Below are 72,089 nucleotides of genomic sequence, written 5' to 3' on the forward strand. Positions count from 1 at the left end.
TATATATATATATATATATATATATATTTTATTTTATTTTTTTTGTCCGAATTCAGAGGGTCTGTATGCATGTTCAAGCGCCACCAAAATATAGAACTTGTTTCCTACAAAGACAAATTTTATAAAATGATTAACGGCTGATAACCTTACCTTACATTATACTCTTATCGTTTTAACCATAACCATAATAAAGACACGACAACTTAAGTATGGGGAAAGTAACACTGGATTTATTGCCAGGTATGGTGGTGGAGAAAGGAGCAGTCCGAGTCGACATCCGCCAGGCCAACCAGGATGCCCCAAGCCTTCCAGGGGGCATCCGCAAACGGGGGACAACCACACACCCCAAAGTGCACATATCTACCTAAACGCGGCTACCACCCCGGGCACTACAGAACCCTCCCCTTTTCTAGGCTAACGGAAGCAACCACAAGTCAACCCGGTCGGGAAGTACTTGTACCGAGACTAATAGCCTATTCCATTTGAAAACAGGTGGGTTAAGCGTGCCCGATACCGTCATATGCCCTTACCACTGGCCGTCGACTGTACTGCGATTTCCGGCCACTGCTCCTCCAAGATAACCACCACCGCCAAACTGTACCGGTACAGGATCATTGCAGATGACCATCTTTATTGTTCCATAGGGAGGGAGGGTGGGCAACGTCCAGCAGCCTTGAGAGAAAGATTCTTCTCCGCCCATTCCAGATATAACTTCTATAACTCCTCCCCATGACTCATCCGGACGTCATGAGCAGACCACACAAATTAACCCCCAGAGTACCAATACAGTTCAATACAGCCTTAGCTTTTATTATCCTTCGAGCTTAGATACAGCCCTCTGTTCTTATTCTGTTTACTTTACAAATATTAATGTGCCCCTCTCTCACTTTTCTGATACTTACATCCTTCTACTTCATTTTAATAATAAAGCTTATAATTTTGCAATAACTGCTTTAACTAGACCACAACAATGACCTTTCCTGCTCTAATAATATTGATCTCATGTATTGTACTTTATTTACAGCTGCACATTACATATCGGTTACACACCACTACAAGTCACACCGGTGCCAGAATACAAATATATTTTAATTGTGACAGAAGAGAAAACAGATAGTTTATACCATGTGTAGGGCTCCAATGTGACCTGGATTGCCCAGGGCAGTCCCAGTTTTTCCCATTATGATGCTATAACATACACAGCTTCTTTCCACTCCTGCTACACAAAAGATAATAGGATAAGTGGGATAGGTTCCTATAAAAAAAGGTTTATTTTATTTGTTAATAATTTTAAAGAATGGGATGTATTTGATTGCCTATGCATTGGTGTCCCAGTTTATCATTTCAAAATGACAGGAGTCCTAATAATAGGAAAGATTTATGTGATTTCACGGATAAAATAAAAGTGCATAGATGACCGTCCCTCTCACTAGACGGTGAATATTTCACCAGGAATTGGCAATAGCAGAGGATCGTCTTCCTCTTCCACAGGCTTCTGTAAAACAAAGCAAAATGTATGTAACATTATGTTATCCTGACAAACCTAAAGCTATTTAAATATAATATATTTATATTATTATATTTATGTTAAAGGGAAAGAGAAGCCCCACCGAAAAAATAAGTATTGGCATGAACTAAGATCATACTTGCCAGAAGGGGGCGGGGCATGAAAAGTATCGTCATTTTGGCACAAAAATTGATATTTTACCGTAGGGGGCAGGGCCAAAATGGTGCAATTCACCATGTCATTGAGGCCCGTCAGGGACAGGATGCGGGAGAATTGCCTGCTCTCCCGGGAGACATACCCAGATTTGTGAGTCTCCAGGACATTCCGGGAGAGAAGGCAGGTATGACTAAGATATCCAACCTAAACGTATTCATTTAATAGGTGTATCAACACAGGAAATGTTTTCAGAATGGATCTCTGACGCTGCCAGGACACCACAGAAGATTAGCACACTAATGTCAATGTATAGAAGTAATTTACAATCACCTGAGCAGTGACAGTTGAGGCGCTCATGTGACACAGGGAGATCATACAGAATGTATTAATGATCAAGCTGCAGAGCTCTGTGTTTTCCTGGGTAGAAAATAATTGTCCATATATTACCAGCCTAATATACAGACCTGCCCAAGTGTCACATGTCTCATTTGTCAGTGAGCCACATCATAAATGCAACTTGGTAAATATTTGCTGAGAGACAGCTTTGTTACATCAGGGGTTATGATAAAAATGTCCTCAGGGCCTCATCCACTGTGCATGTTTTGTGTCAGTTGCAGCAGGAACGCTGGTTAAAGGAATAGGTTGAAATAGGACTTCCTAACATAACGGGCAGCACGGTGACTTAGTGGTTAGCACTTCTGCCTTACAGCACTGGAATCATGAGTTCAATTCCCGACCATGGCCTTATCTGTGAGGAGTTTGTATGTTCTCCCTGTGTTTGCGTGGGTTTCCTCCGGGTGCTCCGGTTTCCTCCCACACTTCAAAAACATACTGGTAGGTTAATTGGCTGCTAACAAATTGACCATAGTCTGTGTGTGTGTATATTATGGAATTTAGACTGTAGGTCCCAATGTGGCAGGGACTGATGTGAATGAGTTCTCTGTACAGTGCTGCGGAAGTAGTGGCGCTCTATAAATAAATGGATGATGATGATAACAACTAATTAATCCTAAAGTGTCTCTGTTTAAGAAGAGTCACAATACATGCAGAAATTGTAAAAATTGGGGTCACGGTCAAGAGATTGCCAATAACACAACTACCCACCCAAACGGATTTGGGCATGAGACAGTGTAAGGGCACTTTGCTTCCTCTCTATCACAGGTAAACTGTAGTAAGGGGTAGATATTTTCTTGGTTGAAAATGCATTTTTAATTTTAACAGTAAAATATCTTTTGATTTAAATCATATAGACATAATGGAAAGTCTTTTCTTTAGAGAGGGATACCTAGAAATTCACTGTTTAAACATTCATCCAATATTATACTACATATTAAATAGGTAGACATTCTCCAATTTAAACCTTATATTTAGACACATAAACATATTCAGATTTCTAAGGAAAGGTTTCAGTGAAGACAGCCCTTTATTGGATGGTATCAGTATATGTCCAATGAGGTGATACCTTCATGATGGGAAATTAGAATATATAAGTCATTTAATAATGTGTATTGTGCCTTTATGATTGCTTCAAATATAATATAGAAGTCATCTAATAACATGTATTGGGCCTTTAAGATTGCTTCAAATATACTGTATAAGGGGTATATTTACTAAACTACGGGTTTGAAAAAGTGGAGATGTTGCCTATAGCAACTAATCAGATTCTAGCTGTCATTTACTTAGTACCTTCTACAAAATGACAGCTAGAACCTGACTGGTTGCTGTAGGCAACATCTCCACTTTTTCAAACCCGCAGTTTAGTAAATCTAGCCCTAAGTCTTAATAAAAATAATGAGTACGTGGCAATATTCCACGAGATGTGTGAAACATGTTAAATAGTAGATAAGAGAAGCGCTGGTTAGAAATAGCTTATTTTAGATAGCATTGTAACTTGTAGTGTTTTGAAATTTACTTTGCAAGGCTAAAATCATTACAAATTTATAGCCCTAACTATTTTAGACATATGATGCCAGGTGTTATATATTTTGCATGCTAGAAAAACTTCCAGAGTCCTATAAGAATGTGTAATTTTGATTGTAATAAACTGAACAGTTTCTATACACAAAAGAAGTGGTGTTGTGTTCTCTCTGTTCTCTGATCGATCGATCAATGCATGCATGCAAAAATAATTCCTTTGATTGTGTTTAGCTCGGCTTCAATCCACGAATAGCATACATTGGATTTTGACAATCACAACACTATGCAGGAAGTCTAAGCAGAAATAGGGAATCACAGGCGCAGCAATGGCGCCGAAGAGGGATAAGGGGGTATGGATGCCAGGTGGCCCACGTGAGAAGTATGAAATCAAGGGGGGGGAGCGGACAGGGAAGTCCGTCCTGCAGGTAGCCACTCAGGGAAAGGTGGGGGCAGGTCAAGAGGTGGGACGGAGCGAGGGTATTAAGAGGAGAATGGGGAGGAAGTGGGTACAATCGTTTTTAGTCTCCCACCCACCCAACCCAGACAGTTGTATATGGTCAAAAATAAATAAATAAATAAAAAAAGAAAAGAAATACAAATAAAAATATGTAGTCTAGCTATGTGGTGGTTGATAAGCATAATCGTTTTTATAAAGGTTGACAGTTGCTGTTTTATTTTATGCACAGTTGAGCGAATTATCTTTCAAGCCATTTTGTCACAGTTGGAGGGGCAGAGAAGCGGTGAGCAAGGCTTAAAAAGGGGGGAGCCAGCAGGGCCGGGGAGTATCACCCTGGGTAGACGGCCGCACGCCTGGCTCCAGCTTCAACGGTTGGGCCAATATGGGTGGCGTGCCAAGTTTTCAGCTATTGGAGGGTGAACTTAGCTAAGGGCTGGTCTCCGGAGGACGTTGTTGCGGTGCCTACAGGGTAGGCAGAACACGCCCTATTTATTCTAGATGGAACTAGAATATTTGGTTAATTCTAATAGCCTTGCACGCCGCTTGTCTGCCGGTTACAGGAATGTTTAATAAAGCTGTGGCCGGAATATATTTTGCCAAACACTTGTCTCCGAGTTTTTCTTTGAGCGCTATGAGTGGGACGCCGGTTGGTCAGCCTATACACCTTAAATGTCTGTTTACTACCTTCCTGCTCCCAAGTGAGTCTGGGCTAGAGACCTAAACTCTTTTTTAAGAAGAGTCATCTAATGTTTTTTTATTATGCATCATAAAATATATGGTCTTTATTAAAATGTTCTGGAAATGACACATGAAATTACTATTTTGTTTTTTTTTACAAATGACCTAAACAAGGAGCCAACAAAAAGATAAAGTACATTATAGTAAAATATACAATAGTAATGATGTGATGTGTTGTCACTTACCTCACATGTGCAGCCACAACACAAAGCTTTCAGTCTGCAGCCCAGACTAATGATAGATATGCAGAGACCCCAGATCATCATGAGCAAGGTCATAATTACCAAGCCAAACAATAGTTTCTGTAGAAAACAAAGGACAGAAAAGTATGAGACAATCTATGGCGAGATTTAGGATCATGTGGAACATTTACTACACATGACTAAATACACAGGGACAACTTATATATCTCTTTAAGTGCACCTATAGAAACACCAGAATCAGGACAATGCTGTTTGTGTGATGAAGAAGTTTCAGTAATACCAATAAATACATAAAATCTATCAGCCTTAATCCTATGCTTATGGTGCTATATAACCTCAAAGCAAATCAAACTCCATAATCATGATATCAGGGCCGGCAGAACGCGGTAAGCAGGGTAAGCAAGGCAAGGGGTGCCATGCCAGAGAGTCGCCTCCCTGCTGTGCACCGACCCAGCCCAAAAAATAATAAATCACTGGTGGCGGAACCCCCTTCCCTGCCCAGAGCTCCCTGCTCACTGACAGTGTCGGACATGACGTCATCACGTCCCGACACTGTCCGTGAGGAGCTGCACAGGGAACAGCACAAAAGCATATAATAGGGTTAAGTTAAGAAAAGAAAGCAGAAGAGGAAGACAAGAAGAAAAGGTCATAGAAGGGTAAGAATGGAGGGCAAAATGCGATAGTGAAGGGGGTCACAGTGTGATACTGAAGGGGGTCACAGTGTGATAATGAAGGGGGTCACAGTGTGATAGTGAAAGGGGGTCACAGTGTGATAGTGAAGGAGGTCACAGTGTGATATTGAAAGGGGGCACAGTGTGATAGTGAAGGGGGTCACAGTGTGATAGTGAAGGGGTCACAGTGTGATAGTGAAAGGGGTCACAGTGTGATAGTGAAAGGGGTCACAGTGTGATAGTGAAGGGGTCACAGTGTGATAGTGAAGGGGTCACAGTGGGATAGTGAAAGGGGGTTACATTGTGATAGTGAAGGGGGTCACAGTGTGATAGTGAAAGGGGCACAGTGTGATAGTGAAGGGGGTCACAGTGTGATAGTGAAAGGGGGTACAGTGTGGTCATGAAGGGGAGCACAGATTGATAGTGAAAGGGGCACAGTGTGATAGTGAAGGAAGGCACAATGTGATAAAGGGGGCACAGTGTGAGGAACGAGGGGGCACAGTGTGATGAAAGGTGCATTTTTTTTCTCTTATACACTTCTCACCAAATTAATTTGCCAAAAATATAAATTTGTATTGCAAAGAATACATATTCTTCATTTATATTACTCATATAGCAATAAGCGTTTGCTGTTAGTGTGTACACATGAATCAGCATGCTCATCAGGACTTTCAGTCGTTAGTAAAATTGTTGACGATATCGCATCGGGATACATTTTCTGTAGTGTGTACCCAGCCTTTATTTAATTTACTTTCCTTAGTGTTCAGAACAGACTAGGTTATTTAGAAAGTATTTTCTTACTAGAGCAACTCTGGCTATTCAAATATCCCGGCCTGCTAAACACAATATATGGTGTGTATGTTGTACCTTTGCCTGTTTACAACTCTTATTGATAGAAAATATACACAAGGAGAAAAATGTCGTGCAGGGTCGGTGTAGGCATGTCTATCGACCCCCTGCAAAAAACTAAAATTTGCACTCCCCTCTTTTATAAATTATTTGTTCATTCAATAATGGTTTACTTCTTTTGTTACAAATCATATAGTAAACTTAGAGAGTAATACAAATAAATACATTTAACAGCAAACATTTATTGTTATATGAAGAATATAAATGAAGAATATATATTCTTTTGTAATAAAATTTTACAAATTTTACAAATTTCCAAACTAGATCATGAAAAGAGAGATGACTCAGTGATTAAGATCACCAACTGCAATACATACTTGAGATTGCAATATAAGACAAACATTGACCACACACATATACCGAGTTTCACACCTCATATTGCTGAAATCCCATCTTGCATCTGCTAAATTCCCAGTCTGAGCTGTAATAGTCTGAGGGAGGTCTTGTCATTCCATAACCATAGTAATATGGGTCTTTTCTTTGGCGAAGATCCTCACAGATATTATTGAACATGTTGTTCCATGAAAGAAGGTTAATATCATTAATTGCATGTACCATGCCCCCAATAGAAATACCAAGGCTGAGCAAGAGACTGATGAAGGCAAGTCCCTCCTGTGGGAACAAGAAGAGAGAGAAATATTTATAAGCATTACCAGTATAGCTTGGTGTCAGTATAGGAAAACACATGGCATTAAGACTCCTGGAAACCAACCTATTAAAAACATATTGGGCCTGATTCATTAAGGAAATTAAAATTAAAAAAATTAGTAACTTTGCACCTTGGCAAAACCATGTTGCATTGGAGGGGGAGGTAAATTTAAAATGTGATGGCAGATTCATGTTTGGGGTAGGGCATGCCCTAGATCAACTTTAAATTTCAGTGTACAAATAAAGCTATCAAGTAATTTGTGTGCTACATGAAAAAACAGACAGTATTTAACTTATTAGCAAAATAATAAACTAATATGCACCCCTTGCATTGCAACATGGTTTTGTCCAGGAGAAAATGTACTCATTTTTTTGCCTTACTTTCCTTAATGAATCAGGCTCATTATGTTTCTACAAAGTAGCACTAACAGCTTATCACATAGTGACCTGTCAACTTGACATTCAACAAATATTTGAACAGATATCATATAGACATGCTGGGCTTGATTCATTAAGGAAATCAAAACTAATGTATTGTGCGTTGTTTTGTTTTTTTCAAAATGCACGTAATTTGGGCATACGCATGTCCGTATTCAACTAGAAACAGTTCTGAAGAAACGTCTCTTGATAGTGAAAGGGGTGTCCGGCAGTGAAAGCGGCAATGTTGGGACCACGCAGGTTAACTGTTAAGAGAGGGGTCCCGACATTGCCGCTTTAAATAAAAATTAATTGAGGCCGCACTGACGTCAGGCACTACTGCCGGACACCTGTGCATTCGGAAGAAGCTGCTGTCAGTGTCCTGCTACGATCGGATATCTGGACTGTCGCTGATCAGCTAAGTCTGTGTATATTCTTGTCATTGGCTTGTCAAATCGGTTTTCTTTTGTAGGTGTCCTCACCGTCAGATTTACCAGCATTGGCGACGCGTACCCCACCCGTGAATTCGTAGGCTGCCGGAAATTACAGCTATATTTATTGTGTGTTGTTGCTAAGTATTTTGTATTCCAAGTCTGCATGAAATTAGCCATCTTCTGGGCAGATATGAATATTCATGAGGGCGAATATTCTATGTAATGGCTGGAACATGTTGACTGCCCTCATGAGAGACTATGTGACATCATCAAACTGTAGGAAGTCTGTCAGCTTTCTTATTGGCTCCTTATTGTCTCGGAATGCTCACAATAGCAGTGCCCCATCTGTCACAGAATCTTCAGCCCACACCAACTGATAATTTAAATAATGTATTATAGCTACATGATGAAGATTCTAACGTGTAAACTCCAAGTTCTTAGTCATAGTTAACGAATGTAATAATTGGACGTAAAAACTTCCAAACCAGCAATTGCTATCACAGCCAACTATCAGTGACAGAAGCATTAGACAAAGGGAACAGAACAGCAGGACTCACTTTTTAGCTTTAGCTAAACAGTTTAGCTTTAGAAAATAATTAAATTTGTTGACTGTGTAGTTTAGGGGGGAAAAATATATTTAAAAACAAAAAAGAACCTAACCCAGAAATTGACTTGCCAGCACTAGTGCTATAGAGAGGGGCTGGTAACCACTAAACAGGAGGGGGTGGGGGGGCAAAAAACGTGTGGTTCCCCTGCTAAAGCAGTAGTTAGCAGCTAGTTAGGACAAGCTGGACTGGTACCACTATAACAGGTCATCCCACAGTGTGGGATCTCCCTGTCATAGTGGGAACTAGATCCAGCCTATTTAGCATTTGGTTGAAACCTTTATGGTGGAGAACTGCAAAAGTTGCTCCCCCTTAGTCCAGTACTGAATAGCGCTGTGGCTCTTCCCAGCACCCTGGGGTGGTTGTTGTCAGGGTACTAGTACTAGTTGTGCATTCTAGTGGTTGTAGATCTACAAGCACCCACATGTCCATAGATGCCAGTGACTATTGTGGAATATGTAGTTCAACAGTAAAAATAAAGATGAACACATAGGGACTGATTCATGTTCGGACATAAGTCCGTTTGTGTGCTGTGTATTGTGAGAAATAGCCCTGTGCATGCTCCGAAATGGACCTTACACTAATGAACACAATTTAATGCAATTCATGTCTGAATGCAAATGACACTTAAGACTGCCTATTACATGAAGGACAGAACAGGGGAAGAAAGGTGCGGACTAACGTAGACAATGGACAGTAAGGGCGTGCTGAGTTTGTTCCGATGCAGATGTGGCTGATTTAAGTCCTGGATTTCTCGTAAGTACGTTTGTTTCAGCCGTATTATTTGCACCAGTAACAGGGCAGGTGTATGTGCCGACTGATAGCGGTGACTGTCATGGCATAGTTTTCGAATTAAAAAATTCACATGTATGGCACTAGCTTCCACAGAACATGTGTATGCAAGTAAGATAGTCTATAAAAATGCATTGTATTAAAGTACATATTAAGCACATCTTGATTTATGTATTTATTGTTAAAAAAATATATAGAAAACATTTTTTTTAACAATCCATGTTTTTTTCAATAAATATACTGTTTAGGGGTAAATGTGTGAATGTGCGAGTTCTTCAACACCCGCGTGTTCTGCGATTACATTTCAAGCTGCGCTGCATTGTAAAGGGAAACTTGCATGTGCACGTTTCTGCTTTCCAAATTATGAAAAATTACATTGTACAATTATTCAGTTTATTCCTTGAATATCATAGATATTTCTCTTGATACTGGGCACCTACAGGCTATTTTCCAGCATCAACCGGCAGGGAGTGTACACAGAGTTAACGGGCAAGGACATCCGAACCAACTCAGCTCTTACCGGGTAACCTTCACACTACGGTGAATATAGGAAAGTATTTCCACACCCAAGCAAATATCTAAATAAAGAAGTATAAGAGTTCATTCAACACAAATGCAAATATTCACCAGCAACGCTATAGCTCTTTTAAAGAACAACTATAAAATTACACTGCGTTACATTATAATTACTGGTCTCTCTAGACCAAGCCCAAAAAATATAATTAATTTACAGTATATTTTTTCCTCCGCCGTGAATAACTTGTGGTTTGCTGATGAACATTGATACTACTTTATTCTGGTACAAGCAATATTGATTTTTGGGAATACAATTTATCACACTGTGAAGAATCCCCTCCCTGTTTTCATTATTGCAGAGTTTTTAAAGCCTGTGGAGAATTTGGGTACTTAGGAGAAGAGCTGCAGATGAAAGATAGCCTTATTGTAACCTGGACATTCCCAGTGGGAACCTATACTGAGCTGCAGATAAGAGTAGTCATGCACCTGTCAAATCCTGTCGAGAACTCCAGGGCATGACCAGGAATGAACAGCTGGCAAAACAAGTGCCACCTAGACTAAAATGGATCAAAGATGTCAAAGGGTCCAGATGGATCTGAAACATTGGAATAGATCTTTTCTACAACCAATTACAAAGTCCCAGCAGTACTTTCTTCTCTTCTATTCTCTTCCTGATTGAGCTTCTGACCCCACTGTTCCAACATCCAGGGGCAATGCAATAATCATGTGAGTGCCCTTCTATGTTGAGGAGGGAGGTATTGTAATTTAAATGTTCAATGCATTCACACAGGCTGGATAATGGCTAAAATTCCCAACAACAGGGCTTGCACAGGTGCCTGCACTCTTAAAATCCGACAGCAATAATTGAAATAGACGCCGTGGTATTGGGACTTCACTGCACATGCGCATTCTCCGGCAGAGAGGTGCTGGAGATACCAGCACTGGCCTTGCCCAGAAACATACATATGTGCTAAAGCAAGGGAATCTGGAAATGCTGCAATGTTACAAACCAGTCTATTAAAGCAAAATTAGGTTCTTCAATAACAATTTCAGTTAAGTGATGAAGCCCATATATCACTTCATGGAGAACTCCTCACATGGGTTCTTATGCAAACATCTCAAGAAATCAGTTTCTGGGCCAGGTCATACTTTTTTACAGAATTACCTAGTTTAGCAATACTGCAGCATTTCAAGATGTATTATCTTAGTCTCTATGTATGTCCTTGGTTATTACATGTGTGCTCCTGCCGCTTTGGATTCCTTATATAGTCAGTCACTGCAATGTGAGTAAATCAGCAGTTAATTGAAACGATTAAAATAGAAAAATGCAAACTCCACAGCTAAATTCAGGATAATCATGATAAAACCAACTTTGGGGTATTCATATATCTCTAGTTATAAATAAATACTCACCTTCTTCTTGTGTTGAGATTGACTGAGACAACCAAGTTATTTAACACATACACTAGTTTGCAGCGGTGAAAGCTGTTACTGCACTGAGCATTATATAACTTTTCCAATCATATGCGTATGACAAAAGTAACGGCAAAACACTTACCCAGCATGCTTTTGGATACCTGCAGGCCACAATATTCAGAGCTCCAGATACAATCAACTATAAAAAATTAGACAATAGTTAATAATAAATATTGGTATTTTGTGTATACAAATACGTAACCGTGTTTTCCAACAGACATCATACCACCCAACTGTCACAATTTAAGTGGGACAGCCACAATGTGAGGGGACTGTCCCATCATCTCAGTGTGCGTAGGTTGGAAGGTATGTTCCCTCTAGACATGGTGATTGTAGACAACACTACAGTGTGCAGAACTTCATCATCATCATCATCATCATTTATTTATATAGCGCCACTAATTCCGCAGCGCTGTACAGAGAACTCATTCACATCAGTCCCTGCCCCATTGGAGCTTACAGTCTAAATTCCCTACTATAGACACACAATCACACAGACAGACCGAGAGGGAGACAGACAGACAAAGAGGGAGAGCCTAGGGTCAATTTTTGATTGCAGCCAATTAATGTACCAGTATGTTTTTGGAGTGTGGGAGGAAACCGGAGCACCCGGAGGAAACCCACGCAAACACAGGGAGAACATACAAACTCCACACAGATAAGGCCATGGTCGGGAATCGAACTCATGACCCCAGTGCTGTGAGGCAGACGTGCTAACCACTAGGCCACTGTGCTGCCCGACAGAACTTGCCATGGGATGTGGCCCATCCTCTCGGGATGTGATCCACCACTTGACAGACCAAAGTGTTTGTAATAGTGAAGACTGCGGTCTCTACTCCCAGGGCCCACGTTGCGCTTAACTGATCGATAATAGACACTATACCTTAAAGAAAGTGCCCCCTGATTCCCCCACGATTCTCAAAAAAACACCCATTATATTATCAGCAATCAAAACAGTTGCCCCAAAGGGCTGTTATGAAGTCTGATCATATTTATTAAGATTGAGATTAATTTATATGTGCTTAGCTCGGAGCATCATAAAAGCATGGCAAGACTGAACCTTTGGAACTGTGGCATATAAAGGCAAAGTAAAATATGTACTTTTTGTTCTTCTATATCTTCTGCACGTGAGTAGGATTAGCTTAATTTTTTAGACTTTTGGGAATGCTTTCTTTTTTAATCAAGAGTACTATATCATACACAGTACTAAGCATAGGTCCTACCTGTCCCAATTTTAGCGGGACAGTCCTGATTCACAGACCTTGGAAGGGTGTGGATTTTAGTGAAGTGACTGGACTTTAGCAGAAAGGGGGTGTGAGTTACATGTGTGTATTTGGGGCATGGTTTCTGTGCTTCAGGTGTGGCTTATATTGTCCTGATTTTGCCCATTACCCCAAAAAATGTTGGGTGGTATGGACTCATTTTGTTTTTTACTTTAGCCTACAGTGGTTGGTATTCCCAGGTGTTCTCCCATCCAAGTACTAAACAAGCTCAATCCTGCTTAGCTTCCAAGATCAGGCTTGATCAGGGTGGTGCAGCTGTAGGCATATATTAACACAAAGTCCTTTTAAAGTGATGTGTGCTTTCTTCTTAATAGAGGTGTGTCACTTCCTTTTTTTCTTACCCCATTAAGCACATAACAGGCATGTAAGGAGCTCAATCACTGCGAGATGATAGCAGCAGGTGCCGGCCACATTGGGAATACCGAGCGCTGTAGGCTAAAGTATAATCAATGAAATTCTATTTTTATTGCATAGTATAATGTGCCAATAGCGCACAGTACACTTTATTTGTTGTTTTTTTTATATTTTGTAATATTGGTTAAATTGGATGTTAACCTAAGCTGTATATTGCAGCAAATGGGGGTAGCGCAGCTGAGTCTAAAACATTTATTTATTGCTCATTTTGTTTTTTGCCTCTAACAAGCTTAATCTGTGCCAGGTTTATGAACTCTTTAAATATTAATGACATGCAAAGAACTGTATAGGAGTTGGAAAATTTGCTCTAAATTTCTCTGTTTAGCAGTTTTGGTTAGTGAACATGTCTGCGTACACTATGGAGAATTCCTACCTGCATTAGTATTTCTGTGGCAAATTATATCTATTCTAGCTGTAAGGAAACATTTTTCTCTAGATCTTATTGTTTCTGCATTCTGCTAGTTTTCACTTCCCATAGTTCTGCAGCTCAGCATATGATTGCTTCTACCTAAGCTCAGTTTCTGATGTTTTATTGATTATGACAGTGGTTCCCAAACTGTGTGCCGTGGCTGCTTGGGGTGCCTCGGCAATCTCACAGGGCTGCCTCGGCCAGGGGACTTCTTGGTAAATATTTTGGCTTAGGGGTGCCTTGAAAAAATGATGGAGACCCTAAGGGTGCCTCACACTGAGAAGGTTTGGGATCCACTGGATTATGACAAGCTGCATGCTGTGAGTCCTCAAGTCCAGGAAAGGCTGTGGCAGGCCTGGCCAAACAGTGACTCTCCAGGTGTCGTGAAACTATAAGCTCCAGCATGTTTTGCCAGCAGATAGGCAGCTGATAGCTGGCAGGCATGCTGGGATATGTAGTTTCTCAACACCTAGAGATCTACAGGTTGGCCAGGCCTGGGCTATCCGGTCTATTTACCTAAATAGCATAACAAGATTTTCTATCACTGCAATAAGAAAATCTTTTATCTGGCAATTTAACCAGAGAATAACGGTGGGTGGCTGTGCTCATGCGTGAGCTGACACATGTACCTCCAGTTCCACACTTAAATTAAGTCCGAAAATCTATACACAAAAGGGTTAGCAACCCATCTTTTTTTTATGACACATGGACACATACACAGACCTATTGTAGGTGTTTAACAATACAGTATTTTAGCAATGTAAGGAGGATGAACGTAACTTTACAGCCATTACTCACCGGAAATCCTACCCAAAAGTGGGTCCCAGTATTGACAATGAATATTTCTGGCCGTGCAACACATAGAATAACAGCCAGCATGACATTGATACAGCCCAAACTGATCAATGAGACCTGTAACAAGGGGGAAACATTGTGTTTTATTTGATATGTAATTTTTCAATCAAGTTGATCATATACAGTGATTTTTCCACATCCATGTTTAAAAGTGTATCAAGTCATGTCAGAAATGATCTTTGTAGATGCAGGGCTGAACACCAGTGCTATGTACCACATGTATAAAACAGCCTCTTGCTATACAGTTAACATCACCTAGGCATTTGCTAACACTAAACTACAATGAGGCTTCCAGTAATATCATATTAGGAGCACCATAGGTGCAATGCTGACATCTCCATAATCACAGCCTGCAGCACACTACTACCAGAAGAGTTCATGAAAAACATGTCACATTGGTTTATGACCCATTGCCCAGTAATAACTTTAAAACTTGACAAAACTGTTCCCAGGTTACTTTCCAGGATTGGTCAACAGTCATGGTGCTCCCAGTCAGACTTCGAAAAAAGCCTTCACCGCAACTTAAGAAATGGTTCTGGGCATCTAAAAGTCAGTGATAAATAACTAAATGCACTTGTGTACATAAAGCGGGCTATGAGTTGGACTTGCCGGATAAAGCACCTTACCTACATCTTGGCTCTCCTATAGATCTATAGTTAAAGACTCCTCACCCCAAGTCCTAGCCGTGCTCCAGCAGCAGTCCCACTGGTCGGCTTCGTATCTGTAGCAGATTTTTTCATGGTTCTGTGGGTCCGGATGATATCCAGCAGACCATCCAAGACAGAACGCTGATTAATGTTGATGTTTATCACGGTTCCATCTGGAGTCTCACAGAAGACATTCCCATTGTCAGACTTTATTGTGCTGACCGGTATCATTGTACAGTCCTAGAGATAAAAAAATTAAAAAAGCATCTATCAACATAATGAAGGAACATAATGACCACCCATACATTAATACTCCTTGACTGGTCACACACAACCTTCTTCTAGATCACTTCCACCATGATTGAGACCTGTTTGTGTGGTCAGAATATGACAGCGGTCATCTATTATTATTATTATTATTATTATCATTTATTTGTTAGGCGCCACAAGGTATCCGCAGCGCCGCACACAGTACTAACAGTAGACTATACAGGGTGAAACCATACAGAACAATGAACAAAAAGTACCAATACTTCAGAAACTCCGGCTAGTCATATGCAGTAAAGACGGAGTGGAAGAACAGGTATGGAGACAGGAGGGGAGGGGCCCTGCTCATACGAGCTTACATCCTAAGGGAGGGGAACATCTACTATGATCTTACTTCATTCACCATCATGCCCGATAGTGATCGGATTGAGCTTATTATTAAGTATTGCAGTAGTTTTTGGCCCACATGATTAACACATGAGACCAAGGGGTATCTTAATCAAGCAGTGATTCCGGCAATTTTATTAAAGACAAAACTTCATGGGCTTTGTCTTTAATAAAACTGCTGTTTTAAAAAATGACAGGAAATCGCAGAGAATCTGTGGTTTTTCTAAACTGTTAACCACCAAATTTTAATTTATGTGAAGTGTGTAAGCTGTAGTTTAATGCACTGCATTTGCTGTCAACTAACCTAGAAGGTGTCCTGAATATGGAATTTCAGAAGTGGATCACTACATTCAGTTAATTTAATCCAGTTTGGAAAGGCAGATTTGTACTAACATCTAAGAAAAAGCAAAACAGTACAATGGGCTCTTTAAACCATAATGCTACATGTATTTACCAGATTTAACTGCTTTTTCACATTCATCCTTTAAATTAATACTAAACTATAACTATAGACATGGAGAAAAAGAACACAATTAATGACATATATAATCATGTAAAAGTTGTTTTTTTTTAACCTTTTTGTCTAATTTAGTTTCTATAACCCTAAAAAATAATTAGTGGGGTTCGGGTTCAGTCCAGTCATTAATCACATATCTCTGTATCACATCAAATTCAATCTGTGTAGGATGATTGTCTAGTTTTCAGTGTGTGTTTGTTACAGTGTTATAAATGCGGGTTAGCCTTACAGTGTAGTTAAGTTACTCAGGAGTTAAACAGATGGTGAAGAGGAGGTTAACATTCTACTTGGATACATTACAACAGGAGGACAAAGTCCAACATTCTCCTGTGAGCACTTGTTACCTTTCACCTGTTGTATCTGCTTTGTTTTATGCCTGGATACTCCCTATTAAACTGTTTACATCATATTGTTGAAGTCGTATAATTGGATGAACGAAAGTATATTGGTTTAATATTGGTTTGCCGTGCGTATTGCGAAGCGTACGCCATGTGTTACGTGGCGTGATGCGTTCGCACGGTAAAATACGCACGCATACACTCGCATTACAACATTTAGTTATTTATATAATTTCATATTGGTTCTGTTACACTGTAATTCAGGAGCAGATATTATTCGGTTTATTATTAGTCTATATATATATACATATATATATATATATATATATATATATATAGTGATTATATGTACATCGTAGTGTTATTAAAGGTTTAGGTTATAGGAAGCCCTAATCATCATCAGCTGTCCGGTGCAGTCGGCGAAGAGATCGCACATTGCATACTTTAGTTATTGATATTAGAGAGTAAACCTTTGTATTATGCTGGCTATGAAAGGAGCAGACCCCCTGGAGAGAAGACCCCCACCTTTGGATTCCTTAGATTGAATCAACCTATTACCTGTCTGGCCTGGACCCACCCAACGTCTGGACCTATAGAAACAATCTACGTCATCTCTATTGTTCAAGTGTAACACTGTACTGTATATAATATAGCAGCACACCCTTTGGGTCTCAGTCAACTCTGACCACAGTTATCTAAACAGATACACTGTTCCATAGGGACCCATGGAAGCGCAGCGATTGCAGCAGTATGTATGTATGTAACTTTTGGTATTGGCTGTGCTGTACTGTACTTTATCATAATATAATAATGTATTGAATTGTTGACTATTTACATCTGTTAAAATAAATCACTTTGTGCTTTGGACACACATACAATTGATTGGGCAATGCTTATTTTAAAACAATAGAATTACTTTAATAATTTGGGGGCTCGTGAGTTTAGGAGTTACGTTATCGGCAGGTATGCAACGCTCACGGTATTCGGTTCCTCAACAAAGGGTGGATTGACGGACGCGTCGCATGGCAGGAAAGAACGTAATGTGTTCAAGACCTGTGGTTCACTTTGTGTTGAGAGACCGAATGTCCGTTGTTGCATAGACTGAAGGAACGCTAATTGGAATCTAGGGACAAGAAAGAAAAATGTTTCTTTTTATTGTCGTTTTACGTTTTAAACTGTATTGCATTGCATAGCGTATGTGTATTTCCGGCTGTGCGTACGCAAACTTCCGGTAGATTTTCCACGTGGTTAAATAATCGGTTTGATATTTATACATGCATAGTATAAATCACTTGTGAAAACCTCTGGGACATTATTACTATTGTTGGGAATTCTTTTATTTTCTGCGCAGAAAAGGTGTATGTCGTGTGATTTGTAGACTTCAAATACACTAAGGGTTTATCTATTGTAAAATAGAGTGTCAATTGCTGTTTGACGAGGCAGGTGCCCAACTGGTGTACGGTATACAAGGCAGGTATACCGGGGGGCGGAAACTGAATAAGTTTTCGCAACGTGCACCCAAGGGTAATTGCATCGTTTACTGATAATTAGTATCTGTAAGCGTTGCAATTGCACCGCACGGCACGGATATTTCTGGGACCCTATATTGTGGCAGGATATTTTTATATTCCTGGGACCCTATATGGTGGTAGAATATTGAAAGCCGTAATTGCGACTTGGGAGCAACGGGGAGGAATTACGTGGTAAGGCTGGTAATTGACTTTACCGGATGCTGCCGGGCGTAATAAACTCAACAGATTTTGTTGGAGAGTCAGGGGTAATCGAGGAGCTGATAACCCCTTAGTCCGCATTGATATTTCTGTATTAGGGGTCCTTGTCTAAGACAAGAGGAAGCGAGTGGACGCGGCTTGTAGCAAATACGTCCACAGGCCAGTAAAATATCTCTAGCGATAGATTGCGGGTGACAAAGTGTTGAGAGTAGTGGCAGGATATTGTATTATATTTCTGGAACCCTATTTTGTGGCAGGATATTGTATTATATTTCTGGAACCCTATTGTTCAACATGGGTGCTAAGCACACGCTAGAGATGGCCAATTTACTGCCTAAAGAAGGCCTTATTGATTCAGCGAGATTTCTCATGTGTAAGAAATATGGTGCATATGCAACTGTGTATTGTGACACGTGGGTCAAGATGACCAAAGATTCTGATAGGCCTTTCCCAACAATAGGGAGTTTTAATGCAGAGGTACTAAATAACGTAAAAGATAAAGTACGGTTGATTGAGTCAACAAAAGTGAGAAATGCACATAATGATTGTTTAAAGTCGTGGCAAATGGAAGGTAACACGTGGCAGAGCAGCGAACACACAGCGGAAGTGAGTGTAGCGAAAAACGCGTGTTCAGCGGAAGTAAGCGTACCGGAAACAAGCATTCCGGAAGTGTGCGTTGCTAAGCATGGCGAACTGAGCGCAATCACGCCCCCGATAAATTCGGTCGGGGCGGGAAGTACAGCCAATACCAAAAATGTGAAAACTGTAACTAGTAACGTGTATGTTGTTTTAAGTTATGTTAAAAGTAATGTTTCAGGACAAAGAAAAGGAACGGTCCCACCAGCAGGGGCAGCGTCTGAAAGTGGTGAGAATAATGTAAAGGGTAACACAGGGGAAAACATCCATTGTACTGCAGCAGCAATTTCAGCAACTAGTTTTAGTGATTTGGTAGACTTGCATCCTGTCTGCACAACAGCAGTTCCCAATGGGAAAGCAGACAGGAATAGTGATGTTCCCTTGAAACATGTAGCAAAGCATGATCCATGCACTAGGTCTGAAACATTTTCAATTTTGTCTGATTTCCCTGATCCTAGGAAAGATTTGACCAAATGTTAGCAGTTTATTAGATATTATGGTAATGTGTACGAGCCAACTAATAACGATTGGTGAGTATTATTGAAGACCTGTCTTCCTCTCAATACTGATATACAAAAGTTCATTAAGGATTGTATGTTGGAGGAGGATGAATCCTTAACCGAGGATAATAATCAGGACAATATTAAACAAATAATCACACGGATGGCCATATATTTCCCAGTGATAGTGGACTGGAGTAAAATTTTTACTATCCAGCAAAAAGATAGTGAAAATGCAACAGACTATTTTTGCAGAGCTTTGATAGCAATGGGCAAATATACTGGGGTACCAGACATAAAAGATAATGTATATTACAGAGAGGTTGCTGTTAAAGTTCTAATGGATGGACTCAGGGAAAACTTGAAAAGAAGGGTGCAAACTTCATTACCAAACTGGAGAGGAATCACTGTAAGTGCTCTCAGGGAGTCAGTTATAGGACATGATAAAAGTATGAATAAACAGAAAGAGACACTGAGTGATAGGGTAATGATAGTAAGTATCCCAGCATTAGAGGGTCTGCACACCCGACCACCAGCATACAACCCACATAATAAGAAACATAGAAAAAACAGGTGTTTTAAGTGTAACAAAGAAGGCCATTTCGCAAGAGATTGTAAAAAGGAAGAGAAACAACATGAGTCGAGGAAGTGTTTCAATGCAATAAAATAGGACACCTAGCAAAACAGTGTGCAGACATGACAGGGACGTGTTTCTACTGCCGTAAGTAGGGACACATGAGTAGGAACTGTGTAGAGAGACGAATGGATACCTGGGTTGGAAATCACATAGACATCCACAAAGGAGGCGTACACTTCTCTCAGAGGTTCCCCTACAATTGATTGCACACTCTGTAACAACTAATATTCTGGGGGAGAAATATAGCCAACTCTAGAGTTAATCTGTGGTGAGTATTAATTTGTAAAGTGTAGAAAGAAACTTATTTAAAAAAATAATCTTTGTTGATTTTGTTTGTTTGCTTTATGTTGTCACATGTTTGTTTTCCTAAATCGCTGGCCGATGGCAAAGAATGGAAATGTTTGTTTTGTTTGCTGTTTTAAGATAACTATCTTGTTTTTCTTCTCACAGGTAAAGGGGACACAAAAGGAGTATAGACTTAGTGATCAAAAGGGGGGAGATAGAGAAATAGAAGAATCAATCTTGAAAGACAAATTAACAATAGACAATTGGAACACTCTTTTGTTTTAGGCTGCAGTGTCTCATGATAATTTGTTTGGCTGAGAATCATTATCCAACAATGAAGTATGTACATACTTTGCTCCAAAATATCGTTTTATGTATTTCAGAGAAAATATGAGTCACTAAGAGTAAATTTTTACATTTCTCTATTATAAGTTAGGAAAGTCCATTGAAAAGGTATGTAGTCAATGAGATACCGAGTTCTTAATGAACAAATGACGGACGACGCTGGATGGCACTGTTAAGACCCCCTAGTCAAGTATGGGGAGGGGTCAAAGTTAGCAAATAGCTAAGGGGAGCAGTGGAATGAATACAGCCATTTCCCCATAGAGTCAGAGTCCAATCTAGCTGTCATTTTGTTGTAAAAAAATCTCCCTTTCTGCATGTATGTTTGTATTCAAATCTTTATATTCCCATCATTCATTGCTTTCCTATTTCTCATTTTTTTACACAAACGCTAGTCTCTCTCTCTCTCTCTCTCTCTCTCTCTCCCTCTCTCTCTCTCCCTCTCTTCCTCTCTCTCTCTCTCTCTCTCTCTCCCTTTCTCCCTCCCTCTCTCTCTCCCTCTCTCCCTCTCTCCCTCTCTCCCTCTCTCCCCCCTCTCTCTCTCTCTCTCTGCTCTGGCAGAGATAAAATCAGACACAGTCTCAACAATGGGGCTAAAACATATATATTTTTTTTTTTACATAAGACAAATTCAGAGATACACACACTAGATTGACATGAGTTACAAAAACAGTCAGGGGTTTTGTTTTCATGTGTATAGAAACTGCTGATTTTTTTAAGCAGAAAGGTTCTATTGTGGAAATACGATTCATGTTTTATAGATTGCATATCTGTTTTGTTTTTTTTGTTTTATGATTTGTGCCTCCTGTACAAAATTGTGCCTTTATATGGATGCACAAAGGGTGGATAGGAGATTGCTGGAGGTTAGGCATACAGATATGCATCTCTGTATAGAACATTGGAGTAGGATTTATACCACAAGATACGACATAATGTGAAACCCTAGAAAATGTAGAATTTTCATGTTTTATATTTTTTTTCACTGTTAGACAGGCATGTACTGGATACTGTTATATTTGAAGAAAGTGTTATAGAAATAGACCCCTTTGCCTTTCCCACTTAGTCAAGTAGCTGAATGTGAGGTACTGAGACTGACATGTGAGTTGGCAGAGGGAAAATCGATTGATATACATTGGTCTTCAGCATTTTTCTAGTCAAGGGGGCGATGTTGAGGTGACTCGTTTGCAGGCAGTATCCTGTGCCGATCGGACATCTCCAACGTCGATATGCAGGTAAGTCTGCTTCTCTTTACATCGTTTTTTTACAGAGTCGAATTTTTATTGAAGGAGTCCTTGGTGTCGTTATGGTGGTAATCATAAAAACGATTACCACCGTTCAGGACCCTATCTCTTCCTCCAGCTACGACCTCATTTCTCTCCTCTCCTTTGCTTCCACATTACTTGAAAGGATTGTGTACAACTGCCTGATCCACTAAGTCTCCACTCATTTCCTCCTTCTCCCTCATCAATCTGGCTTCTGCCCTGTACGCTTCACAGAGACTGATTTCACTAAAGTGACCAATGATCTCCTCACAGCTAAGTTGAATGGTAACTTCTCCCTACTCATCCTCCTTTACCTCTCTGCTGCTTTTTATACAGTCAACATCCATTTTCTCCTGGAAATGCTACACTTGGTCTTTGTGGGTTTGTACCCCTATCTGTTGGGGTCCAAAAGGCTCTGTTCTCTGTCTTCTGCTTATTCCTTTTAATACTTCTTCCTAACCCCATTCTAACCCCACCTGATACTACTAACTCTCAGTGTTCTACCAGCTACAATCCCAACTTCCAGTCTGTAACCCACTAGTTGGACATTACCCTCTACCTCTAGGATATACTCTGTCACAACCTTCTCTTCTCTCTGTCTCATATCTACGCCTCTGTCACCAACCTTATATGTAATGGTTCTGTCTTATGTATTATTTGTATTTGTATGATTTGTTTTTCCAACCCTACAGCACTGCAGAATTATTTTGGAGCCCTTCAAATAAATTATGATGATAATAATAATGAAAGTGACAGGAAAAATGTGGGAAAGTCCCCCAATCCATACACTACCAATCACCAAGCATAATAAAATTGTGCACCATTTCCATTACATTGGATGAAATCCAATGTATGTCAAATTTTTTAAAACTATATACATTTTTATTTAAAAGAAATTACATGTATATCGGTGAGCAAGCAGGGATGAAATCTTTCTTCCCTGCCATTCTATCCAATACGACCCCCTCCCTGGCTCAATGTCCCCTTTCCCCTGGTACCATTCCACCTGACATGGGCAGCACGGTGGTGTAGTGTAGTTAGCACTTCTACCTTGCAGCACTGGGGTCATGAGTTCAATTCCCAACCATGTGAGGAGTTTGTATGTTTTCCCCATGTTTGCGTGGGTTTCCTCCTGGTGCTCCGGTTTCCTCCCACACTCCAAAAACATACTGGTAGGTTAATTGGCTCTTAAAAAATTGACCCTAGTCTGTGTGTCTGTATGTGCATATGTTAGGGAATCTAGACTGTAAGCCCCAATGGGGCAGGGACTGATGTGAATGAGCGCTCTGTACAACGCTGCAGAATAAGTGGCGCTATATAAATAAATGGTGATGATGATGACATCCACTCCTCTACTTTAAAAAGATAAGTTAAACCAAATTACTTTTATTTGTTCAGCTTTTGTAGGTATAGGTAGTAATAAACAACAAAAAACATTGAGAATTTTGGGGGGAAAAAATAGACCCTGAAAAGCAGAAACCCTGTTGGAGCAGAAATGTAGCTGATCACAGAATGAAGTACAATATACTACTTACTCACTTTTAGTCTATCAAACACGCTGTCAGTATTTCAGTGCCTCTATCCCTGTCTCGGTAGAGCGAGTCTGACGTGAGCTACTGTAAACATAAAAGACAGGTAGAAGAGGGAGGCACTAACAAGCCGAGAAGGCTATAAAAATAAGTAAATAGTCTTGGGGGAGTATTTTTCTCAGCAAGAGTTTGTTATATTTCTATTGTTATTAAACAAAAACTAATACAGAAATACAGGTAGCCAACCATACCAATGTTATTTGTTCTTTAGAACCAAATTGGGAAACTAGTTGAATGTTTTATGTTGTAAAACATAAAAAAGTTTTTAGCTTTTAAAGTTAAGCTCTATTTTTTGCCTACTTTTTTTTATGCTATTCTTCAGTATTTTTGTATCTCCCCCTGCCTAGAGGAGGCTACCTAGGAGGCACTGTTTGAAAATTAGGCAAACATTTAGGCAAAACTGACAGGTTCTCTTTAAAATTTACAATAAAAATATGTTGATGTAGCTAGGATTTATTGTATTCTATGACATCCTCATGGTTGTTTATCCACCAGAACATTTACTATCAGTTAATAAATACTAATAAATCTGACTGTCAGTAAAAAGAAAACTAGGTATTAATAAACATTTAACATCCCATTTTGACCTTACTAAACTCCATATACCACTTACCATGTGAATGAATTTAAATATGAATAGGATTCTGTATTCTTTATTTCACCATGTGAATGATTTTGAGTTCCTGACTTTCAGTAGTATTTGATTATTTTTATAAACTGGTGCCATGTGGTCAACCCTACATGACTCCCCCCTTCTCTCAAAAGAGCAATTTCCTGTGATTTGGTCTCCCCTTTTCAACACTTAATGTGGGAGACTGTTTAAATATATCTCTAGTGGTATCTCCATATCACCTTGTGTATGTATATGTAGCCCAGGTCATGAGTTCAATACCCACCATGGCCTTATTTGTGCAGAGTTTGTATGTTCTCCCTGTGTTTGTGTGGGTTTCCTCCGGGGGCTCTAGTTTTCGCCCACATTCCCAAAACATAATTACATGATGAAAAAAACATCTGGGTTTCGTTCCCAAAACCTTTGTTTTTTGTTGTTGGCTTTCAGCAAAACCAGGGGATGTCTTGTTTTTTTTATTTCACTGAACAATGTAAATGTGTTACAAAATTGAAGGACACTCATAAAATCATGACATTGTGAGTTGTTTTTGTACAGCCTATTTTATAATGATTTCTCAATTAGCACTAACATTATGAGCTGCAGCAAGCTGGTTGGCTGCAAAAGTTACGTGCACCCAATGCCAGATGGATCATCATAATCATCAACTTTTATTTATATAGCGCCAGCAGATTCCTTAGTGCTTTACAAGTGACAGTAATAAAACAATACTGGATAATATATACAGACAGAGAGGTAAGAGGGCCCTGCCCACATGCTTACAATCTATGGGACAATGGTTTGATACACAAGGGTAAGTGCTACATCATGTTGCATATTGGTTCAGCTAGAATGCAATGGTTAGTAAGTATTTAGTGGGCTGTATGCTCAGTCACACAACTATGTTGGTCAGAGGGTTGTTGTCTTGTGTTAGCTGTGTAGAGGGTGGTATTAGGGTAACCGAGGGAGATTAAGAGGGTGGTTGAGGAATATTATAAGCTTGTTGGAAGAGCTGGGTTTTCAGAGAACGCTTGAAGGTTTTAAGACTAGAGGAAAGTCTTATTGTGCCAGGGAGGGAATTCCACAAAGTGGGTGCAGCCCAAAACAAGTCATGTAACCGGGAATGGGAGGATGTTGGAAGTATATTTGTTTAGCAGTTTACCAGTTTACCAGAACATTTCGATAGTAGTGGTAGATAGCAGTATATGCAATGAAATCATTAGAAGTACATTATTTACTCCAGTGACGTTCTGCTTTATGAGAAAGATTCAGTCCAAATTCACCTCCTTGTCTGCCTCCAGGTCTGGGGGTGTGGGTGAAATGGAGGCAACCTTGTGAAAGAGCTCCAGGTGAGGCAGTGTCTGATTGTGTGAGCCATGTTTTCGTTATTGCCAGAAGGTTGAGTTTATTTTAGAGGAAGATGTCGTGTATGGGGGTAAGTTTGCTACAAACAGAATGTGCATTCCAAAGGGCACATTTAAAGGGGAGACAGGTGATGCGTTTGAGGTTTGCTGGATTTTTGTAGTGTTCAGATATGTGTGTGGGTGAATTGAGGGAGACCTGGATTCAGTGATATATTGCAAGTTAATAGAAGCAGGAAGGAAGAAAGATAGGAAAAATGATTGTAAGAAATATGTGCTTTTAGTATCTGGCAACAGGGTGAGGCTGATACAACTATTGAATTTAAATAGGACAACAGTTCATGAGTGTTAACTCGAGGTGAGTGGTGTAATAAAGGGCAATTTGGACAGAGGTGTGTGTTGCAGGATGGTTGAAGGATAATATAGTCGTAAAGATAATGCCATAAAAGAAGAGCAAGAAAAATAATTTGTCAAACATTGGGGTTTTAGAATAAAGTAGTAAAAATTGAAGGAATTAAAGGAATTACCTAGTTGCAATGTCCTGTGCAATCAGAGAAGTATTGCAGAGTAAAGCTGCAGCAGATGAAGTTTATTTCTGGATGTCTTCAATTGTTGTTCAATGTTTGTGCAATACATTAGTTGAAATTGAGATTGTTCACTATACCCATTGACATGATATTTTTTGCCTCTTGCCTATAGTCCAAATTTTAGCCCATGGTTAGTATTATGTTTTATGTATCTTTAAGAGCTTATCCACAGCCCTCTAGAACATGGCAGTTGCTCTATGTAGCCCAAAAGGTAAAACCTTAAATTGGATCAAGTTAGCAGGTGTAGAGAACACAGTCTTGGGCTTGGCAGAGGCTGTCAGGGGTATCTGCCAATACCCCTTTTTGAGATATTGTCCCACACCAGGTTCTCAGATTCTGTCACTTACCTCTTCGCTGCCTTTCCAAGTTGTCCCTGTGGTCCTCAGGCTCTGCTGGTTTTAGACCTCTCTGCAAAATGCTGCCCAGTCTGTCTCCTCTCCAGAAATCCATTCAGAATCAGAGTATGGGCGTGGCCATTTTGGATTCGGTCACATGATTCCTCTCAGCCAATCAATTGATAACAGCCTCCATTTCAGATTCCCTTCAAAACCAGTTTATGGGAGCAGTTTGCAGTTGTGCTATTAAACCAGCTCTGACAGTACAGTCTGCATTCTGGCTCCAGTCTGATTCCAGCACTCTGATTCCATCCATTCTGGTTCCATTCAAGTTACTGCATTCTGGTTAAAGTGATCCATTTCCAGCATTCTAGTTCCAGTCTGGTTACAGTGATCCTCTATCAGAATTTCGGTTCCAGTCCAGTCCAGCAGCTCAGTTCCTGTTTGCTCTCCTCTGCCAGTGTATTTTATCTAATTACCATCTGCACCAGTCCATTCACTACATGCAGAGGAACATTATCAGGCTACCCAGCTTTGTCCACATAAGCACCAGTCCAGCTCCAGAGACAAAAAACAGATCCTCAGGTGTGACATGTATAAAGAGGTAAGATATTCACTTCCAGCTAAGTTCTCTAACCATTAATCTATTCGCGGCATAGAATAAGTGTCAAACTGGAAGACCTTATTTAAATGTCTATAATCATGGCAAAAGCGTATTGTCCCATTGGGTTTTGGGACTAGTACAATAGGACTATTCCACTTGCTGGTGGATTGTTCCACAATGTCTAGTTGAATCAAGTTTTTATCCTTTCACTTCACCGCAGCCCATCTAGCCTCTGGTATACAGTCATGTTCTATGAGAATGGCATGCACAGGAATAGGAGAAAAGATGTCCCTGTTTTGAACCACCATTTTTATCACCTGTTGCTTTAGAGACGTTGTCAAGGAGGACTAAATGTACACCTCACATTCCTTTGTTTTAACGCCTAGCATCGAAGACCCAGTATTTTCCTTGTGCCAAGGTTTTAGTTAATTGACATGATAAATTTCTTCCTGCCTTCTACCCAATTGGCAGACTCTATAGTTCACTGACCCAACTGCCTCTATGACCTCATAAGGTCCCTGCCGGTGTACAAAGTGTATACTTTCCTGGGTGAGGATAAGACCTAATACTTTGTCACTACTGAAAGAGTGTCCTAATTTCTTTTTTGATGCTTCTGGGCATCCAATAAGTGTTGTTTCACCAAAGGACCTTTTTGTTTCATCCTCCTATATAAGTAAGCAACAAACTGAGCTACATTTGGCTCCATAGGCTTTCGCTGTTCCCAACCCTAATTGAGGAAATCCAAAATGTCCCTAGGCTTTCTTCCATACAACCTTTCAAATGGACTAAACCCCTTTCAAATGGACTAAACCCCGTTGAGGCTTCTGGTACTTCCACAAGCCTCAACGGGGTTTAGGGGAGCACCTCTGTGGGAAATCTTGCTCCTTGGCTGACTTCCTTCACTTCAAATGTATCCCCTCTTCCTACAGTTTCGCCCTCTCCTGTGCTAAACAATCATTCTTTAACTCCCTCATTTCCTCTCAGTCATATAATTCCCATCACCTCTTTGCTATGTTCAATTCTCTCCTCTCTCCCACCACTCATCCTGCTCTCCCTCTCTGACACCGACTTTGCCTCCTTTTCTCCTCTAAAATTGAGGCTATCAGACTTGACATCTCCTTCTCGTCTCTCCGTCCAGGCACGGTCATCATTACACCTTCTTCAATCAAAACTCTGGGGCTCCTTCCGCCCTTCATGGGGTAATGAAGTCCACTCTCTTATTATTTCCTCTCCTCCATCTACCTGCCAACTGGATCCCATCCCTTCTCACCTCCTTCACTCCATCTCCCCCATAGCCTGCTCCCACCTTGCCCACCTCTTCCATCTGTCACTATGTCACTCTCCACTGGCATTGTCCCCTCTTCCTTGAAACACACCCCCTCCCTCTTTCTTAAGAATCCAAACATTGACCCCACCTCTCTCGCTAACTACCTCTCCATATCACTTCTCCCCTTTGCCTCCAAAATACTCGAGCGGATTGTCTGCAACCACCTCACCAGCCACCTCTCTGTTAACTCCCTCCTCAACCCCCTTCAATCTGGATTCCGCCCCCTCCACTTCACTGAAATCGCCCTGGACCTCCTCTTGGCCAAATTAAGGGGTCAGTTCTCCCTGCTCATTTTCTTGGACCTCTGTGCGGCCTTCAACACTGTGGACCACCCTCTTCTTCTGCAGACCCTTCTTTCTCTCGCCCTCTCTGCACTGTCCTTACATGGTTCACCTCATACCTTGCCAACCGCTCACTCTGTTTCCACTGCTGACATCCTCACCCTCCTCTGCCGTAAAATCTCAGATGTTACGGCAGACAGTTGCTTGGTTACCTGCCAGGCTAGGGCTGCAAAACTGTATATAACAAGCCATGTTTTACCATGTAATGTATCATTCCATCTGTTAACTCTGGATGATCACCAGTACCACTAACTGGTGTGTAAAAGTCCTTGTCAGGACTCTTGAGCAATAAAACATCACTGCTTGAAGATTCTGCCTGAGACAATTACCTGCTGTATTCTGTGACCAACAGATAAGAGCTTACACTCTAATTTGTTTCCCGGCTGTCCTGTATTGAAACCAGCAACTCTGTCAATGCTCTGCCCGCTACCCAGCAGTCCTAATCCATAGCAAGTGGGCAGGAGGTACCAGTCAGCCCACAGCAAAATGGCACTGCAGCAGCTATACCAGCTACCCCAGAAGTAAGCGGTTCTTAGCGCCTCAAAGGAGCCTAGTGGTGGCAGCTAAATTTTCCTACAAATATTGTGTAGTTGGTATTCACAGTCGGCGAGTGTCTGGTAGCATGGAGACACCAGTAGGAGTGGTCAGTAACAGTTGGTTACTGTTAATGAGAAAGAGACCAAGAGAAACTGCAGGTAGAAGATCCCTCCATTCCTCTTTTTCCTACAGACCCGGTGGTGAAGCAAGACCATCAGGTCACACCTACTATGATCCATTTGTGTGCCAATGTAATATTCTTGTACTAGTCGAAGTCAAATAATTGGATGTGGTCATTTCAATTAGTATCTAACAACTTGATTGTCTTTGTCTGAAATTATGCGAATAGCACGCTACGGGGTGAAGGAGCGTAATTAACCGCAACATGTGGCAAACACTTATACACGCACTTACACACACACATACACTCGTAATTAGCTCATATTAAGTAGTTGCAACACATAGTTATTTAAGTAGAAATGTAGCAGAGTTTATGGTTAAACATTATAATGTTATATACACATTAGTGAGATCTAAGGTTCAGGTCACAGGAAACATTCTAATCCCCTATTTATTTGCAGACGTCCGGTTCAATCACCGAACTGATATCACCTTGCGTATACTAGTTATGGATTGTAGGGAATAAATGTTTAGAATGATATTGTCTGTCTAATGCAAATAGACCAGTTTAAACTAGTTATTGGCGGGAAGATTGGAAAGCATCTTCTGGAGAGCTGACCCCCACTTTTGGATGTTATTGTTTGAACTGGCCATTGCACTGGACCCTCCTGAAGCCTGAACCTATGGAAACATGCCAACTCATCTGTATTGTTTTCACTGTATCACTGACAGTATGTAAGTGGGAGCTCTGGGACCAGTGTTCAGTCTACTTGACCACAGCCTACAGACCTGAATGACTGTACACTGGATCCAGGGCGCCTGCTAAAAGTAACGACTGTACTTATTTTATTGTGCATTGTTACTCTGCTGCTTCTTGCTATTAAATCGCATTGGGATTTGGAACCACATCACTGGAAGTGGACAATCGTTATTGGATAGCAACAAGGGTTTGCCCACCTTTCTTTTACTAAACTGTCTCCATATTTGTCACAGCTCTGTTTCATTCTTCTCATCCAATACCGTCTCATTTTACTAGATAGAAATGTTATTTATTTAACTGCCATCCAAGGTGGGGCTGCTCCACCACTCTGTATCATTTGTTGTTCAATTCCATCTCCTTATAATAGTAGGAACTGTATATTTTAGAAACATTTAATAGAAGCAGAAATACATAATGCCTACCTTGGGCTTAAAGTTTTCCATTGATGTATTGCACAAATCCATCTGGTGTTGGGTGCAGGCAACATTTTCAGCCAGCCAGCTTGCTGCAGCTCATAATGTTAAAGCTAATTGTGAGGTCATTATAAAATAGGCTGTACAAAAACAACTCAAAATGTCATGATTTTATGAGTGTCTGTTGGGTTTGCTGAAAGCCAACAACAAAACACAAAGGTTTTGGAAACAAAACCAAGGTGGTTTCTCATCATGTAATTATGTCTTGGGAGTGTGGGAGAAAACCAGAGTCTCAGAGGAAACCCACGCAAACAATGGGAGAACATACAAACTCCACACAGATAAGGCCATGGTCAGGAGTTGAACTCATGACCCGGGCTACATATACATACATGTGGTGATATAGAGACACAATCAGATATATAGGGCTAGATTTACTAAGCTGCGGGTTTGAAAAAGTGGGGATGTTGCCTATAGCAACCAATCAGATTCTAGTTGTCATTTTTTAGAAGGTACTAAATAAATTAAAGCTAAAATCTGATTGGTTGCTATAGGCAACATCCCCACTTTTTCAAACCCGCAGCTTAGTAAATCTAGCCCATAGTCTCCCAAAAGTGTTGGAAAAGGGGACACAGTCACAGGAAAGTACTCTTTTGAGAAAAGAGGGGAGTCATGTAGGGTTGACCACATGATCCCAGTTTATAAAAATCAAAATCCTTCCCATGGTGAAATAAAGGATGCAGTATCCTATTCATACTCAAAATCATTCACATAGTGAATGTTATAATGTGGAATTTATTAAGGTCAAAATGAGCTGTTATATTTTTACTAATCCCTATTTTTCTTTTTACTGACAGATGTATTATTATATTTATTTACTGCCAGTACATGTTCTGGTGGTTAGGCAGCCATTAGGGTGTCATAGAATAAATCATAGCCATACACATATGACATATTTTGATTGTAAATGTTAAAAAGAACCCGTCAGTTTTGCCTAATTTTCACGCAGGGCCTCCATGGTAGTCTCCTCCAGGTAGTGGGAGGTACAAAAATACTAAAGAATAGCATAAGGCGCTAAAAAACACATGTAGGCAAAAATGACAGATTCACTTTAAAGGCTCTGCAACATAAAACATTCAACTACATTCTCTGTTTGAGTCTAAATAACAAGTAACATTGGAATTGTTATCTGTACTTCTGTGTTAGATTTTGTTTAACTAAATTAAAAACAAACCAAACTATACTAAACACAAATATCAAAATCAATATTGTAATATATAATAATTGCCCAATTTAATAGTAATAGAAACTATAACAAACTCTTGCTGAGAAAAATACTCCTTTCAGACTGTTCACTTTATTTTATAGCTTTCCAGCTTATTATAGCCTCCCTCCTATACATGTCTATTATATTTCCAGAAGCTCATGTCAGACCTGTTCTACTGAGGAAGAGAGAGAGGCACTGAAATACTGACAGCGTGCTTGGTAGACTGAAAGTAAGTAGTATATTGTACTTTATTCTGCGATCAACTACAGAGGGTTTCTGTTTTTTTATGTCTATTTTTTCCTGTTTTTGTTTGTACACAAAAATAGCTTAAAAAAATCCATGTGATTTGGTTTAACCTATTGTTGTAAAGGAGAAGACTGGATGTCAGGGGTGGGGTTCCAGGAAGAAGCAGACAGTGACCCAGGAAGGGGGTTAGTATTGGGCAGAATGGCAGGGAAGAAAAATTGTACCCATACTTGTTGGCCAAAATCCATGTATTTTCTTTTAAATAAAAATGTATATGTTTAAAAACTTTTCATTTATCCAATGTAATGAAAAGGGGAAACCATTGTATTCGTATGCTTGGTGATTGGTAGTGTACGCATTGGGGACATTCTACAATTTTTCCTGCCAATTTCATCATTATTACCATGATAATTTATTTATGCAAAACTCAGAAACCCTCAGCACTAAACAGTTATAATATCTTATCCACTATATGTAAGGATAGTATATTTCTGTTTTTAAATTCAAACGATAATTATCTATTATAGTTTAATTGGGTGCTCCCTCTGTAGCATATATATGATATACGTAATCAAAGAAAGAAAAAAGAACTACATATGAGAGGCACTCCAAAATCATGATTCTTTCTTTATTTGGATACACAAAGTCCTAACCCATTTTGAGGGAAAAATGACTGATGATTCACCCTGAGTTATAGATCCAAAGTAAAGACAATAAGGACACTGATACATTATAAAACGTAACTTTTATTATATATGATTAAGAGAAAAATGCCTACAAAGCTAAATATAAAAAGTTAAAACGTGAGAATACGTAGGGGGACGGAGTTCTTTTCATACATTACATGATCCGCCTCAGAACTCAAAAATCTCATGTTTGTTTTTTAGCCAACACACAATATCAGAAACTCTACATTATCGTAATCCGAGTTCACATATCTGGTGCATATAGTAGGCTGAGAGTGTTTGTATGTTCTGTATAATGGGTACACCATTATATTGTTTAAATGGCTCTACCAATAATGAATGGCTATTCTATACCCATATTACATGAATGTACTGTATTTCCTTAAAAATTAATTAAAAAAAAAATCAATCACGTTGATTAATATTCTCCAGTGAATCCAATGATATTTCTTTATATCACCCCTGGTCAGGGCCGCCATCAGAAATCATGGGGCCCAGTACGGGCCCCCCGGGCCCCCCCGATGAGCGCCCCCCCCCCCCCATTGAGCAACAGCGCAACACATACTTACCTGGGGGCCCGCTGTCTTGCAGTCCGCTGGTCTCCGCTACTCTGTCTTCTGCCTGGCTGTCACCGTGACAGCCAGGCACCAGAATGCGATTGCAGGGGTGGAGGAATCATTCCCCCTGCGATCATGTGATCTGCCACAGTACCCCCTGTACCCTCCTGATGGCGGCCCTGTCCCTGGTTATATTCCAGAGTAACTCTTTTTGAGTGATGGAATAAGATAATTTATATGAGAAATGCATTTGTTATAAACTTATATAAGCTGCTGTGCCGTTATAAAGGATGTTCATGAGTAGCTGTATCATATCGATAAAGTTGCAAAATAATATCCCAGATATACTTTTATCATTGAGTTGATGCACTATTAACTTTATCCAGAGATATTCTGTATCCCGCTGTTTTTAACCACTACCAGGACTTTTTTTCTATTAGTGATTCATTGTAGCATATGAAATCGATGTTACTTTAAGAGACAAAACTCTACTGTGTCCTCCACCACTCGCCCTTCCCATATTATAGTATCTTGTCAATACTATTTATATTTGCAACACATTAGTTAACTCAATATTCATAAGACCCTTGAAAAATGAAAAAAAATGAAAAATACATCTCAAGGATATCTCGCGACCACATGAAATAACAGCTTCACGGTATCCTGTTTAATCCATTCCCCAGATAACTGCTCATATACGCTTCCGAGGTGTATTTAAAAACTCTATCAGATTTCACTTAATGATGTCTTACGTGTCTGGAGAGCAATTTATGGCTACTTGAAAAATGGCAGTTACAAATGCTGTTATTTCTTATTAGTTCACCCAGATAGCTGTTAATTAAACTATTCCTGATGCATTCTCATTACTATAATTATGCATATGAAAGTATTAACTGTTGCGACAGGACGGCTCACTTTTAATCAATTAGTCAGCCCATTATATTGTAGGTCTATTCAACAGTATGCATCTAGTCAAGCTTTCTATACAAAATAGATCTCTAACACCCAGTCTAGCTATTATGGCTAATTTATAATGGGCATAAATTAATTTCAGTCCATCTTAATAGAAGTAGCTTACTTAGTTATGTGCAACATTTAATCAATGTATGAGATTGTGTGTGCCATAGAAACATTACAGCATAAGAGAATAGCAACTCATGCAGGCACTGATATTGAATTGGTTAATCCGATGCGTGTTTCACATAGTTATACCTAATGAACTGAGCACACCAGTTGAAATATTTTCTAAGCGCATTTGATGAACTGCACCAGATTTTGACTTTTATCTGAATAGTAACATTTTATCAAGGGTTCATTATATATCTATTTAATATGTCACTTCCACAGAATCTTTAAAACCTACATTCGGTAGCCCTTCCTACCTAACTTCTCCAATGTATGTTTCGCTTATGCTTCAGCTTTGATTACGTACATCATAATTTATTGTAAGGCTCCAAAACAATTCTGCAGTGCTGGAGGGTTGGAATAACAAATAATACAAATACAAATAAATTATAAACCAGAACAAGTACACATAAGGTTGACGAAGGAGGTGTAGATATGAGACAGAAAGAAGGGAAGGTTGAGCTTGTGAGAGCGAATAGCCTAGAGGGACAGGGTAAAGCTGAACTAGTGGGATACAGGCTAGAAGTTGGGATTGTAGCTGGTAGAACACTTAGAAGAAGTAGTATCAGGTGGGGGTAGGATGGATGTAGGAAGAAGTATTAAATGAGAAAAGCAGAAGGTAGAGAACAGAGCTGTGAGGAGATCATTGGTCACTTTAGTGAGAGCAGTCTCAGTGATATATTCAGGGCAAAAGCCAGATTGACGAGGGAGGAGGAAGAAATGAGTGGAGACTTAGTGGGTCAGGCAGTTGTACACAATCCTTTCAAGTAATGTGGAAGCAAAGTAGAGGAGAGAAATGAGGTGGTAGCTGGAGTGAGTGATAGGGTCCAGAGATGGATTCTTGAGCATAGGAGCGATGAGTGTATGTAGAAGACTGAAGGGAAAGTGTCAATGACGTGGGACTGTTGGCAATGTGAGCTATGTGCAGGCAAAGATTGGGGGTTGGGAGTGTAGGCGCTGGGAGGACAAGGGGTCCAGGGGACAGGTTAAAGGGGAAGAAGGAAAAGAGAAAGACCTCTTCCTCAGTAATGGGACAGAATAGAACTGAGGGTGGAAAGGAGAGTGGAGGAGAAGGTGACTGTTGGGTGCTTGTTCTAATGAGAAGATATTTCTTGACCGCTGTCATCTTCTGACTACACAAACAGGTCTCAATCATAGAAGAAGTGATCTAGAATCAGGTTGTGTGTGGCCAGTCAAAGACTATAAATATATGGGTGGACATTACGTTCCTTCAAGATGCCTTTTTAATTTATGTATTTTTTCTCAACCTTTAATCTTTAGCACTATACAATGATGCCAAGCAGAACAAAGTATTACAATGGGAAAGTCTCCTGTGGGACTCCAGATGGAACCGTGATAAACGTAAACATTAATCAGCGTTCTGTCTTGGATGGTCTGCTGGACACCATCCGGGCCCTGAGGAGCATGAAAAAATCTGCTACAGATACAAAGCCGACCAGTGGGACTGCTGCTGGAGCACGTCTAGGACTTGGGGTGAGGTGTCTTTAACTATAGATCTATAGGAGAGCCAAGATGTAGGTAAGGTGCTTTATCCGGCAAGTCCCACTCATGACCCGTTTCAAATTTCCAAATAGTGATAAATAGAGAGAAAAGAGTTGTTTTATCCTTCTCAATTTATGTGCACAAATGCATTTATTTATTTATCACTCACTTTGAGATGACCAGAACCATTTTGTTAGTTGCAGTGAAGGTTTTTATTGAAGTCTGACTGGGAGCACCATGACTTCTGACCAATCCTGGAAAGCAACCTGGGAACAGTGTTGTCAAGTTTTAAAGCTATTACTTGGCAACGGGTTATAAACCAATGTGGATGTTTCTCATGAACTCTTCTGGTAGTAGTGTGTCGCAGGCTGTGATTATGGAGATGTCAGCATTGCAGCTATGGTGCTCCCAATACGATATTACTGGAAGCCTCATTGCCAGTATTTTACTGTTAGCAAATTCATAGGTCATGTCAACTGTATAGCAAGAGGCTGTTTTATACATGTGGTACATAGCACTGGTGTTCAGCCCTGCATCTACAAAGACCATTTCTGACATAACTTGATACACTTTTAAACATGGACGTGAAAAAATCACTGTATACGATCAACTTGATTGGAAAATTGCACATCAAATAAACACAATGTTTCCCCTTGTTACAGGTCTCCTTGATCAGTTTGGGCTGTATCAGTGTCATGCTGGCTGTTATTCTATGTGTTGCACGGCCAGAACTGATCATTTTCTATACTGGGACCCACTTTTGGGTAGGATTTTCGGTGAGTAATGGCTGTAAAGTTACATTCCTCCTCCTTACATTGCTAAAATTGTTAAACAACTGCAATAGGTCTGTGTATGTGTCCATAAACTATATAAAGGGTGAGTGGTTAACCCCTTGTGTGTACAGCTATTCAGACAGCTATGAAAACAGTCACAGTTGTGCAGAACGATTCACTGTAGCAGGTGGCAAAAACAAATGAAAGATTGGGTTAAAAGATTATGAGGTCTATTTATCAAAGGGCCCTGACGGTAAACACCATAGCGGATGGCAGCCAATTTTAGTTTAAAAGGGTTTTTTTCCTGTTCTTTAAAACAATAAAAATAAACTTAATGTTTTATTTTTTGGAAGCCCAAGTGCCAGTTCACACGTGAGCGGAAGCACCCTCCACTGTTGTGACCAGCGTTAGTGTTGCTCAGCTGCCCTGGTGACATTATTTTGCTAAATTTCCAGAAAAAAATATTTCTAGAAAATCTTGTTATCAGCTTTGGGGACGGGGCTAACGGCGCGATTCTTCTAGCCCCGCCCCCACACACCCACTTGACCCTCGGACCTCCCGGGACTTAACCTGCCAATGTTGGCAACTATGTCATAATCATTAAAACATCAGAGACTGGGCTTAAGTAGAAGGAATCATATACTGAGCTACAGATCTAAGGGAAGTGAAAACTTGCAGAATGCAGAAACAATAAGATATAAATAAAAGCTTTTCCCAGCTAGAATAGATATAATTTGCCACAGAAATATAAAATATGTAGTGTAAGTAGGAATTGTCCATAGTGTATGCAAACATCTTCACTAACCAAAACTGCTTAACAGAGACATTTAGAGCAATTTTTCCAACTCTTATATAGTTTTTTGCATATTATTTATTAACATTTAGGAGTGCTTAAACCTGGCAGAGATTAAGCTTGTTAGAGGCAAAAAACAAAATGAGTCCATAGCTCCCAATATTTATGGGGCCATGGGCAAAATCAGGACAATATAAGCCACACCTGAAGCACAGAAACCATGCCCCAAATACACACAAAGCCCCCCAAATCATGCATCCTTTCCTACTAAAGTTCAATCACTTCCCTAAAACCTCTGCCCTTCCAAGGTCCATTCATCAGGACTGTCCCACTGAAATTGGGACAGTTAGGACCTATGCTTAGTACTGTGTATGATATAGTACACTTTATTAAAAAACAAAGCATTCCCAAAAGTCTAAAGTATTAAGATAATCCTACTCATGTGCTTAAAAACCTACAGTAAATATTAAATTTTCTCTGTATGTGCCAGTCTTGCCATGCTTTTATGATACTCTGAGCTAGGCACATATAAATTAATCTCAATCTTACTAATTATGATTAGACCTCCTAACAGCTCCTTTTTTTGGCAGGACTGTTTTGATTACTAATAATATTATGGGTATGTTTGGTGAATCGTGGGGGAATCAGGGGACACTTTCTTTAAGGTATAGTGTTGATCAGGTATAGATCAGTTAAGCTCAATGTAGTCCTTGGAAGCAGAGACCACAGTCTTCAATACTACAAACACTTTGGTCTGTCTCATACCTCCCAACACTGTCTGAAAGGTTATCGGGACAAATTCAGAGGCAAATGAGGACATGGTCACGTCACGCCACAGTTGTGGCAGGTTTCATCCTAAAGGGGTGGGCCACAACCCATGGCAACATCCGCACACTGTAGTGTAGTCTATGCTCACCATGGCTAGAGGGAACATACCTCCCAACCCACGTAGGTTGGAATGAGGGAACAGTTCCCTCAAATTGGGAATTTCACACTTAAATTGGGACAGTTGAGAGGTATGGTGTCTGTTGTAAAATATGGATACGTATTTGTACACATGGAACATCTCAATATTTAATTTTAACTTTTTTCTCTTTTCTTATAGTCCATTGTATCTGGAGCGCTGAATATTGTGGCCAGCAGATATCCAAAGACATGCTGGGTAAGTGTTTTTGAAAACTTTACTCTTTTATGGAATTTTGCTTCATTTTCAGCATACGTGTAAAGATGGTAGGTTTATCTGGCCCATTTATACCTACTTCACGCTGGCTGGTCACCCAGAGGTGTCTTACTATACCATGGAAGCGTATCCAGTACCTTCTAGAGATCATATAGTAAAACTCAGGCAAATGCAGTTAGAAATGTACTATAGTGCATTTATAGTAATATAAACAATCACTAGAAATCTATATACAAACAATAAATAAATGGCAGGCAGGTTTACCACATTATCTATCTCTTAACCCACTAGCTTGAACTTCAGTCATCTGGATGTTCTTACTTGCAAAATCCCGGCCACTTGGCCTGACAGTCTCTCCTCTACCAGTGATGTAGGAGACTAACCCTTGGTTTTCCTCTTAGATCAGGCCCACCAAGTAACAAGACCCACAGAGTTCTTCTGATCTGTATATGTCCCAGCAGGATGCTCAGTCCAGCAGAAGCCTAGACTTCAATATTGGAATTGTTCCTAGGATCAAAACAAAATCAGCAACAAGCTCCCCTGTCTCTTTCTCTATTCTCTGTTTCCTGAAGTTCCCCACACACCAGGGGCTGGATCAGGGGTAGTCTTAGATATTGAGATCCTCTGAGAGTGGCAGTCTGTCAAAAGGGGCTATTACAGAGCTGTCCCTTCTCATTCCAATATATCCCTTTTGGCCCCTGCTGGGTTGACTCCAAGGTGTCTGAATAGAGACAATGGAGACATACTCAAGTTAATTAAGGTCAAGGTCAAGATCATTAAGTGGCACTCCCAATATTAATCCCTTACAAGCTTTTCCATCCAGAGCTAGCTCTCTCAACTCTGTCCTGGAACTGGACCTCAACCAATCCCATAATCTACCTGACTTCAATTTAAGAACAATGTATCATTGCAATATCACCAGTACACATTTTTACAATGCACAACACATAGGGGAAACAGTCTCCTATGTAGGCATGGCTCTAATATCCCTTTATCCGCATGTAATTAGACACTGCACTTGCACTCTGGTGAGCTGGGGAACATTAACAGGGCTATAAAAAGTACATGTTGTTATGCTCCACATTTTGTGAGAAACAAGGGACAAGTTGGTTAAGGAGAAATCAAACTTGTTTCATCACAATACACACATGAGTGGAAAAGCTATATAATGTGCAATGCAGTCACAGCTTTTGCCACTGTAAACTAGTGTAGGTATTAAATACCTTGGTTGTCTCAGTTGTCTCAGCCAATCTCCATACAAGAAGAAGGTGGATATTTATAACTAGAGATGTATGAATTCCCCAAAGTTGATTTTATCATGATTTTCTCGAATTTGGATTCGGAATTTGCGTATTTCTATTTTAATTGCTCCAATTAACTGCTGATTTAATCACATTGCAGTGACTGAATAGATAAGGAATCCAAAGGGGCAGGAGCACATCTGAAATAACCAAGAACATACAAAGAGACTATAACAAATCTGGAATACTGCAGTATTGCTAAACTAGGTAATTCTGTGAAAAAGTATGACATAGCCCAAAAAATTATTTCTAAAAAGTTAGCATGGGAGAAGTTCCCCGTGAAGTGGTATATTGGCTTTATCACTTAAATTAAATTGTTATTGAATTGTGTTTTAAAACACTTACCTAGCTCTTGAATAGAAAACCGCACTAGGGAAAATAACATAAGCACTTATTATAATAATTGCTTGTTAACCCGAAGAGAAACTCTAATCGGGGGGTGCACCCAACACTGTAACAATGAAGTATAAAGAGGGAAGAGAGAAAGGAAAGACAGTGTAATATGAGGCACTCCGTAGGTGCTTGATTAAAATTTAACTTTTATTAAGTATGACTAAAATGGAAAGTAGATAAGCGAAATAATAAAATATTGTGAACTGTGATTTAAAATTGCAAAAATTGGGGGGGGGGGGTTTTTGCAAGGTCTCACCAGTATCCTAATATAAATACAATAGTAAGCTGATATAGCGCTGATAATTATATCTGTTACATACAAGATGTCAGAGAACTCTGTTGCCTGAAATTGAGAAGGCACTATGTATTGATAATAATATTAGGGTATTATACTCCTGAGTTTACATAGCGATCTTAATATATAAAACATAAGACATCGTCAGGTAACTTAAATCTACAGTGTCTCTCACAATGGTATGTGGAGTAACGTAGCAGGATAAAACGATTAAGAACTCCCGCAGGCTAGTAAGCCAGATTGTGTCAAGGAGAGGCTCCTTTAGCTCCTCCCAATGATATATGAAATAACAATGCGGGATTAATTAGATTGAAAACTCCCACGGGCTAATAAGCCAAATTTGTCACGGAGAGGCTCCCTCTGAGAGCTGTATACAAATCCCACTGATTACTATGAAGCCGCATCAGGCTCTGGTAAGCTTAGCGGAAGCATCAGAGATAACAAATACTATGACCAGGAATCGCGAGGTTATGTGAAAGTTCCCTACCTAAATAAAGACTGGGGAGCGATTCCTGGCAGAGATAATAAGTTGTATCATGGAGAGGCTCCCTCTGAGAGCTGTATAAAAAATCCCACTAATTACTTTGAAACCGCATCAAGCTCTGGTAAGCTTAGCGAATCTTAATCGATTTATCCTGCTACGTTACTCCACATACCATTGTGAGAGACACTGTAGATTTAAGTTACCTGACGATGTCTTATGTTTTATATATTAAGATCGCTATGTAAACTCAGGAGTATAATACCCTAATATTATTATCAATACATAGTGCCTTCTCAATTTCAGGCAACAGAGTTCTCTGACATCTTGTATGTAACAGATATAATTATCAGCGCTATATCAGCTTACTATTGTATTTATATTAGGATACTGGTGAGACCTTGCAAAAATTCCCCCCCCCCCCCCAATTTTTGCAATTTTAAATCACAGTTCACAATATTTTATTATTTCGCTTATCTACTTTCCATTTTAGTCATACTTAATAAAAGTAAAATTTTAATCAAGCACCTACGGAGTGCCTCATATTACACTGTCTTTCCTTTCTCTCTTCCCTCTTTATACTTACCTAGCTCTGTAACATTGCACCATTTCCAGATTCCCTTGCTTTAGCACATATTCATGTATCTGGGCAGGGCCGCTGCTGGCATCTCCAGCGCCCCCATGCCAGAGATTGCGCCCTCATACCTCGGCGTCCATTTCAATCATTGCTCTGTTCAGAACTTGGATGTTAAAGGGACAGGCACCCATACAATAAATAAATTGTGCTTACCGAGTTTTCCGTGTTCCACCGGCCCTTTTCCTGGGAATTTTAGTCATTATTCTGCCCCCCTGAGTGCTTTCAACGTTTAAATTACAATACCTCCCTCCGTATGTTAACTTGCATTATCATTACATTGCCCCGGGTGCTTGTACAATGGGATCAGAAGCTCATTTAGAAAGAGAAAGACGAAAAGCACTCCTGGGACTTTGTAATTGATTGTAGAAAAGATGTATTGCAATGTTTCAGATTCATCTGGACCCTTTGACATCTTCGATCCATTGCAGTCTAGGTGGAACTTGTTTGCCAGCTGTTCATGCCCTGGAGTTCCCCAAAGGACTGGAAAGGTGTATGGCTACACCTATTTGCAGATTAGTATAGGGCGAACTGGGAATTTAAAGGTTACAGACTTCTTTTGTCTGCAGCTCCTCTCCTCAGTTCCCATATCCTCCACGGCTTTTAATAACTTTGCAATAATTAAAACAGAAAGGATCTTTCATAAATTGTATTCACAAAAAAACAATATTGCATGTACCAGAGTAAAGTAAAATTAATGCTCATCAGCAAACCGTTCCACAAGCTTTTCAGGACGGAGGAAAAACATACTGTAAATGCATGATATTTATTGGGCTTGGCCTAGAGAGACCAGTACTTATAATGTAACGCAGTGTGATTTTACAGTTGATCTTTAAAAGAGTTGTAGTGATCCTGGTGAATACTTGTGTTGAATGAATTTTTATACTTTTTTATTTAGATATTTGTTTGGGTGTGGGAAATACTTTCCCACACCCACGGTATTGTTGCATTGGAAGGTTACCCGGTAAGAGCTGACTTGGTGCGGATGTCTTTGCTGGTTAACTCTAGATGCACTCTCTGCCGGTTTATGCTGGCAAATACCCTGTAAGTGCCCCTAGTTGCCTGTATCATGATAAATATCTATAATATTTAAAGAATAAACTGAATAATTGTACAATGTAATTGTTTTATAACATGGAGGGAGGAAACTTACACATACCAGTCATAAGAGAGCCAACTCTAGGGCACCACTGGGTGAAAAAGATCGAGGCAGATCTTAAAGTTTGGGTTTTTCCATTTGCTTACTTTTGACAAGGCAACGGTCCAGCCCAGGCCATCACACAGGGTCTCACACAATAGGGTTTGATCGAGGGGGAATAAAGACATAAAGATAGACCGATCTATGGACCTAATTTAGGGGAGGATGTACGTTTATTTGCGATGCCCAAAAAAGCTCTTTGATGCCCTGCATATGCGCAAAATATTTCATCCATTTTTATAGTTACACATAAAATGAGCATTTGGTCACCCTGCTAGATCAGTCTGGATCTTGATCAGTCCCACTATAACAGGAAAACTCTCAGTGTGGTGTCCCCTTGTTATACTGGGAACCAGTCCCATCCCACTCAGCATGGTTCCCATGGCTGCCAGTGACTATTGTGGCCCACAATAGCTTACATTAAAAAATAAAGATACACATACAGGGATAAAAGGTTAAAATGTATGTTATTGAAATAAACACCCCAAATCCCCTTTTCAGGACTTTATAAGGCGCCTAAACTTTCTCTCTTGTTGTAACCCAAACCCTTTATCGACATAGCCCAAGTGGAAAAAAAATAATATAAATGACATTGAAATGAATTGACCAGGAGGGCAAACCCCTTCTCAGCCAGTCACAAGTGGCCAGTATGGAAAAACCACTGTGAGCGGTGTGTGCTTATATGGCTCCATTAATTTCAATGTCATTTAGCAGCAGGGCACCAAAAGGAGCAGTTGAGTGCTTCTAATAGGGTTTTTTATACATTTTTTCCAAATGGGCTATGCCAATTTTGAAGATTCCCTTTGGACTAATCATAAAAGAAGATTTTTGTAGTGCTGAAAGGTGGCTACTTGAGTGTGCTTATTTCAGTAATATTTATTTTAACTCTAAGGACCAGATTCATGTTCGGACGCAACCTGCAATGCAACTTGCAGCTCAAAAAAGAGCAGTGCAGCGTTGCCCTATTCAAATCCAAGCGAATCTCAAGATGTGTTTCGATTTGATTCTGGGTGTAACTACGCTCTGCTTTAATGTTACTTGTTGTATTTTAGCAGACAGAACAGAGTTCAGTGTACGCACAAGCATATGTGCAATATACTGTACGGTCATATCAGACTGCATGTAAAACAAACTGTATTATACAATAAATCAACAACTCTAAACAGTATATGCATCAATAAAAATATGGATTGGTAAAATGTTTTTTATATATATTTTTAACATTAAATACATAAATCAAGCTGTTCTTAATACATACTGTACATACAATGCATTTTTATAGACTGTCTTACTTGCATACACATGTTCTGTGCAACCTTGTGGTACACACGTGTGTAATTTTCAATACAAAGACTATGCCATGACAATCACAGCTATCGGTCGGCAGATACACCTGCCCTGTAGCTGGTGTAACTGATACGGCTGAAACAAGCGTACTTACGAGAAACACAGGACTTGAATCGACTTCATCTGCTTTGGCACGACCTCTGCACGCTCTTGCTGTGTATTGCCTACGTTAGTCCGCTCCTTCCCTCTTTCCTCCTCCATTCCGCCCTTCATGTTGCAGACAGTCGTAAGTGTCATTTGCATTCAGACATGAATTGCATTAAATTACGTTCATTGGTGCGCGTTTCATTTCGGAGCATGCACAGATCTATTTCATGCAATATACAGCACACAAACAGACTTACGTCTAAACATGAATCAGTCCCTATGTGTTTATTTTTATTTTTACTGTTGAACTACATATTCCACAATAGCCACTGGCATCTATGGACATGTGGGTGCTTGTAGATCTACAGCCACTAGAATGCACAACTAGTACTAGCACCCTGACAACAACCACCCCAGGGTGCTGGGAAGAGCCACAGTGCTATTCAGTACTGGACTAAGGGGGAGCAACTTTTGCAGTTCTCCACCATAAAGGATTCAGCCCCATTATGAATAGGCTGGAACTAGTTCCCACTATAACAAGCAGCTGCTAATTACTGCTTTAGCAGGAGTACTACACGCTCCTTGCTCCCCCCCCCCTTTAGTGGTTACCAACCACACTCTATAGCATTCATGCTGGTAAGTCAATTTCTGGGTTAGGTTCTATGTTTTGGAGTTTTTTTAAATACATAGTTTCCCCTAAAATACACATATTCAACAAATTGAATTATTTTCTAAAGCTAAACTGTTTATCTAAAGCTAAAAAGTGAGTCCTGCTGTTCTGTTTCCCTTTATCTAATACTTCTGTCACTGATGGTTGGCTGTGATAGCAATTGCTGGTTTGGAAGTTTTTAGGCCCAGTTATTACATTCATTAACTATGACTAAGAACTTGAAGTTTACACATTAGATTCGTCATCATGTAGCTATAATACCAAGGTCAAGCGCACTCCGCAGCATTCGATATAATCTCTGGGCATCCTTTGGGTATGTGATATTCAGTTGTATCATTTGCACCAGCTACAGGTCAGCTGTAGGTGCCGATTGATAGTGATGACGGCTGTGTATACATGCTAAGAGCAACTATACAAACTCATTTTATGTACAGTAGACATTAATAACACTAATTTCATGGATAAAAAAATTAAGAAAAAAAAATGTTTAGTGTTTTCTATTAATGACTGTATTATTAACAGGTGACAATCATTTTTTAAAAAAAGTATGTGCGTTCTGCTAGTACTTTATGTTCCACATATGTATTGTTCTTATCCTGCATATGTTGTGTCTGTCTCCATACGACAAGTGCAGTATATGCAGAGCGTCCCTAGACCCATATTTAACAAGAGACGCTTCTTCAGACCCGCTTCTAGTTGAATACAGACGTGCGTATGCCTTAATTACGTGCATTTTTGCAGAAACATAATATATTCTTAATAAGTTTCCAGGAGTCTCAGAGTCATGTGACACCAAGCCATGTTTGTAACGCTTGTGACTATTTCTCTCTCTTCTTATTCACACAGGAGGGACTTGCCGTCGTCGGTCTCTTGCTCAGCCTTGGTGCTTCTATTGGGGGCATGTTCTATGCAATTACTGATATTAACCATCTTTCATGGAGCAACAACTTTGTAAATCTCTGTGAGAATCTTCTCAAAAAAAAAGACCCATATTACTATGGCTATGGAATGACAAGACCTCCCTCAGACTATTATAGCTCAGACTGGGATCTGAACAGATGCAAGATGGGATATCAGCAATATGAGGTGTGAAACTCTGTATATGTGTGTGGTCAATGTTTTTCTTATATTGCAATCTCAAGTATGTATTGCAGTTGGTGATCTTAATCACTGAGTCATCTCTCTGTTCAGGATCTAGGGCCTGATTCATTAAGGATCTTAACTTGAGAAACTTCTTATTTCAGTCTTCTGGACAAAACCATGTTACAAAGCAAGGGGTGCAAATTAGTATTCTGTTTTGCACATAAGTTAAATACTGACTGTTTTTTCATGTAGCACACACATATCAACTTTAAATTTCAGTGTACAAATAAGCTATCAAGTATTTGTGTCACAAATACTTGATAGCTTATTTGTACACTGAAATTTAAAGTTGATATGTGTGTGCTACATGAAAAAACAGTCAGTATTTAACTTATGTGCAAAACAGACTACTAATTTGCACCCCTTGCTTTGTAACATGGTTTTGTCCAGAAGACTGAAATAAGAAGTTTCTCAAGTTAAGATCCTTAATGAATCAGGCCCTAGATCCTGAACAGAGAGATGACTCAGTCCCCTACAATCAGGCCCCTAGTTTGGATATTTGTGTTTTTGATTGAAGTGTAACAAAATCTCTTGTCTTTGTACAACAGCTTGGCTAGGCACACACACTACAGGTTTTTCAGACAGTTATTGTGCCAATCACAGGCTAAAATGAGCGTGTGCCCCGATATCACATTAGTTTTGTACAGTTCAACGATCAAAGCACATCGTATCGTTTTATTTTATAAAAGGACTAAAAATCTCTATAAACGATGGAACGGTGTTGTGCCGATTCTGTGGTGTGTATGCACTCACGACCAGCACTGTCCATAGAAGTCTATGTAGTGTGCAGAGTCACCATCTTATCAGCCGATGGTTATGACAGATAAAGAGCACAGATCTGAGGGTAAATCTTGTAAAATGTGTATAGTGTGCACACAAGAATCGGCATGCTGATCGGGACTTAGTTATTGGTAAAATCGTTAACGATATTGCATTGGAAGACCTTTTCTATAGTGTGTACCCAGGCTTTATCACATTTACTTTCCTTAGTTTTCAGAACAGACTAGGTTATTTAGAAAGTATTTTCTTACTAGAGCAACTCTGACTATACAAATATCCCGCTTTGCTAAACACAATATATGGTGTGTTTGTCGTTCTTCTACCAGTTTACTACGCTTATTGATACAAAATATGCATGAGGAGAAAAATGTCATGTCTATGGAGTTTCATTTGCTTTGGGGATGTATAGCAGCACGGTGGCTAAGTGGTTTGCACTTCTGCCTTACAGCACTGCGGTCATGTGTTCAATTCCCGACCATGGCCTTATCTGTGTGGAGTTTGTATGTTCTCCCCGTGTTTGCGTGGGTTTCCTCCGGGTGCTCCGGTTTCCTCCCACACTCCAAAAACATACTGGTAGGTTAAATGGCTGCTATTAAATTGTCCCTAGTCTCCCTTGGTGTGTATGTGTGTATGTTAGGGAATTTAGACTGTAAGCTCCAATGGGGCAGGGACTGATGTGAGTTCTCTGTGCAGCGCTGCAGAATTAGTGGTGCTATATAAATAAATGATTATGATGATATAGCACCATAACCATAGGATTAAGGCTGATAGATTTTATCAATGTGTAAGTATTTTTGAAACTTCTTCATCACAGAAACAGCATAGTTCTAATTCTGGCATTTCTATAGGTGCACTTAAAGAGACACATAAGTTGTCCCTGTGTATTGGGTGAAGACATCTAGGGGTTAATGAATTACCCAGCGCATCAGGGGCGGATCTAGAAAGATTTTCTACCCCGGGCGATTTAGGGGGGGGGGCGATTTAGGCCCCACCCCCTTTCTGCCTTTTAAGGCTGCCGGCGGCTGCACAGTATGTGCAGGTCCGCTAGTCAGTGACAATGTGCTGCCTGGCTGCTCTGATTGTGTTTAAAACACAATCAGAGCAGCCGGGCAGCACATTGTCACTGCTGAGCGGACCTGCACATAGTGTGCAGCCGCCGGCAGCTAGCCCCTGCTAGGGGGGGCGATTGCCCCGATCGCTCCCCCCTGGATCTGCCACTGCTGCGCATTCTGTAAGTCGCTGATATCCGGCGGCTTTGCCAGGTGAAATTTAAAGCGGCAATGGCGTTAAAGGCAAAACTTGCGACTTGCAGAATGTGCAGGTAAATTCATTTACCCCCTGAAGTGAATTTTTACACATGATCACAAACCTCGTCATAGATTGTCTCATTCTCCTCTGTCCTCTCTTCTCTACAGAAACTATTGTATGGCTTGGTAATTATGACCTATCTCATGATGATCTGGGGTATTTGCATATCTATCATTGGTCTGGGCTGCAGACTGAAAGCTTTGTGTTGTGGCCGCACCTTGGAGGTAAGTGACATCACATCACATCATTACTTCTTCTATATTTTGCTATAATGTACTTTGTCTTTTTGTTAGTTCCTTGTTCGGGACATTTATAAAAAAACAAATAGTAATTTCATGTGCCATTACTAGAACATTTTCATAGTAGGAGAGTAGTCCCGGGTCCTCGACCAGTGAAGGTGGGGTGCGGTGGGTGGCACAAACTACCATGAAGTACCAGGAGGCACCAGAAGGCCTAATGGAGAGCCCACTAATGGCAGCAATAAGCCCCAAGTAATAAAAACCCATAGAGAAGGGCTGTGAGAGCTGCACAGACCCTCCACTAACATTGAGTTTACATGTTCTCCCTGGGTTTCCTCCGGGTGCTCTGGTTTCCTCCCACACTCCAAAAACATACTAGTAGGTTAATTGGCTGCTATCAAATTGACCCTAGTCTATCTGTCTCTGTGTGTGTGTCTCTGTTAGGAAATTTAGACTGTAAGCTCCACTTGGGCAGAATCTGATTCTCTGTACAGCGCTGCAGAATAAGTGGCGCTATATAAATAAATGATGATGATGATGATAATGGCCATCTTTTTTATGATGCACAATATACAGTAAACAATTAGATGACCATTCTGAGGCTGGGTGCACACTACCCGATTATTGTGCCAATCACATGATAAACAACAGCTAGGTTTGATATTACATTAGGTAAATCTTGTAAAACGTTTATAGTACGTACACCGGAATCGGCATGCTGATCGGGACTTTCAGTTGCTGGTAAAATTGTTAACGATATCGCATTGGGAGAAACTTTCTGTGTACCCAGCCTAAAAGAGTTTAGCTCTCTAGCCCAGACTCCCCAACTAGGGAGCAGGAAGGTAGTTAACAGACCTGAGATCTCTCCATTACGTTATTTCTGCTAAGACTTCCTGCATTGTGTTGTCAATGAAGGTATCACCTAATTGGACAGATACCATCCAATAAAGTGCTGTGTCTTCACTGATATCCTTCCTTAAAAATCTGAATATGTTTGTGTCCAAATGTAAAATTTACCTTGGAGCACTTCTACCTATTCAATATGTAGTATAATATTGGATGAATGTTTACATAGTGAATTACTAGGTATCCCTCTATAATCCAGATATGATTTAAATAAAAAATATTTAACTTTAAATTCAAGAGTCAAGTATGCACTAACAAAACTCTGAGCAAATATTTACCAAGTTGCATTTATGATGTGGCTCACTGACAAATGAGACATGTGACACTTGGGCAGGTCGGTATCTAAAGCTGGGTACACACTACACAGTTTTCGTCCAATAATCGGCTCAATCAGCTGACATACGACCGCTTGTTCAAAAGTCGGGTCAGTGGGTGCAGTGACACGATGGTCGAAAGTCTGCCCAAATGGACGATTATCGCCTCCTTTGGTTGGTCGTACCGTTTAATATTTTCGTTCCAATCTCGTTTCCGCTGTGTATTGTATATAAACTTCAGACGGATTCACAACAGTGAGTACAAAATTACAGTCATTGCTCACGACAACAGTCGCTAAAAGGACGTCCACTCTTCCCTTTATCGTCCTAAACAAGGCTAGTGTGTATGCAGTCCATGGACCGAGCGATCGGAACATCGATCGCATGTAAAATCGATTGGCATAAAAAGTTGGTGGAAAATTCTGTAGTGTGTACCCAGCTTTAGGCTGATATCACACAGACAATTATTTGCTACCCAGGAAAACACTGCAGCTTTATCATTAATACATTCTGTAGATGTGATCTCCCTGTGTCCCATGAGCGACTCTGCTGCCACTGCTCTGGTGGGTGTAAACTACTTCTGTACATTGACGTTAGTGTGCAAATCTTCCATGGTGCCTAGACAGCGTCCAGGTTTATACAGAGGTCTGTTTTGAAAACATTTCCTGTGTTAATACACCTATTAGATGATTAAGTGACGGTTGGGTATCTCAGTTCATACTTCCACTTATTTTTTTCAGTTAGGCTTTTATTCCCCTGTAGCACAAATATAATAATATAAATATAATACATTTAAATATCCTTAGGTTTGTTAGGATAATATAATGTTACCTACATTTGCTTTGTTTTACAGACACCCGATGAAGAGAAAGACGATCCTCTGCTATTGTTAAATCCTACTGGTGAAATATTCACCATCTAGAGAGAGGCTGGTTTTCTATGCACCTAATCTGACTCTTTTATTTTATCTGCAAAATCACTTAAATCTTTGCTATTATTAGTGATCCTGTCACTTTGAAATGAAAAACTGGGACATCAATATGATCTGGCATTTGCTTAGGCAATTAAATCCACCCCTTTGTTCTGATTTATTAACAAATATATATTTTTTTTTTATAGGAACCTAGCCCACTTATCCTTTTATTTTTGTGTAGTGGGAGTTTTGATTATGGGAAAAGCAGTTGTCTAATGGGAAAAAAATTGGGACTGTCCTTGGCAAATCACAACACATTGGAGCCCTACACATTGTATAAATTGTCTCTTTTCTCTTCTGTCACAAATAAAATCTATTTGTATTCTGGCACCAGTGTGTAGTGTTGTGTAACCGATATGTAACATACTTGCCAACTCTCCCGGAATGTCCGGGAGACTCCCGAAATTCGGGTTGGTCTCACGGACTCCCGGGAGAGCTGGCAAATGTCCCGCATCCCGCATTTGCGAGGCTAAAATGACGCGATTTGCGGTGAAATGCTTCATTTTGGCCCAGTCCCCCGCAACAAAACGGCATATTTGATCCGTGGGCGGGGCCAAAATGGGGCTATTCACTGTTCCCCATCCCCTCCTGCCCTCTAGACACGCCCCTCTACCGGATACAACTTGCCAAAGGTAGGCAAGTTTGATATGTAATGTGCAGTAGCAAATGAAGTGCAATGCATGAGAGCAATATTATTAGAGCAGGAAAAGCTCATTGTTGTGGTCTAGTTAAAGCAGTTATTGCTAAATTATAACTTTTATTATCAAAATGATGTTCGAAGGATTTAAATATCAAAAGAGAGACACATGGGAACATTAACCTTTGTAGAGCAAACAGAATAAAAACTGTCTGTATAGGAAAAAAGTTCGACATTTTGTTGGTGCTTGACCATGCATACAGATCCTCTGAATTCAGACAAAAATAGGTTATATGCAATATAACATGCAATAGGTGATATATAACATTGTAAAATAGTACATGCACTAACAATAAAAGAGGCACCACTACTGCATATAGATATAGTACAAAACTCTACTCTAGTTTTCTTCTTCACACTTTTTTCCAATTGCAACCTGTCTGAGTAAATAATCCGGAGGTGAAGTCAGTTAAGAAACTCAGGTTATTGGAACTGGAAAATAAGTGTGAAAAGCAGGAACAGTATGGAAAGAAGTCAGATGGGCAGGTATACGTAGATGTATAAACAACTGTGAAATACATTCCTCTCTATGGTATATTCTTACATCTGAATGTGGAAAGGATTCCACAGACATGTTTCTCACCACTCCTGGCATTGCTAACAACCCTGCTCCATAGCTCTCAACATTTAAAATCACAAAATCAGGACAAAATAATCCCCGTCCCCGTTTTCACAAAGCTCCACCCACAAATTTGTGTAAAATCCCCCCCAAATTTTTGTGCCTTTTGCAGGTCACGGTTATCCTGGACAGTTGGGAGGTATGCTGAGGAACACGGCATATTCAGTATATAGGAAGTCACAATAACATGACATACAGTTTACTAATTAGCGGTTACTTCCCCCTTCTTTCTGTCAAGTGGCTTTTGAAGCCAGAACTGGAAGTAATGAAAGATAGAGGGAGAAAAGTGACCTCACAGCGTCTCTATATGTAACTGTTACCGACCGTCTATGTTAATGCCAATCTGTCAATAGTGTTTTTCTATATTAATGGACATCTTAAAAGGAATAACACACCCTCTACTGTGGAATATAACAATAGGATACATCACCTGATTTTTGGAAGCCTTGTGCATTTGTTCAGCCATGAAACTTATAGGTGACATTTAATATCCTCTGTAGTTCTCAGAAAGAGGTCTAATATATAATATCCCAATTAGGGTCGCCAAGAGTAATTTCAGGCCCCAGTACAGCAACTTCTTGGGGTCCATTCCATATTCTCCAAAGGGGTGTGTGGTCACATGTGGTTGGTGGCTCCTCCCACAACACAGGCAGGGCAAGGCCCACAGGCAGGCCCTGCTCCCCCCTCTCTCAGCCCATGAACCCAATATTGCAGCTTTGTTGGTGCTTTAATCCTGCCCTGGATGTAATTTGAAACCAGCTGCCACCTACTATGTAATGTGGCTTATTATCAAATTCTGTCCTATCCCTAAGCCCGAAAGATGTGTTTATTTTACACATGCCAACTTTTAAGAAAAAAGATCCGGGGGAGATGTCATGTGACATGGCAGTGGTGACATTATCGTGTAAAGCCGAAATTCACCGAACTGAATGGAGGAGGTGGAGCTTAATGACACAATTAAGCCCAGCCCCTCCATTCACTGCCGTGAATTTCGCAAATGCGGGAGCTTTGCCTACTCTTCCGGGTGTTCGTGAGGGCTCCCCAAAATTCGGGAGCCTCCCGGGAATACAAGATCCATATAGAGAGTGTCCTAGTTGGATTGGAACCCTTTTCCCCAGTGCTGTAAGACAGCAATGCTAAGCAGAGTACCACCATGCTATCCTGAAGAAATAAAGATAAAAAACCAGAGGGCTTTGTTCATGTACAGATATTAATCCATTTGCGCATCGTGTCTTGTGTGAAATAGCTGTGCGCATGCCCCGAAGCAGACCTTGCGCCAATGAATGCACTTCCATGCAATTCATGTCTGAACGCAAATGGCAATTATGACTGGCCTACGACTTCATCATCATCATCTATTTATTTATGTAGCACCACCAGGGCCGGACTGGGACTAAAAATCAGCCCTGGCATTTAAGGTACACAGGCCCACCTCAGTTCCAGCAGGAATGAAAATATGTGCCGCAGCGGCACCAAACACGGCGTGACCTCATTGTGTTGTGGGTGTGGTCAACATGGGGCATTGATACATACATTATAATAATACATTACATTTATCATTTTAGACAAATACACAGGCCCTACTGTTAGAAGCACACAGCTTTGCCTTCATAAGCAGTACGTTGTGAAGCGGGACATACCTCCCAACTGTCCTTGCAGTCGGACCAAATCCTGACTAAGGGACACAGTCACCCAAATTCAGGACTGCCCCACCAGATTCAGGACTGTTGGCAGACTGTCCTGCTCTCTCTTACCTGTCTTGGTCACTTTCACCACTTGTAGCAGATGGTTTCTTTAGCTCAGTTCATTCTTGTCTTGATCCTGGAATATTGGATGCCCTATTTTGAAAAGAAAAAACGGGTACATGAGATTTAGAAAACTCCAACCAGCCCCAATGTTAAAACAATAGCACTCACATTTATAATTAGGCCTCCCTCCAGTCCCCACATTAATAATATTCACATTTAATAAGTAGACCTATTTCCCTCCAACTAGCCCCAACATTAAATTAACAGTATACCCATTTACTCAAGACATATTTCCCTCCCTCCAAACAGTCCCAGCAATAAATTAAATAGCATTAAAATGTAATAAATATAGCCATTTTCCACAACCATCCCCGACAATAAATAATTCATATTCACATTTAATAAATAGCCCTCCTCCCCAAAATCAGCCCCATATTCAACGGATAGCCCTAAACCACCCCAGCATTAAATTAAAGGTTCCTTCACCTCACCTTAAATAATTAGCCCCCACCTACACTCCACCATTAAATAGCATATCTCCCACACTATATTAAGACCCTCCCTTCCCTCACATATTATATTAAAATAATGCACATGCGCACACACACTCACACACTATATGAACACGGCCAAAAGCACACTATAGCAACATGGGGCCACACAGAAACACTATTAGCCACACAGACACGCTCTTAGCCACACACACTATTTGCCACACAGACACGCTATTTGCCACACAATTAGCCACACACACACACTATTTTCCATACAGTCACACAGCCACACTATTAGCCCCACACACACTATTTGCCACACAGTCACACTAATAGCCCCACACACACTATTTGCCACACAGCCACGCTATTAGCCACACAGCCACACTATTTGCCACACAGACACGCTATTTGCCACACAGATACACTATTTTCCACACAGACACACTATTTGCCACACAATTAGCCACACACACTATTTTCCATACAGTCACACAGCCACACTATTAGCCCCACACACACTATTTTCCACACAGTCACACTAATAGCCCCACACACACTATTTCCCACACAGTCACACTAATAGCCCCACACACACTATTTGCCACACAGTCACACTGAAAGCCCCACACACACTATTTGCTACATATACATACAAACATACATACATACATACATACATACATACATACATACAGCCACAGCCACACACACACAGACACACACACACACACACTTACACTTACATTTGGACATCCAGCAGCAGCACTCTGCACGTTGCCTGGCAGACGGAGAATGAATGACTGCCGCCTATGTGAGCAATCACATGGGAGGGCACCACGTGATAGGTGCCATCCCATGTGATTGCTCGCATAGGAGGCAGTCACTGATTCTCCGTCCGCCGAGCAGCGCGCAGAGTGCTGCTGCTCGGCCGGCATATGGACCGGCCCATCTGGCCATCGGCCCTTCTGGCATTTTCCAGAAGTGCCAGGTGGCCAGTCCGGCCCTGAGCACCACTAATTCTGCAGCGTTGTACAGAGAACTCACTCACATCAGTCCCTGCCCCATTGGAGCTAACAGTCTAAATTCCCTAACATACACCAATAGAGACTAAGGGCAATTTAAACTTGAGAATAAAAATGGGGAAGGGTAGGGGCGGACTACCGTAGATCATGTACCGTGAAGGTGTTCTGGGGGCGTTCCAATGCAGATTCAGATAATTCAAGTCCTGGGTTTCTCGTAAGTGTGCTTGGTTTCAGCTATATAATTTGCACCTGGTACTTGGTGTAAGTGCCAACTGATAGCGATGATTGACACTTTGCAGGAAAATGAGCTTGCAAATGTTTATCTATCAATCGGAAGTGGAGCTGTGATCTATTTTAACCCCGTGGTTATGGTTGTTTAAAATCAACAACGTCATCACTGTTTATCCACTGCATCACATGGAATTAATACCACTATCTCTCCGGACAAGTGCTTTGCTGTACTGGGAAGGATAAGTATCTGCATTTACTGTAACTTCAGACGAACTGTATGCTGCAGTGCCTTTCTGCATGCCAATGGTCCTTATTAACTATGTGCAATGCTATTTTCACATATGCTAATGAGCTTATATGGATAATCCCTGTTGTCTAAGCTAAGGAGAGTTTTTGTTCAATACCAGCGGACTAAGCGTCTGTTTATATTCTATCTAAGAACCTTTATTAGATTCATTTGCTCCAGGATTCTGTTGATATCATTAATGGTTGTTTTAGTTATTGTTTTTAATTGATTTTATCATTTATATGAATTGGAATAAATATGTTGCTACGACAGCACTATTTTTTATTTTACTTAATTTTAAAAACTTGACATATGCGTGTGATTAGCTAGCAGAGAACATGTGTATGCAAGTAAGATAGACTTTAAAAATGCATTGTTTGTACAGTGCGCATTAAAAGCAGCTTTATTCCTGTATTTAATGTTAAAAAATAATTTGAAAAAAAACAAAACATTTTTTTAAATCCTTATTTTCTTTATAAATATACTGTTCAGTTTTTCATTTATTTTATAATATAATTTTTTTATTGCATTCTGATGTGACCTTATATTGCACAGACGCTTGTTCATATGCTGCAGTCTGCTCTGTGTATGTACCTAGTAACGATTCAGCAGAGTGTACTTACACCCAGATTCAAATGGAAACGTATCTTGAGGGACATTTGGATTTGAATATGGTCGAAATAAGTTCCATGCTCCGTTTTAAAAACGCAAGGTGCGTCTGAATCAGGCCCAGTCTGTCATGGACCAGCAAGTTTCAATGTAGCCTTTTTTTTAAATACATACTTTATGTTGAGGCAATGAATTAATGATCTCGTCGGTGCATATTCTGTGTCTGTTATTATCAGATTGCTCACAATTGTATAATATCATTGCTGACCCATATACAGGTATAAATCAGATACACAGATAATTTAGCCACACAGTCTAAATTCCCTACCACACATACACATAAGGATCCATATTGTCAGCAGCCAATTAACTTACCAGAATGTTTTTGAACAGAGAAAGAATACTGTAGCAGTAAAATGGTTTAACAAGCACTGAATTACACTTGTAATATCACAAAAGTAGATTTTATAACAATGTCCTTGATGAGTGTTGTCACAAAACTGTGTCTACTTTTGGCTCTTTACAGTGTCCACCCTTGAGGCTTATGGAACTGAGTCACCACTTCTCTGGGATACATATATATGTATATGTTTTATTTAACAATCCATCAGAAGGGCTACAATCACTACCTATAAATCAGTCATCAACTTATAGTATTCAGTAGTAAAACATTAAGGTAGACATACTGGGGGTACAAGAAAGAGCTCGCCTAGTTACTCGGATCTGTTTTTGGGGGGGTGCTGCACTGCCACACTCTGGCCAAATATACTTGCTGCAACAGGGAAGGTCTGGTGTCATCGTGCTTTCTGCAGACACACCAATTGTCTCAGAGTTTTCCTGAACTATGTGATAATCTGATTGTGATCCATTCTTCGTAGCCTCAGTCCAGTAGCATACTTAATCCCCAGACAATATTGTCCGAACTCTACTCTTGTCTCCTGGCCTCCCATCATGTAGCTCCACTGATTCCTGTGCTCTTTTCCTCTGACAACAGGGGGAAGTCTTATCTTATTATCTTGAGGGGATGGTGTAAAGGGGAGTTTATGTTCCTTCCCCTTGGAATCAGCTGTTGGTGTTGGCTCTACATAAGCTGGAGAAATACATGGTGGACAACATGTATCACAGCCATTGAACAATAGTGATTTAATGAGTTTAGAGCAGGAAAGGTAATTCTCCTTCACCAGTTAACCCATTAGTGACATTTCCTTAGGAGCTATACTCTCATTGGTTGAAGTTCCGCTCCATGATCTGATACAGACAGGGCACCAGAGTTCCAGGGTTATTAATGCTCTTTTAGTAACTTAGAGATCAGTGTACACATGGACCTTTAAGAAAACAAACGTGTATTTACATTTGTGAAGAAAATATATAAAGTAGAAGACACCAACACAAAGGCTATATCATTGGAGAAGACAGACATATGTAGGTAGTCTTGTGCCAATTATATAGAAAAATTACCATATCTGGTAATCCTGGGAGGTTAGTTTATTTTTTATGGTCAAGAATAAATCACACTCCATGGAATTTACTTCTTGGGGTGCATACCAGCAACTACACAATATAGTTTAACCTATATAAACAGCAAGATAGTGTAAAAGGACAGAGAAATTTAGACAATGTAGCCACTGTTAAACTCCACATTTCGTTTTCCCGGCACATTGCTGTATAAGGGATGTAATGTGCCAGACATGCAAACATTTCAGAAAAATGACTTAATAATTTAGAGTAGGAAATGTCTGTTGTAAGTGAAGATATAATAGGCTATTATAAATAAGTAATAAGTACATAGTAAATTAAAGTTGGTGACTTCTGTCCTTTTGTAAATTAATGTAAAAGGAAGATATCTAATTTTAAATTTGAAGTTGTTCTCATTAATGGGCTTCAGATAACTTGGAAGTAGAAGATCTTTAACAGTATTGGGTCTCCTGTAGACCATCTGAGGTGTGGTTTGAGGTTACTGGGATCTATATGTAACAAACCTCAACAACTTGTACTTTTTTTTTACATTTCTTTCAATTCATTACAATTATAATCCAGAGTAATCATTGCATATTATTTTAGAGTATATTTTGATTTATATTTGAGAAGTGTATTCCTTGTTTTGCGCATAGCATCTTGAATCAAGGATTCTGGGTAACTCCTCTCTCTAAATCTCTGAGCAACTAACTGTATTTTAAAAGTTTTTTCATCCTCCAAATTTGAGCACTTGGTATACTTATGAATTTGGAATTACATCATTATTTGAAATAAAATTCATAGATTATGTTAATACTTTGGGGGTGCCTTGCCAAACTAATAATTTATTGTCAATATATCTTTAAAAAATGTTAAGATTGTTAAAAAGGTGGTTGTTCTGGCAAATACAGTTTTGCTCCCATTTGCCCATATGTAAATTACTATAACTTGGTGCAAAATTTGTCCCCATGGCTGTCCCACACATCTTAAAATGTAAAGTAATTAATACAAAAATAATTTAAAAATATGAAATGAATTCACAGGTGAACATTTTGTGGTTAGTAGTTAGCTCAGAGCATTTTTCTAAAAGTGTTTGACATGCTATAATACCTTTGGCATGCTCTATAGCATATAGAAAATGGATGTCTATAGTAACTCAGTGATACTCATTTTGCCAATTAAAAACAATTCAAATTTGTAAAACCAGAGTGGCATCTTCAAGATATGATTCCAAAATGTACAGAGATATGGGAAATAAGTTAGCTTATTTCTGCAATTAATGACAATGTACATCACCGACCTGCTTCTGTTACATCCCGAACCCTGGCAAAGACGCCAGTTTCTATTCACGTCAGTTTCCATAGCGACTTCCACTTCTCTGTGTTTAAAGCGGCAATGCCAGCAGCCGAGTCTAATGTAAAAATCTATAGCCTTTTACATCACCTAGTAAAGTCTTTGCCTGTTGGCATTGACACTTTAAATTCAGAATAGTGGAAGTCGGTATGTAAAGGGATGTGAATCGAAACTGCCATCTTTGCCAGGGTTCGGGATGTAACAGATGCAGGTCGGTCACGTATATTTCATTTTTATGCTAAGTCTGCATTTGGATTTTATAGTCATTTTTCAAATCTGATTTTTTTTGTCGGTGTTGTCGTCGTCGGTGGCATCACACTTGTAATTTTGTACACAACCCACCCCACCATACCAAGCACCTGCTGTGAACCTGTAAATTGATTGAGCAACTTCCATTTCAGTATTATTGATATGGACTGTGCAATATGTTCCTCTTAAAGATATTTAGACTATATAAACCTGTTTAGTCAATAAGGAAAATAAATCAATAAAAAAATTGTTCTTTTCAAACTAAGTAATAGTTCCATCAAAAGAAGTTTTTTGTGTTCTGTCCCTTTTAGGTACAATGCAACTTAGTCACCAATCTTGGGAACAGCAGCTGCCTGGGAATATTTAATATTTCACAATATTATGTAATTTTATTGTTATAAGGCAATAAATTCTTTATGGTCATCTGTAATAAAGGTCACTTATCAATTAATATGCAAACTGGCTACATTATAATCAGTACAGCTCTGTAGAGAAGTGATGTAAAGAGAGTAAAAGGCCCTTTACATCTCTCAACAAACTATTCTTCTGTTGTTACAGCAAGTGAATGTATTAATCCAGAATTTATAACAGGACAGATAAACAAACCAAATCCATTCAGTGGAAGGCCCAGAACAGGCTCCCCAGGTCAAAGTTCTACTACCCAGCGCACACCAAAGCGAAGTCCAAACGGGACCCTAATCTCCCCTAACACCTGTTCAACTGGACCACCTCGTGTTGGTTTCATCTGAATCGGTGCAGGGGTGTCAGAGATATTCGTCTACACACAATCAATCAAACTTCATATTATATATATACATATATATATATATATATATATATATATATATATATATATATATATATATAGAATTATACAGTTCCAGATCTTTTCAGAACTGAAGATATTTCAGATACAGTTGTGATCATGGGCATATACCTTTTTGACTTGGGCATTATTAAATATGTCTTTTTGTGCATTATAAGCTTAAATACAAGGTATATTTTCAATAAAATGCATAGTGTTGATTACCCCTCTCATGCACTCCCCTCTTCGTTTAAAAATCCCCACATATAAAAACCATAAAATAAAGACACGGACACCGACTTAAGTTTGGAATAAAAAGGTCCTTTTATTACATTATTATTTTAAATTATTTATTTATTTATTTATTTATTTTATTTTATTTTATTTTATTTTATTTTTATTTTATTTTATCTATCAAAACTATCAAAATGCTATAAACAATTTGGACCTTTTTCTTTATAAAGGTGGCGAAGAGCAAGGGCAGCCGGCTAAAACCAACATAAACCAATACGGTGGAAGATCGCCTCCTTTCCACCAACCCAGGTTAAAACCTTATCTATTTGCCGGTACTATACACTATAGATTAACTCAATATCCTCTGAACTCAAACTGGTCAAGCCCTTTCTAGGCAAAACCTGATACTCCTTACTAGAGTATCAACGAATCTAATAACATTGAGGGAACCAAGGCTATATCGCCAACACTTAAGTACCGTATGTTTAACAACCATATGACTGCCATGCTCTCCTGCCATTCAAAACCTCGCTCCTCGTGACGAGGAAATATAACAAATATAACTTGAAACCAGGGTGGGTGGGTGGGTATCCGGATCCAGGAAACAGGAAGCTCTCTCCTTCTCCCACTGCTTGATATATTCTTTCCACGACACTCCCACTTCCTCCCTATTGGCTGATTCCATCACAGACTTAAACCCCCAGTGGTAAGTAACATTATCAGCTTCACAACACATGATTTTAAACTCCTTCGGCTAATGGCCTCTCTCATAATTTAGATATTTTTGTATATTATGATTCAATGTAAAAAAAATCTTTTGTACTATGTATATTTATATAATTTAACCTTAAATAAGCATGTATTTTTTTATATCACAACCACTTCAAAGCATGCTAAGTTATTTCATTTTGTATGTATAAAAACAGCATACAGTATGTTAGAGCAATGTTTACTTGTTCTTGTGCGTCATTGGGTTTATTATCAATATGAATAACCTTATACGTCATTGAATTACAATGTCTGTTACTGGTGTAATTATTAATTTTCTGTATTGCTACGGTGTCAAAACTCAGTGTTTATGCCTTTGTTAGACAAAAAAAAAATGTGAAAAAAAAATATGTTGTAAGACCCCTTACCCACTGGCGTAAAGATTATGCTTTTAGAATGTTTACTAATGCTTGTAAAATCATATGAATTGGTACGAGGATGGAACTTATTGGCTCCAATGTCCCTATCCTCATATCTACAATCGGCAGAAGCGCAGAGACTTCTCTTGGACACTGTCTGTCCTATTTTATCGCTATTGACCCCCAACCCCATGTACAAGCACAACAATTAGGTGTGATAGGCAATGTCACTGGCGTTGTCCTAACATCAGTGTGCAACCAGCCTAACGTTCAGAAGAGAGTCATACATCTAGACATGCTAGGAAGTAAATATGGGATGACTGGGATGGGGTATAGTGGGAAGGAAAATGACTCCTGCAGAATTTGACTTTTATGGTGAACCTTGAAAATGGTATTTCCATCAGAAAGCCAAGACAGGGCATGTTAAGGAGTTTTTGGAAACTTTTTTTCTACCCAAATAATATCATAATATCATCAAATAATCTAACTATGTGGGTGTCACACATTACACCAGCTAACCTGAATTTTGGTCAGTTCTTACCTGTTTCCCTTGGTTCTCACTCCCTGCATTCACTTGCTGGTCTGAACTGAGCATGCGCCCTCCCGATCTTTTCAATACTTCCTGCATTCTCTTGATTGGCTAATTGCCTGTCAGCTCCGTCTATTTAAAGCTCCTGCTTCTCTACTAAGATGGCAGATCTTTAGGTCTCCTTACCTGTTAGGATGCTGTTCTCTCTGGCTAACGTCTGCACATCGGTATCCTGTGTTACCTGTTCCACGATCAAGACCTGGTGAATACCTCTCTACCGTTAGACTTACTCCCAGAGAGGTGCGGAGTCTATCTAGAGTGGGGCATTGAGGTCTACTCCAAACTCAGGCTCCACGACAGTGGGATAGGAGACCAGTAATTTACAATTTTGATTTGTCCAGAATAGAGTACTGGCGAATAGTGGGAAAGGATGCACTATCATCGAGGCACTAAAGGGGCATAGATGCCTGCTAGAAGAGCTAGAGCTGTACAGACAGCTTGTCAAAATCATGTGGTATCTTCAGCTCAAACATCTGCATAATCTTTATTAGTATAGAAGTATATTCTATTAAAATTTTGGATTGGTCAGTGCCCAGGATACAAATCGCCCTGTAATTCTTGACCTGCTGGGCGTTTGAACATAGCATCTTAAAGACTTGTAGATCCCTCAATGCTTCAGGGAGACCCATAATGTTCCTTGCCATATGTGCATACTCGATAAATAAATTGTTATTGGTCTCCGTGAAATATTGTGTGCCTTCTTCTTCTTCTTTCTTAAAATAAATTGGTAAATAAAACACTTTACAAAATTTAAAGGCACTGAACTGGAACCACCTAAAAACTCTAAAGACGTAGACTACCTTTTAATTAAAGAAAGGTCTGACTAATACTTTATGCCATATAGCTTAATAAAAAATAACTACCCCCCCTCCCCTCCTTTCCTTTCCTTCCCCATCATTTTATTCCATTTTATTTTATTTTACTTTATTTCATTTCATTTCAGTTGTGTTTATTTCCTGATAGTAGTTCGTATCGATCAGCTACACTCATATATACAGATGTATAAGATTACTCAAAATGTTTTCATGAATCTTAAATATCGCAATTTTTCAGACGTTGTCAATATTTGATGTTGAACTATAATGCCGAATTGTCATGAATATTTTAATTGTATCTGAAAACTTTGGAATTTGTAAGAGAATTGTCATTCTTAATTTGCTATATTTGTATTTAAGGAAAATAACCAATAAAAAAAGATTTATAAAAAAAAAAGGCACTGAACTATCCTATAAAATTTTTTAATAAACTAGAAAGCACCAGGCAATGAGGTAATAACAATTCACAAAAGTGTTGAAATTCTCAACGACCTTTAACACTCAGATAATAAACCAGATCTGCTGTGTTGACTCACATAATAGTGATATCAGCTGTCTATGGTTAATGATTACTGCCACATATGTAGATAAAGAGGAAGTAATCATCTTTGTCTTTCTAACAGATATATTGCACCTTCCCAAGATACGTTTAATATGGACACTGTCTATTTCTGATATTTATCTGTCTCAAGTGAAACATGCTATTCATAAGAATAGAGACATAATACCACCCAGGATCATTAACCATAGACTGGCTACACAACATATTTGATTTGTTTCCTAAGTGTTAAAGATCGTTAAGAATTTCAACACTTTTTGTGAAGCTGCTTCTTTGCTGGTACATGATATATGCCTAGATCGATTTGCAGATTGTTTTTTAGTATGATAGTGTGTTGGTGCGAATTTCATTTTTTTTCTTTTTAAATAAATGATTGTATCTACAGTGTATAGCTGAAGTTATGTTTTTAGTTATATTATTTTTTAAAATATTAATTAATACTTTTATTAATTTTGTTAGATGCAAAACATACAAACACTTAAATTACCTAACTACCTAGACAAGATCAACCTGTCTATATTCTAAGCTCAGTGAACAAAGAATAATGAATGCACATTCACATTGAAAATTAATCAGATTGAAAATCCATATCAATATCTTGAACAGCTGCCGTAAAGGCAACAGTGTCCCTGCAGGGTCTTCACATTGCCGGTTTAAATTTAAAGGCATGAAGGGCGCACTGACGTCACACAGTGCTGCCGGTCACCCGGACAGTCGGAAGGAGGTGCTGTCATCCTTCTGCTGCCATTGGAGATCTGGAGAGTCGTTTTTCAGGTAACTCTGTCATTGTACCTGTCATTTTTTCCTTACATCGTTTTTTTATTGTGGGTGTCCTCTGTGTTGGTGTAACCATCATCGGCGAGCCGTACCCCAACCCAGTCCCTCACCCTCCAGAAGGCCACGAGACAGCAACCAGAGCATAGAAGCCTGGCGTACAATTGGAGCCACTCTGCGTGACCTTGTGTTAAGAAGGAGAACCTGCAAGGGCCTCAGGGAAGGGTTTATCTGCTCGCCCAGGAAATGCTTTAGGGACCCCTCCGGTGAATCCCCCAACCAAGCAAGTAGCTGAGCGAGCTGGGAGGCCAAATAATAAAGTCTGAGATCCGGAATGGCCAGTCCACCAGAGCCCTTTAACCTACACAGCGCTGTGAATCGAACCCCATACCAGGGACACCAGATGTCGGTTGATAGTATGGAACACTTTAGACGGGATGTACAATGGCGAATGTTGCAATGGGTAAAGATATTTAGGCTGGACAACCATTTTTATAAGGTTAATTCTCCCCATCACAGTGAGAGGAAGCTTTGCCAGCAATGGCTCCTATTCTTGAGGTATTCGGTTACTAGGTTAATGTGAAGCTTGACATATTCAGCAATATTCACAGTCACCCATATGCCCAGGTATTTGAACTTCACAGACCACAACAGGGAATGACAGCTGGTAACATCTCGCGGTGGCATCCAACCCAGGGAAAACAGGTGGATTTGCTCTAGTGCATCCTAAGACCTGAAAATTTGCCAAATTTTTCAACCGTCTATAGTATAAATAACACATAAGATTCCTGGTCCTCTAAGAACAGCAGCATATCATCTGCATATAATGCTATACTGTCAGTGACCCTCCCCATCCTGAGGTCTCTAATATCATGGTGTGAACGGATAAGACATGACAAAGGCTTAATGGCCAGGACAAAAAGGATGGGGGAAACAATGGGTATCCCTGACGAGTTCGCCTGCCCAGACCAAACAGGGCAGACGTATAGCCATTGACACAGATCCTGGCAGCCAGTGCTGAATAAAGTAACTGAATTAACCGTAGGAATTGAACACCTATACCAAAGCGGGCCAACACATGCCACAAGTATTCCCATTTAATGGAGTCATAGGCCTTGGCCGCATCAAGGGACACGAACACTGCCCTCTCCCCCTCTGTCCGGGTCACCAGAAGGTATGTCTACACCCGTCTGACATTTATAAGAGTGGACTTACCAGGCATAAACCCCGTCTGATCTGGTTGGACAAGCTTGTGGATAACAATGTTAAGCCTAATATACAGTAATTTTGCTAGAGTCTTTGCGTCAGTTGTATTTAGGGATATAGGGAGATAAGAGTCAGGGTGCAAAAAAGCATCCTTTTCCTGCCTCAAAATGAGAACAATGAGAGTCTCTGACATAAAGGGGAGACAGGGACCCATATTCTATTAGTTGGGCATAAGTCTCTAGGAGTTTAGGGACAAAAAAATTGTATATATTTTTTTATACACCTCTATGGGGATACCATCAATTCTTGGGGCTCTTTTATTGGAAAATGATGAGATGGCTGCATCTATCTCCTCCTCCATAATGCATTTTTAACAGACTCCAGAGACAGACAGGGCAATCTAATTGTGCCCAAATAGTCCATAAGCCGGGAAGCGGTATGGGTGGCCTGGGTTGCGTTCAAACGTTTAAAATAATAAAAAAAAACACCCTAGCAATGTTATCGCCCGTGTATTGTTTAGTATTATTGGTATCAAGAAAAGCTGGAATAGTCCTATTGGACAGCTCATTTCTGGCCAAAGTTGTTACCCGCCCATGTCAGCCTGGAAGTACTGATTATGCCTGAAAAAGAGGAGTCTTTGATTGTTTTAGCCTGCCAAATGGTTGAACCCATGACCCCAGTGCTGTGAGGCATAAGTGCTAACCACTAAGCCACCGTGCTGCCCCCAACATCCAAGACAAGATCAACATCTGTCATGATTGGAGAATGGTCTGAGATGCCCCTGGGAAGATAGCTCACTGAGGTCACAAGAGGAACCAGCCCACAGGAGGCAAGAACCATATCTATGCGAGACAGAGACTGATCGGTATGGGAGTGTCAGTAGAAGTGTTGGGCATCTGGATTCCTGACTCTCCAAACATCCACCAGACCCATGTCATCAATAAGTTTGGCAAATGGTGTCAACCTAGCAGTAGGAGGTCCCAGACCATCCCGCCATCTATCCAGATCAGGATCTACCACTGTGTTGAAATTCCCAAGACAGACCATCGGAGTATCTGGGGCCATGGCCATGAAAGATTCTCCCTTACACATGACGTCAATCGCATAAGGGGGTGAAATATAGACAGCCATTAGCACTATGGGGTAGAATTAAATGTAGCCCTAAGAAAGACATAGCGACCACCCAGATCAATCTGCACCTGGTCTAGAACAAAGTTAAGCTGCTTCCTCACTAGAATGGATACACAACTAGAGTATGTACAGTGAGCAGCATGGTAAGCCCAGCGCACCCATGATTTTTTGAGGGAAAGATCCTTGCTACCCATGAGGTGAGTCTCCAATAGGCAGACCACATCAGTAGTATATTTTCAAATCTGGGTGAGCACCAGTGCTCGCTTAGTTCTGTCGTTTAGGCCCCTAACATTCCAGGCAAGCAGATGGAGTCCTCCCGTACAGGTCTACTAACAGCTACATCAGCCATCGAGGATCAGCACTATAATGGATAGAGTGGATGGGAAGTCGCACCAGGGGACAGAGCATGGAGATCCCAAGCAGCTGCCAACCGTGTGCAACCAAAACATCAGTAAAACATGGTACAAGACTAAGGAGTACATAAAGAGACAGTTCAGCACAGCAATAAACAGTATAAAGCAGTATCATTTTTTTCTGAACCAGTAAATTTCCTATCAACCCTCCCTGCATCCCTTTCCTAACTAAGGCACACTTTATACCCAAAACATACAAATCTCCAAAAGACCCCTGTTTTCCCCAACCAGTAAATCTTAGTGAACCAAGGGAGAAAACAACAATAGAAGGGGGAGAGGGGGGGTCTAGAGGCAAAGTAGCTACTCTAGCACAAGCTCTCCCATATAGAATAACCCCACACTGTAGACACAATTATCACTGGTATTCAGGACTCCCAAAGACCAGTTGGTTGTCACATCTCAAGCCATCCTCCCGCCTCCTGCAGGGTGTTAAAGAAGTGGGATCTGTCATGGGCTGAATCTGTCTGGGAACAGCATAGTGTACGGAAGTTGTAAATCCCACAATCTCTTCTTTAACTGGATGAACTGTGCTCTGGTCTTCTGAACTTCTATTGCTAAATTATGAAACACAAGAACTGTGTGATTTTTGAAATGCAAAAGTTTGTCAATAACAGTTTGTGCAGGGGCACCAGGCTGTGAGGTTTGGGTGGGGGGAAGCGATAAACCCTTTCCAAAGCAAATTGTAGGGAAAATGCCTCCCAGTCAAATTCTTTGATAAGCCAAGCTTACAGGAACACTTCAGGGCTGGGGCCCTCTGCCCACTTCAGCAGTCCCACAAATCGGAGATTATTCCTCCAGAATCCTGCCCTCCATGTCTGTCATTCTCTCTTTACACTGGGCAACCTGTGACACCAAACCAGCAATATCGCCATGTAGGGGGGCTGTAAGATCTTCCAATTCATTTTCTGGAAATCATGCTGGATTAGAGAGAGGTCAACCTACACCTCACCAATCTTATCCATGACTCTCTTGTCAGAGGACGTTATGGCCTGCAGAACTTGTTGGAAGGAGAGAGGGTCACCCTGGGATTGGGGGGTCACCACAGATGAGTCACCTGTTGGTAGAGGCACCACAGATTGGGAAGAAGCAGGCATTGGGGCAGGTCCAGAAGTAGACACGACAGGGTGGCATAGGAGGTCCATCTTGTCTTTTAAGATTCTCCAACAACATTCTCCCCTCCCCCAAGACATCTTCTATTTGTCCTTTCTCACAAGACATCCGATCCTGGCCATCTCCCTGCATTAACCCCCCTCTCATTGTCCTCTTGTGATTGGTGGTGTGAATAATTTGGGTGGTAACAGGGGTGGAAGTAGAACATGACATCAGTGGTCTCCCACCTGCGGTGATGCTGCCATTCAGACTGTGTTGAGGAGTTGCTGGAACAATAGTTAGCATGCAGGGAGAGTCGACCTCCTGATTTAAGATAAGGTCCTGATCCTCATCTTTTTAACCCCTTTCATTCTTTTTGATGTCACAGGATGCACAGCTGTTTAACACTTCGTGTGAGCTGCCACCCCCTCCCTCTCCAGACACCACGGCAATAACAGATCTGGCCACCGAGCGGCATTTAATAACAGTGAGGGCCACGGTTGTTCAATTGGCCCACTGAGGACAGACCAGGTTGGCACAATATTCCCAATATAAGGCCTGGGTCTGTCACATAGGTTATAAGAAAAAAGTTGCTATTTACCATTTCTCCATGGGTTTTTTTTCCTCTTCAGGCTGCTGTTAATTATTTATGATTCTAGACTACCATGGCAACCACATTCACATGGCACATGATGTTGTGAGAAGAGAGACTTTGGAATGCCCCTCTGAGCTCTATCTGTAGTGTGACATCCTCCTTCCTGCCCCCCCCCCTCTACCACCACATGACATGCTGAGAGCTGTGAACCTGTGCCTGTGTAGCACACTGACTGTGTTTGTCTCTGGCAGTCATTTTTGTGCCAGAGAGCTTTTTAAAAGGGGATAATGATTTGTAAGATGGTAGCTAAGAAAAATTATTATGAGATGCATGCTTAAAAAGTGTCTTGTTATTTAAAGAAAAAAAACATAGATGGGATTGCTGCTTTAAGAAATTGGATAACTAATGGAGTTTCAAGAATACACTGCAATCATAAAATAGAAACAGTGACTTGACTTCTGTCCTCATCCTTTTTGTAATTTAACTGAAATCTGCATATCATCCATTAAAGGCTGTCACTAAGCACTTTTTTTTTTTTTTATTTTATGGCCTATGTGCAAATCAAATAAATGAACTGACCTTTGATTATATTGATATACTTCAACACAGGAGAAACAGTACATTTAATACAACGAACGCCACCTGGTAAGAAAACCATTTGTATTACTTCCTAGCAGGGACTATTTTTTATCAAAAAGAGGGGGGCGCTACTGAAATCTATTACAGGTACATTTCTTTCTGCAATGGGGGGGGGGGGGGCATCACATGACATGTATGGCCTTAATGTTCTTTAAATATGTTATAGAGAGTCAAGTAGGTTTACAATTATGTCTTTTACTGATTTATTAATTAGCAATACTGTTTACATTATAATTAATTGAATTGGAATATTTGATATCTGTACCATGATCATTAACAGCAATTCAACCATGTCAGAGTTATTGCACCCACCGTCTGTCTATGACTTTGGCTCCCATTTTGCATATTATCCACAGTCCTACTTCTCTTTTTTTTATTTATTTCCTCTTTTCCTCTTTTGAGTCAGATCTTTTGGATTCCTATTGTTATCCAAAAGTGTTTTTTTTAGCTGCTAAATATTCTAATAGCATGTAGTCTATGTAGCAGTATGTGTACTAATGGTGTGTATACAATAATTTTTTTACAAAAGCTGGAAAATTTGTCATTGATGATGAGTTTAAGTGTATGTTTCTAGACCCTTGGGAAAGTCCTCTACTGTCGTAGCATCAACATACACTTTGTGGTTTAATATATGTGTGGACTCCCTTTATCAAGCTTCATTGGTTTGTAGTGAGGGCTGATATCTCATAAAAAAAAAGCTACAGGGTCAGTTTTCTATTAGTTTCTTATAAAACATTATTGGCGTTGAGTTGCCGAAATTATTACAATTTTTATCAGCTAACCAGTAGAGAGCGAAGTTATAGTGGAATTTGATCTCTCCCTCTCATAGACTGACACACACCCTAATTCTTCAGGTTAGACCAATTTTTTGGGGGACAACAAATAGGAAGACACACACACTAATACCTCCATATCTCCAGTGCACTCAGTCCCATGTAGGGATACACAGTCCCCCTAAAGCTCTCCCTAGCTCTCCTCTCAGAAGTTTTCTCTCAATAGTCACTAGTTATTTATAACATATTCTTACTTTCCATTAAAAGGACTTGGAAGATTCTCAGGATCTCCTTCCGCATTTCCCAGAGAAATGAAAAGTTCTCCATGGAATGTGTTCAGCAATGTGTTCCCACAATGACAAAATAGTTAAAGCTGAAGAACAATCTGCCAGATACATTTTATTACCTTGTATTGCAGGCACAACCGGTCCTTCTCACAGCACCACCAAGGTGGTGTGAGTGGAAGACAAATCACAACCCGAAATTAGGAAATTATGCCTTGTGATTTGCTCTCCCACTTATACTCCCACCCCATTCTGCTGCCACTTTAAAAGTGGTGATGGTTTATTAGTGGCTCATTGTATGGTATAAAACTGGCTGATTTCATCTTACAGAACAGGAGGAGACCTGGGAACAATAGCTGCAAGGACTTGTCCCAGGGACCTTGCCGTGGCTGAGAAGCTTAGTAAAACGTATCAAGTAGGTGGCAGCTTTAAAGTAACAGAGGAGTTAGGTGGGATATCACTAGTCAGTATTGTTCATGAAATTATATGAATGGGATTATTCACAATTTAGACTTAGTGGACACATTTGTCTATTTTTAACCTTACTGTTGTTATGACTTCAGCCTTTTGGAGGGTCTCAACAATGGATCTGCCGAACATCCCAAGCTTTGGACCTTTCCCTGTGACTCAGCAACACCGCAACATTCTTCCCGTGGTCCCTTATGCAGGCCAAGAATTTTACAAGATATTTCTGAGAGGGCAGCCAAAAGTTCTTGGGGTGAGTAAGAAAGTGCAGGCAAGAGAGATCACAGGTATTTAGATGTAGTATAAGAATAAAGGGAATTTTCAATTCTTTCAATTTCAGTATTTCTAGAACAGTTGGAGGAATTCTAGTGAAATACAGTTGATTTGCATTCACATTTTATCTGTATATTTGTTTAATTTGTACGTCTGGTCTTTGAATATTGCTATTCATGTATCATGTAATGTAAATAAAAATTGTCTCTCAGGCGCTCCCACTACATAACATAAGGACCTATTGTCGCTACCTATCTTAGGGGTGCCAATCCTTAAATGTAAACAAAACCTGAGACAATAAGAAAGCCAGAAAGGATCTTCAGAAATATCATCATCATTTATTTATATAGCGCCACTAATTCCTCACATCAGTCCCTGCCCCATTGGAGCTTACAGTCTAAATTCCCTAACATACACACACACAGACAGACTAGGGTCAATTTGATAGCAGCCAATTAACCTACCAGTATGCTTTTTATTGGAGTGAGGGAGGAAACCGAAGCACCCCGAGGGAAACCCCACGCAAACACGGGTATAACATACAAACTCCTCACAGATAAGGCCATGGTCAGTAATTGAACTCATGACCGCAGTGCTGTAAGGCAGAAGTGCTAACCACTAAGCCACCGTGCTGCCCATGGAAATCATGTGCTTCCATATATTAAAAAGATTTTTTATTTCCCAAATAAAATAATTATTAAAAAAACTTGATATAAACAGATAACAATATCTGAAAATTAACTTATAAAAAAACAACTCGATTTAAATACTACTGAATAGATATACAAGATTCAACAAACAGATTCAGAAACTACAA

At 40.0% G+C, this 72,089-nt stretch overlaps 2 protein-coding genes across 7 annotated transcripts in view; one reads left to right on the forward strand and one right to left on the reverse strand.

Annotated features, from left to right (window-relative positions):
* Nucleotides 1–1,074: 1,074 nt before the first annotated feature.
* On the reverse strand, nucleotides 1,075–23,558 carry LOC142160579 (transmembrane protein 176B-like). Of its 2 annotated transcripts, none has more exons than XM_075215444.1 (7): nucleotides 23,495–23,558; nucleotides 15,079–15,294; nucleotides 14,351–14,464; nucleotides 11,529–11,585; nucleotides 6,931–7,170; nucleotides 4,961–5,077; nucleotides 1,075–1,495 (listed from the first exon to the last, which is right to left on the reverse strand). In XM_075215444.1, the coding sequence occupies exons 2-7, from the start codon at nucleotides 15,283–15,285 to the stop codon at nucleotides 1,430–1,432; spliced, it is 801 nt and encodes a 266-aa protein (XP_075071545.1). In that variant the 5' UTR covers nucleotides 15,286–15,294; nucleotides 23,495–23,558; the 3' UTR covers nucleotides 1,075–1,429. The 2 variants fall into 2 exon arrangements, with proteins under 2 accessions (XP_075071545.1, XP_075071546.1); XM_075215445.1 differs by having other exon boundaries at nucleotides 23,491–23,555.
* Nucleotides 23,559–69,348: 45,790 nt separating this feature from the next.
* LOC142160580 (membrane-spanning 4-domains subfamily A member 4A-like) overlaps nucleotides 69,349–72,089 on the forward strand; it is a 24,720-nt gene continuing 21,979 nt past the window's right edge. For 3 of the 5 annotated variants that reach the window (XM_075215451.1, XM_075215449.1, XM_075215450.1), the window contains exons 1-2: nucleotides 69,350–69,483; nucleotides 71,098–71,252. In XM_075215451.1, the coding sequence (XP_075071552.1) occupies nucleotides 71,118–71,252 (135 nt within the window). In that variant the 5' untranslated portion in view covers nucleotides 69,350–69,483; nucleotides 71,098–71,117. The other 2 variants (XM_075215447.1, XM_075215448.1) reach the window with 2 other exon arrangements.

This window comes from Mixophyes fleayi, chromosome 6 (genome assembly GCF_038048845.1).
Source record: "Mixophyes fleayi isolate aMixFle1 chromosome 6, aMixFle1.hap1, whole genome shotgun sequence".
Taxonomy (NCBI): Eukaryota; Metazoa; Chordata; class Amphibia; order Anura; family Limnodynastidae; genus Mixophyes; species Mixophyes fleayi.

What these genes read in the sequence shown, in the direction of transcription:
- LOC142160579 (XM_075215444.1), bottom strand. Translation starts at nt 15,285, where the DNA reads ATGATACCGGTCAGCACAATAAAGTCTGACAATGGGAATGTCTTCTGT. An exon ending in GAGCACGGCTAGGACTTGGG is followed by an intron (nt 14,465 to 15,078) that starts GTGAGGAGTCTT and finishes CCCTTGTTACAG; the next exon opens with GTCTCATTGATCAGTTTGGG. An exon ending in TGGGATTTCAGCAATATGAG is followed by an intron (nt 5,078 to 6,930) that starts GTGTGAAACTCG and finishes TGTTTTCTACAG; the next exon opens with AAACTATTGTTTGGCTTGGT.